The 72,089-nt window shown below is 41.6% G+C and overlaps 1 long non-coding RNA gene across 1 annotated transcript; it reads right to left on the bottom strand.

Moving 5' to 3' along the window:
* Positions 1-30,551: 30,551 nt before the first annotated feature.
* Positions 30,552-50,980, bottom strand: LOC122159660. The gene is made up of 3 exons (XR_006168576.1): positions 50,894-50,980; positions 31,637-31,765; positions 30,552-30,842 (listed from the first exon to the last, which is right to left on the bottom strand). It is a non-coding gene; the product is annotated as an uncharacterized LOC122159660 (long non-coding RNA).
* Between the last annotated feature and the right edge of the window lie 21,109 nt (positions 50,981-72,089).

Raw genomic sequence — 72,089 nt, 5'->3', positions numbered from 1 at the left:
GTACCTTCGCTGGACCCTCTGCAATCATACATGACAGTGGGGCAATTTCATCCAGAAAGACATATAGATCATTCAGTGTTGACAGCCCTAAATGCCACTGTTTCTTGTGAATTCCCAAAAACATTTGGTTTAGGGCAAAGGACAAAAAATGAATTTTCAGTTCCCTGGGAAAAACAAACAAACAAACAAACAAATAAACAAATAAAATCAAGAGGATGATATGACTTAAACTTGAGAACTCTCCCTGAATCAAGAGGGAAAATCATAGAATTAAAATTGCATATGGGCTTACAGGTCTTTGCTCACGCCTTCTAGCTTCAGGCTTGGCAATGGGGAAAATGCTTTACTGAACAGCACAACGCAGGTTCTATAATCAATGAAGATCTCAGATTGGCATGACAATGTGGCATTCTTTCTCTGTCTTTATACTCTTCCTAGGGAGAGGGCAATTAGCTTCCTTAATTGAGAGTCTGAAGTTCGCTGAGAAGAATCTGACCTTAGTCTTCCATCCTACCCGTCGCTCAGGATGAAATTACTCAGGGTTTTACACACACCACCCTGCTGAGATGACACAGCAGGAGACTTGAGCGGTGATGGTCAGGTTACACTGACATCAGATGTACATTTTAGGATATGAGTTGGACAAGACATTGGCACCTCTCCTTGAACCTGAAACCCTGCTGGATAGGAAATGCCCTAATGTCTCCATCGCTATCTGCTCTACAGCTCCAACCTTCCTCCTCCTGACCAGCTGGAACAATCCAGCTCTGACTCAGAGGGAAATCTGCCATTTCTTGCATCACCAGAACAGTTTTCTCCAGCAGATAGGTGTTCCTCGGAGATCTCCAATGAAACTCCTCACTCAATTTGACCTTGCTTAGCTTAGCCCAGACAAAAAAAAAGGCACTGTGGCGAGACATCCCGCAGGCAGCCAGGAAAGGGTTGGCCTGGGTGAGAGGGAAATCAGAGGGCAGCCCACATCTATCAGCCACTTTCCTGCCAGTTCCCTTACCTCCTGAGTATTCCCCTGGTTGGAAAGCAATGTACAGGCGTTCCCCTTTTGCCTGGGGGTGCTACTGTATCTGTTCCATGAAGCAAACCTCACATCCCCCCAACCTGGCGTGTTTGTTTTATCACTCAATTCCCTGACTTACGCAGATTCAAAGAGTCAGCTGGGTCCTTTGGAGGTTCCCTCCCTCCCTTTCAGCTCATAACAACGCTTTGCCATTTTGGAATTTGATGGAAAACACTCAAATGTCAGCGGGTCCCAACGGAACCTTTCGCTGTAGGTTTTCAAAGGCTTCAAACGTGAATGCCAACAACGCACATAACAGTAAAAAGAAAAATATATATTGTATTATTGCTTCAGAGCCCCAGTCATGAACTTCTCAGGGTGCCGCACAGACAAAATAAGAGATGAGTGCAGTCCAAAAAAGCCTCAAAGCCCACGGCTGACGCCCAGAATGATGTTTATAGACGCATTATTCAGCTTCTAGGTTTCCAAAATGAGAATAATAGGTACTAAAAAGTGAAAATCCTAAATCTTTTAGATCAGATGAAAAGCTTAGTGATTGGCACAGTCTGTTGACTGTCCCTTTCTGGAGTTCTCTAAGTTAATATGTAGAATTGAAGGTTTTTCACCATTTGGGCAGGATTTAGCTCCTTCGAGGGCTGAAGGTCAGTCAAGCTCTGCTCAGGGCAGCACTTCACCAATTGCTTTCGTTTTCCCAGTGTCACCATTTTTCCCTCCAGATTTTGGTAAAATCAGACTGCACAAATCTCTCCAATGAACGTCAAGTCATATCTTTTACTCATTGATAAGAGGATTCATAATTCTTATAGCAGAACGCTTTCACTGCAGAAATGACTGCATTTCAGGGAGGGATGAAGCCATCCCTTCTCTCACTACCACACTGATCTTAAAAAATCAACTTACTGTCTCCTGGGGGCAAAGGTGCCCAGTGAATTTAATTTACTCAGGTTCAAGTCACGGAAGGCTCCTGAAATTTCTATCTGGCATACATCACAGTTGACGTACGTGCTCCTCAGGGGATTTTAATTCTTAAAGCATTGTAATGATCAGTCTAAAGGGATATGTTTTGGCCACTCTATCCGTTCAGCTTCTACTTCATCATCATAAAACTAGAGCTGGAGCAACCAAGCCCTTGTAAAGGCAGGTTTGCAATCCACCACCAAGCCAAAATATTTATGTAAAGGATGTTAGAAAACGATTCCAGCAGAAGAAATCTTGGCTCCCTTGCTCCCTTTTTGCAAATGGTTTTCTTCTGTGGTATGAAGCACAGTAGCAAATTCTACCTATGTGAAATAATAAAGTCAATATGGTGGACTGCACATACACAATGTTTGTGGAAACAATCTTGGTTTTTAATTGATGCTAATAGAACAGCTGGAGCAATAGGGCTCTAGACTAGCAGGAAGTTTGGAAGCCCTACAAATATATGAACAGAAAGAATAACCACAGCTGGTCCCATAACAGAAATATTGCTTTATGAAGGAAATGAAAAATGAAATCTCAAAATTTTTCTTTTTTTTTTTTTCATTATCTAAGTGGATTTATTTATTAATGTTTCATGAATTTTGCTAAATCATTATTGTCATTATTACTGCTCTTCTTATTTCCATAAAAACAAGATTCACTTGTAATAATTTGTCCTAAGATTGCACTGAAAAGAACAATTGTTCCAGTTAAAAATGTGACACATTTCTCATTTTTTGCTTTGTTAATTTTAACTTGTGGGAGGGGGAAAAACAGTCAACTTTTAACCCTATGAAACAATTCTTCGTTTTTAAGCAGTTCAAAAAAGAGAAAGAGAAAATGAAGTCTGAAAGCAGAGAAAACATCTGAAGCCCATCACGGATTCCTAAGCCATCCAGTAGCTTCCAGCAGCAGTATGATTGCTGAAGGCACTTTAGTGAACAGAAAACAAAACTTACTTCACACAGCTGTTCTTTCAGCTCAGATATACTGCATAGATGCTGCAAACATCAAACATGCTGCCCAGCACCACAGCATGTAAAAATCACTGTCAAAGGAATGGGATTTTTGCACAGAGTTGATTACAGGAAGAAATTTAGAAGCTGTGTGTTTTTTTCTCTCGTGGTTTCTTTTACATCATTTTTTGTTTCATGTCACTCTATGCACTCAGTGCTACGAATCTCCTTAAAGGACATTTGAAAGGAATGAAACTCACTTCACATTCTCAGAGAAATATTGGCCTTGATACACCATCGCTCTTTTATTTTTAGCTAACCGCTTTCTCCACATCCATCCACATCCAACAGAATGTGATGGAATGAGCACCCGTTTCGTAAAGCACACAAGCTCTCTCCAATAGCAGCAATCCAATGGGTCTCAAAGCTGCTCCTTCTGCAGGTGGGGAACAGAAAACTGAAATGACAGCGTCTATTAGAGCAGTTCAGGCAGCGCTGCTGGGGGGACAGATGCCCTTCTGGTGGACTGGAGCTCCTTCTGCTGGGCAAACAGCACCATGCCAGAGTGCTGGCCTCCAGCTCTGAAATCTGAGATGGCTTTTTCTGCTTTCTCACAAACTATCGGACACAAAGCCTGGTCTGTGGGGCGTTTCTACTCTTTTCTCCTTCTCCCACAGAAAAATAATCAAAACTTCATAGCTACACTGCAAATAATATTTATGATTCCTACTGATGCCATTTATTCGTAATCTTTCATCCCCAGAATATTTAGGAGAAAATGAAAATGTTCCCTTTGACCACTTCAAAAATGGGGCCAAGTGTGGGGAGCAGTGGTGCAGCTGCTTAACAGCTGTACTTGACAAAAAAATAAGTCGGAGATGCAGAATAATCATGGCTGGCTTGCATTGAGAGGAAGCTCCTCTTTTAGGTGCTGAAAGCTTGGTTCATCTCTAATTCATTCCAGATATATTAATGGAATCCCTCTATTACAGACTTTCCATGCAAAAACTTGCACTGATGTTATTGTTTATTACAGTCATTCACAGAATCACAGAATCACAGAATCACAGAATCACCCGGGTTGGAAGGGACCTCAAGGATCATGTAGTTCCAACCCCCCTGCCTAGCAGGGCCACCAAACACACGCATTCAGATCAGGTTGCCCAGGACCCCGTCCAACCTGGCCTTAAACACATCCAAGGACGGGGCATCCACAACCTCCCTGGGCAACCCGTTCCAGGGCCTAACCACTCTCCTTGTATAGAACTTCCCCCTAACATCCAACCTAAATCTTCCCTCCTTCAACTTGGATCCATTTCCCCTAGTCCTGCTGTTGTCAGCCCTAATTCCTGTTGAGATGTACAGATGCAGTAAGTTGTACAAGTACATCATCCCCAGAATCAATGGCATGATAGGCCAGGAGAGGAACAAAAGCAAACCCAGCACCCAGCTCCTCACCGTCCTGCCTCCTGCTGTGCTACTGACAGATTCATTGCCGGCGCAGATTAACACCACTGCAAAGCTCAGCCTGCCACTGAGCAGGGCGGTACAACATTTCTTTCCCACTCTTCTGAAGCAACTGCAAGGTCCCCAGATGAGCTTCAGAGGAGGAATAATAGGCAAGATGTGTTTGGTATGGTCAGATCTTCATCCAGCACAAACTAGAATGGGCCATAGGTGTCAGCCCCCATGCAATGTTACCCAGTCCCAATACATCTTTCTTCTTGCTTTTCTTTGCTCTGTGAATAGCTGTTGATGGCATCCAAAGGTTGGGAGTTGTGTTCCCAGTGGTACTTGCTGTACTCAGCTGGGGTCTGCGGGCATGCAGCCAGCCCAGGTCTGTTCCAGCCCTCTGCCTCATTCATGAAGAACAAAAGCATTGCAATTGACAAAGCTAATCCTGAAAGAGAAGCCAGAGAAAGGCTTGCTAAAAAGCCAGGGAAGCCTGTGCTTTCCTGTCAAGTGTGTGCACTGTTGGAACAGTCTGGCTTGTTTTGACTTTCTCAAGGTACTTCCCCTTGAGGGGATGCTCTTCTTGGGAGAGAGAAGGAAATACTAGAAGGGGCAGAGCAAGAAAAAAGTGCACGAGGAAAATAGAGGGGATGGGACAAAGTTGAATTGTTGCTGGTGGATCTGTGGCCTCCCTACACAATATCTCCAGGATGAGACACTGAGATACTGATCAGGGCATTTCCCCTCATATTTGGAAGGAAGGTTCTGTGCTGGGTGCTGTATCCACAGAGAATATTGTTTCCATCCCAAGAAGGAGCAATATATATATCAATAAAAAATATCAGTATATATCTATTTAATCTTCTATTTTATGATGTCTGCATATCCCCAGAGACTTTAGAAAGAAGTGGTTGCCACTTCTCAAGTTAGCTAACTGACTTCCAGGATTTAGACTGGCAAAAGGAGTTGTGATTGACAACTTCTGCCCTCCTTTTTTAAGTCCAGAACCCTCTGCTGATCATAGAATCATAGAATCATAGAATGGCTTGGGTTGCAGAGACCTCAAAAAACATCAAGCTCTAACCCCTCTGCTGCAGGCAGGGCCACCAACCTCCCATTTAATACCAGACCAGGCTGCCCAGGGCCCCATCCAACCTGGCCTTGAACACCTCCAGGGACAGGACATCCACCACCTCTCTGGGCAGCTGTTCCAACATCTCACCATTCGCTCTGTAAAGAACTTCCCCTGATATCCAACCTAAATCTTCCCTCTTTTGACTTAAAACCATTTCCCCTTGTCCTGTTATTATCCACCCTTGTAAAGTCTTGCCTCCCCTCCTGTTTGTAGGCTCCCTTTAGGTACTGAAAGACTGCAATGAGGTCGCCCTGCAGCCTTCTCTGCTCTTGGTATGGAATTTCCTTGATTGCCCTTCTCTTGAGTATAACCCGAGAGATATGAAGGCAAGTCTCCATATGAGTGTTTATATCCCCACAGTCTTAAAGAACACATGAATCCCCACTCCTAATACACAGAGGTGGCACCCAACTGCCACTCAAATGTCCTGAGTTGGAGACAAGGTGCTGAGTTGCCAGAGGAAAAAAGGGAGAAGCAGGAAAAGGCAAAGGAATTCCAGATTTGTTACAAAAATCATCACAGTTCATTGTTAAAATCAATCTTCTGAGCTTATCCTACCATTGGAATTAACAGCTGTTAAAAAAGTCCTGTTTGAAACTTAGCTTATAAATGGACCTGTCTGCTGGATGCTGTGTGCTGCAGGTGAGCTACACTAAATTAACTGACAGGCTAAAGATCCTGCACCGAGGGCTGGAGCCTGATGGGGGGCTTGGGACATAAAAACAGCCAAATGGGTCCCACCAAACATCCACCTCACGCAATATCCTATTTCATAAAGTTGCAAGTACCAAATGAATGCAAGAATGTGGTGAGCATATGGCAACGCTTCCATCAAATACTCTCACAGTCTATAACAATTTCTCCATGTGGGAGTTCCTAAGCTGGACACAGTTGCCTGTGCATTTGGTATCTTAATGATTTTCACTGGTTTGTTTAGCTTCTCCACGATCTCATGAAAACTTTCTGCATCTGAAACATGCAGTGAGGGAGTTCCACAGCTTCACTACCCACATACTGAGCCTCTGCCCATGCCTTTGCAGGACAAACTACAGTCTTCCTCTTGTTTGTGCTGAATTTGCCAATCTGCTTGCCAGTGTTATCTCATGCTCCCTCTATCTTCTGTGGGGACGAATGAAAATTAAGTACCTCAAACTAAGGAGTTCGCTAATTTTTCATTTGAGTTTCCTTATATATGTCCCTGTTAAATTACAGCCCACTGCAGTTAATTCATTCATTTGATCATTCATTCAGTTATTTATTTATTAACAGAGCATCCCACAGTGCACCAAGGTCATTTGAATTTTAATCCTGTTTCGGAACATACTTAGCAATCCAGAATAGCTTCATATCCTCCACAAGGGATCTGTTCACCAATCTTGTCCTGTAGGAAAGTGCAAATAACACATCAGAGCCAGCATGGATGCCAGCACATCCCAGTTTAATGCTTGCATCCGTTTTGAAAGCTAACCCTTTGTACCCTTCGGTCCTGCTTCTTAGTTTTGCTTGGGTCCTATTTTCTTTTCTTGCATGACAGATGAGAAACAGTGGTTAGAGCCTTTTACAGGTGGTGCCCTCTGTTTCTCTGCCATGCTAAAGGTTTCTTACTCTTACAGTGAACTAAGAGTTTCTGTCTGCCACAGAACCTGACAAATTCTTGTGATCATTCCATGGCCCAGAAACCACCTGGTACTACTGGAACAACTGTTTTCCAATACAAGATGGCCACACACAGTCTACCTCCTACAGAAAGCCACAAAAACTTCCCACAGTCTGCCTAGGTCAGTTCTGTACTAAGGGACTTTCCCATTCATGAGTATGATGCAACTTAATGCATTGGATGTAGCCTTCAAATATGCTACAGTGAGATCCATATTCCTGGGTGCTTACAAAAAAAAAACAGTCTAATTAGCCTAAAAGCTTGTTAGGATGCTCCTTCTTGATTCCAGGCTGGGTTCATATCCCTTTTCCATTAGCAACAGCATCCCAGCCACTCATAACAGGTCTTATCAGGCTGTTCTTACAGCTCATTTCTCAGCAATGCTGCTCCAAACTACCTGTCTCTACATTTCCATGCCATGCTGGAGGCAGGAGAATCACCAGGTGTGGTCCTGTCTTTACACAGGTATGGAGAAATATGCTTCAAGTTGTATCTTTGGTGATGTGCTGAGGAAGAGCTTGTGACATTGGGTCACTCAGTGGGGCAGCAGTACAGTTAAGGGTCTTGAGAGTGCAATGTCACGGGGGTTCTCTTGGGCAGGAAGTCCTCACTGAGCTCTTCTCACTTCTTATTACTTCTTAATGCTCTCACCCTTTTCCAGCTTCCCAAGTAGGTGTCCTGGACATGGTCAGTCTGTGGATCAAGGTTAGGGCTGACCCAGTGCATTGGGGTTTGCACCTGGAGGGTGGCTGCCCTCTGACTGCAGGAGATGCTGAAGCCAACCACGGTGAGTTTCACATGTAACCTGGGAGACTTTACATGTCTGAAGGGAGCTCTTAGTTTGTGCCTTCTGGTGACTGGCTTAGCTGAACCTGCTTTTACGATGTTCTTTTTGGAAGAACTACCTATGAGTAACTGTTGATTTTGCTGTAGCCCTGGACACCACTTGTTTATTTAAACTTCGCTTGGGTGAGGTGACCTTCTTGCATATCAGCTGCAAAGTTGACAAGTTTATCCCTCATCACTGATTCTGCCCTCTATTCTCACAGGCAAAATCCTGTCACATGCTGTGGGAATTTGTTTAGCATGACAGTTTATCCTACATATTCATCACCTTCAGCTTTCAGCTGCGGTGAAAGTCATCCTTTCAAGAGCAAGCAGAAGGTAAGGGTGGTGAGGCTTTCGCACAGGTGGGCCAGAGATGTGATGGAAATCCTTTCCCTGGAGTCAGTTGAGGTCAGGATGGATGGGGCCCTCAGCACCTGCCTGATGGAGCTGTGGGGGCCTCTGTTCATTGCAGGGGAATTGGACCAGATGGCACTTAATGGTCCCTTCCAACTTAAATGATTCTATGTGATACTGAGATAAACGTCTTTCTGGTATAGGGAGCCTGCTGTTCTCTTCCTCTGCACTGCTGTCTTCATCTTGGACCAGCCTTATCATTTATCAACTTCATTTCTGCTTCTCTCTTTGGTTTGCACAGGGCTCAAAGAACAGAGGAAGAGGGGATCAGGGGCCTTATCTCTCTTATGAACTGTTTTCATTACTTGCAGGAGAACTGTAAACTTCAGACCTGTTTCCTAAAAAACGAGTACATGTCACCAATTTGTTTCTACCACATCAGAGCATAAACCAAGATTGGGCCTTTGTGCTTTCAGCCTTGAGTACTTAAATAGAGAGATGAACACTTGCTCCTTACAATTTGGTGAGGCACTTGCTGATGGAACAATCAAAACAAGCTGGGATGAGAGTGGCCCAGAGATGCTGTGGCTGATGCTGAAGTGGAAAGTATGTCTTGTAGGTAAGCTGTGAGAGAGAGCCCACTAGACAGCCTAATCAAGCACCCTTTCCTTTTTCACAGAGACCCACTTTCAGGTAACTGGATGACTTTAGTCACATCAATGAGCCACTCCCAGCATACAGATTAGAAACTAGGAGGGTTTCCAAAACCTTACAGTTTGCATGCAGACGTATGAGCCCAGTTGTGCACATTGTGCCCTGTGTGCACATGAAAGGTTCTCCATGAACTGGCTGCTCCATGAAAGGTTCTTTTCCTTCATCTCCAGCATAAGAATTGTGTCCTTGACCCTGAGAAGCCCATATGGCTGGGACCACAAAGAGCAACATAGGTTTTACAAAATTGTCTTAGTTTGCAGTGTGGGTCAAACCTGAGGAGGCTCTCAGGATGGTGCTGAGGCACTCAAAGCCATGGGGTACAATAGAGCAGCTCTGCTGCCTTTCAGTAGGGCATTATTATATTAATGGGGAAACCAGGGCACACCCCCCCCCCATGGTTTCTAAGCTACTGCTGCCTAGTTACAACACAGGGAATATGTACAAGGCTTCATGAGCCCTAGCACATTTCAGCATCCTGCAACCATACTGTTCCTCAAAGGCAGGTTTTCATCCAACAGTCTGGAATGCTATTGGATTTATTTCTCCGTTTCCATGTTTGAAAGGCTCTGAAGGGAGTGTTGGCTTCCCAAGTTGAATTGGCTCTCATGTCCTGTGGTCATTTCTTAATTCCCCAGGAATGGCCTTTGGTGGCAGTATTTCTAACATCCATGTGAACAACTTCTCACTTTCCTCACTCTGGTTTTCCTGTTTGTGACTGAATTCCAGGCAGTTTTCTTTCCTCAAAGAATAATACTTTTCCAAAAACAACTACCTTGGGCAAGCAAAGAAGAACCAAAAATACAAAGAAAAATTTCTCCATGCTCAGATCATCCTTTTGGCAGCCTCTCAGCTCCATTGCAAAACTCATATATCTTTCAGCATTCCTGGCCAAAGATTTTCTTAGAGAGCAATGCTATTCTTCCACATGGATATTTGCAAAGAGATGACTTGTAATATGATATGAAAACCTACATGGTGCACCAGGGAGTGTGGGCTGGCCCAGGGTCTTCCAGGTATAACAAATCAAGATACTTAAAAATGGGTAACATACAGAGAGTACCCAAGGAAAGGATTTTGGGGAAAGTAAACAGTATGGTAACAAAGCCTACAGTTGATCCCATAGGTGTCTGTTGTAGGATAAGAAAAATCACCCTCTAAACTCCAATAACACGTAAAAGGAGAAAGGCAAAATAGTATCAGATGATGAATCCTTAGTTGAATAAGGTGGAGCTTCAGGGTTCCTGAAGGAAATTTCAGAAAGCAATTTGTATTGGACCTAAGACAGGCATCTAGAATAAGTCACATGAATCACTGAGTTCCCATTCTTCTCTGCTGTCTAGAGAGGTACATGGATGTCCAGCTTAGACAGATATATCTAATTGCCAGATTCTTCTTTCAACTCATCTAGGAGAAACCCTGTATATTCACCCAAATAGTCCTATCTGGATCTTAGAAAGTGTTCAAAAGCAAAATTATTAATGAAATGCCTTGCTGTTTGATTTTTTTATTTGGGCACAATGCAAATAATGTATATGCAAAAGATGAACATGAAAGTCAGAGGAAAGGGGGAGTTGTTCCCAAGACACTGTTGAGAGATTGTATGAATTTTGTCATCCATCCGTGCCTGCTGCAATCCCAAACAGTTTATGGTCTAGTTTACATGACCTTAGAGAAACAGTCTAGGAAGAAAGAATGAGAACAATACACTGTGATGATATCTGTTGTTCCTTTGAAAAGGAGAGAAGCAAACTGCTCCTTCTGTCTGCTAAGAACAGGGAACATCACAGGTTTGGAAAGCACCTCTCAAAACTCATGTAAGATAAAAGGCTCGAATTTTTAGTAGTGGTGTGAGAGAAGAACGTCAGTGGCAGTGGGGAAGGGAAGGGGACTAAGTACTGGCAGTTGGTTGTAGAAGGCAAAAAATCCATCAGAAATGTTTAATCCTGATGAATTTTTGAATTTCTTTCCCATTCTCTTTTTCTCTGACTCTTTGAAATGTCTTCCAGATTGCTGGTCTGTCTTCATTTTATTTTTTGCTGACTTTCCTGATATTGTTATTTTTTTCTGTTTAGACCAACATATCCCAAAGGTGTCTTTTAGCTTAAAACGCATATCCACAATATTAAAGTATCCAAACCATGAAAATAGTCACACCTTTTCCACTTGAGTGAAATTTCTGGCTCCTATTAACTGCCTCCTAAACATTACCAGCATTTAGAATTTTACAAGGAGGTTATCTAAGGAAAAGGTTTTGAAAATTAAAGGTGTATCTGTTATCATGCTTTTCTAAGTAGGTATTTGAAATAGAAGTTATTAAAAGGGTGGTAGAAGGTGTCTCAAATGATTGTGTTTGAGCTGTGGGGGGGGAGGTTAAGAGGCTTGTATAAATTTCAGATATGTCACCGGAATGAAGAATTATTTCTGGATTCTCCGAGCAGAGATGAGCTGTATGAAGATATCCCCATCTAATTATTACACTTTGGATCCCAGTGGGTTGGAAGTGATGCTTGTGGCATAATGGGATGTGGGAAACAATTTGCATTTGGCACTGGAGATGGCATCTGTTTTTTGTTAATTGGATGACAAGGCAGGAAAGCTATCTGATGTGTTAATTTGTTGGTCTGGCATGTGTTGAGATGGGGTAAATGAGGATGTCCTGGCACTGTGCATTTAGGAAGTCTTCCCAAATCATTTGTGAGCAAAGGCAGTTTTAACAGGGAAGATCTTCATGGTTTGTAAGGCTATGGTGATCTAATGGTGATGTTAAAGTAGAATAGAATGGGCAAACATATAGCATGATTGCAGGTGACAAAGAGAAGCAATAGATATGCAAGATTCCCTTACAGAGAGAAAGGGATATAAATACACGAAAGTTGATGTTCAGCTAAATAAAGAGTTTATTGTGAGATACATACCTCTCAATTGCTGCTGATAATATAAAACCTGTAGTTTAGATATTAAAATGATGTAGTCCATCTGGGTTTTCTTCTTATCATATTTTGAGTACCTGTTACTTACCCTATTTTGCCAGGTCAAGAAGATGGAAAGTTTAAAAGGGATGGCATGCTCCCAGGAAGGTTTTGCCTTGTGTAAGTGCTTCTTTCATTTGACTGACACAGAACACTAACTTTACTCCTCGATTTCTATTTGAGTAACAGGGTCATTTTTTGCAATAATCTGAATAAAACTAACCACAACCATCCCTGTAAAAATAGGAAAAATTAAGCATCACTTTCAGTGTAAGGTATGAATCTACCTCCAGCAGCTCTCCAGCCCAAGCTTTAATTTCCTCTTTTATATTTAAAGGGATTTTTTTTTTTTTTTTTAACCTGGTTTAGATATTTGTACTAGGAAGATATGAATTTCAGTTTTATTCCTCTGATGGTAGTGACAGTGGTAACTTAGACCCTTTACAGATGCCAAGCCTGCAGTCTGAATAGATTATTTATTCATATGAACTTGTAAATTGTAGCCACATTGTCCCTTTGTTTTCTTCTGAGAAACTGGATGTGCTCAGTTCTGTGTTAAAATATCTCTGATTCATCTTCTTGAAAACAGACAATAGGTTGGAAAGCAGAATTGCTGTGATAGCCATAATTTAGTCCAAAGAGGGAAAATAACATCGTACTCTGTATCTCCTGGGGTTTCACTGGTGTTTTTGTGCATAGCAGCTCTTGAGTTGATTTAACAAGGTGAAATGATGCAGAAAAGGAAACTCTGTTTTTTATTTAGTGATGTCTACTTCAATAATAGCAGATAAACATAACAAGCATTAACATTTTGGATTAAAATAAAAAGCAGAGAATCTTTGTGGAATTCCTCCAGCAGACATTCTGCTTGACAGAGACGACAGCTATGATTGAATGATAAATCAAAGATATAAGTTCTAGTCTTGGGTAGTCAGCACTTTTCAGCATGACAAAAGGTCGTATGAGATGGGAGACATTGCATATCTATAATGTACATCTCTGTCAGGGCTATGAGTGCACTAATAGGACTAAATTGCAGCAGCAGCCACCTCATCTGGGATCTCAGCCGTCTGCTTCCCGATCCCAAAACTCTGTTTAAACACAGTGAAAGCATCTCCAGCACAGGCTGTGCTTGTCCTTAGCTCATGGCTAGTTTCGGCCTCAGGAAGCAGCCCTGATTTTCTGCTCCCTGCCATCTTCACCCAAGCTGCTCATCATAAGCACTGTGCATTCAACAGTGAGAAAGAGTGCCATTTATCTCGCCATTAAATGGGTGTCAAAAACATTTCAGACAAATTGAGCTTTCTGATTAATTTTTCTTCTCAAACTTCAGATACGGTTGTAAATTCTGCAGGTGGGATGTAGGTGAAACGCTTTCCAGATTTTGAATATGGCCAAAAGATTGAATCAGCTAGAGAACTACTTAATGCATTTTTTTTATTATTATTATATGGGTCATAGCAACAGCCCAGCATTGCATTTTCAGTGCAATGATTTGTCAAAAATGATGTGTTTAGCATAAGCCACCATCAGAGAGAGACACTAAGAGCACAAAGTCTGTTCCTGTGTTTGTGATTGTGACATTCTTACAATCATGGGATCACACACTTCAACTCTTTGAGTCATAACTTTACTCGCTAACTGTAAAAACTCATCCTTAGTCTGTCTGAATGATGAGTTTTTCAGGATGTGGACCATCATTCACTATATGTCCTGTAATGCTCTTATTCTTCTCTGAGAGAGTTCTGCAAATAAGGAGGCGGTCTTTTTCTGATCAGAAATGGAGCTAAGGAAGGAGCAGAGTGTGGGCAGGAGTCTGGCATGACTGCAAATGACCAAGAGTAGCAGTAGATGCACAGAATGTCCTCCAGAGAGGAAGGAGAAGAGGTCAGAAATGATAAAGCGATTCCTCCAAACTCTTCTTCGGATGGATAATAAATGTCAAAGAACGATGAAGTATCAGGAGACATGGAAAAGGAAACGCACAAGATACTAAATACTTGGAAAAGCAACAACAGCAACAACAACAAAAAAAAACCACTGACCTGGAAGCCACCAAGTCAAGCTGTTTACAAAGTATTTGAAAGAGAGATCTGTTGACTCATCATGGATACCATGGCAGGCTGCTTTTTACGTACCTCTTCTTACATACTTCCATAACAAATGCCTTCAGACTTTGGATGTTTCCCAGCAAACGCTGTGTTGGAAGGGGAAGAGAGAGTGCATGATGCTAAAAGAAAGGTACTAAACAATCAGAGGAAATGCTTTTTAGATAGCTCTTAGGTACTGCGTTTATCTTCTTACCTCATAAAATTAATTCTCCAGGCCTACGCCTGTTCGATGAACCTGTTCTCTTCCTGGAACTTCTCCACACTTTGAGTGTCTGAACTTTGTTGCCAACTGATTTCTTTAAGAAAGCTCATGCCTGCCTCCTGTCTTTCCTCAAAGGAGAATTTACTACCAAGTCATTGAGAACACAGATATCAACTCTGTTCCAAAAGTACTTGAGCTAGAAAGCTGATGGCATGAACATACTCCAGCATCTATAGCTCTTGGCAAAGAAAGGAGCTACCAGTCATGTCAGACAACACTATTTCCCTTGCTTGAATGACCAGGTCTTCAGATACATCTGGGTGAACTGAGGGCAACGTTTTGATAGGTTGCTGGAAAAAGATTTGATTTTGCAATATAGTCAATCATGACCACTCAATGGGAGACATTTCATAATTTGTTAAGCATGTAAGTGCATTCACAGCAAAGCTTTTCCATTAATGATCAGACAGAAACTGTAAGGAACTTCTAAAATAGTATTTTCATTCGTTGGCCACTAGTTTTTTTTTGCGTATGTGTCATCTCTCTAATATATTCATTAAGAAAGCTCTAAAAGGATGTCACAAGTCTTTCATGAAATAGCCTAATGAAGCTCATTCCTTGCTTATTTTGAAACAGTTGGTAAACAATATGATCTGAGTTCTTTTCCTGCTGCCACCTTGAAATTACGAGGCCAAGTCTGACATCCAAGATATTCTTGGAAAGGTCAAAACTTGTTACAGGATTTACTTTAACAAAATGTGACTTAAATTCAACTTTGAAAACCAATTGAAATGTTTCCTAGCTCTGTCCATTTGAGTTGGCAGAGACATGAGCACACATAATGTACGCATCATAAAAACTGAGGCATGTATAAAAGCTTACCTTTTACCAATGTTTTGACCAGGGAATGATCCTAGTTTTGCTTCTACTTCTGCATTTGTAACTTTCCCCAGAAAGTCATGGTTTACATTTGGAAGTCCATTTCTTTTCCTATAAATTTCAGGAGCTAAAGGATAAGTTTTTTACTAGGAGAGTGGTGAGGTGCTGGAACATCTGCCCAGAGAGGTTGGGGATGCCCCATCCCTGGAGGTATTCAAGGCCAGGTTGGATGGGGCCCTGGGCAGCCTGATCTAGTATTAAACGTGAAGGTTGGTGGCCCTGCCTGTCGCAGGGGGGTTGGAGATTCATGATCCTTGAGGTCCCTTCCCACCCTTGCCATTCTGTGATCCATAAAACACCAGGTCACCATGTCCATGAAGATCATGGAAAGATTAAAAGAAGAATATGAAGTTTTAAAATCTTTCTTATTTATCTTTCGAAGACAATGTTGCAGAAAATCAACTCCTCCAGCATATGGGAATGTGAAATGACCATAATGATTGGGTACAAGAGTGGGATATCTCCAGTCCAAATTCAGCTGGCTAAGATGCAGGTAACAGCAAATGTGCTAGACACCTTAGGTGCACTTTGTAGTCCAGAGATAAATAAGATATATCAGATTTATTTTACTAGGACAAAATAAATTGAGCCTCAGATTCCCTACCTACTCTACTGAATGAGATATCTGTTTAATGTGTCTGTGTTTTAGGTTGAATATGGATTTAATTTGATGTACCTTACTTGTTGCTGTAATTGCAAATAGCAGCTCAATTCCTTCAGCCTGGTAAGAGAAACAGTTATAATCACTAATTCCAGTCGTTAACACTGCATTGCTATGTTAGTGACTGAACTGAGCTGAATCTGAGAAGTCCAACTATTCTGCAGAGCAAAATGACAGGAAAAGTCAATAAAGTATCTGAACTGAGATTTTGAGTTATACAGAATATATAATACAGGTTGCTAGCAACATGTAATGTGATTCATTCTAAACAGAAGCTACTGCTGAACCAAGGTCAGCCTTCAAAATGAAACCTTCCTTGTTTGTTTTTAAAGACAAAGAACACTCAGGGGTGCAAGTGAAAATACAGATGAATTTTAGAAACTGTGTATAAATTATATCTTCATCCCTCATCCCACCTCTGCACATTCTCATTCCCAAACAGTATTGTCATTAGTAAGAATACATAAGGTGACTAAATATCACAGAATCACAGAATGGCCAGGGTTGGAAGGGATGTCAAGGATCATGAACCTCCAACCCCCTTGCCACGTGCAGGGCCACCAACCTCCACATTTAATACTAGAGCAATATCTGCTCCTTCTGCCTTAACCTCCAGTGTGCAGGGAGAGGCAGGAGCATGCTATGTCAGTGCACCAAGAGGATAACAGAAATGCAGCTATGTCACCTGCACCATCTGAACCAGACAATTTGCGCTGGAGAAAAACACATCTAGGAATTTTAGGTCCATTTCTCTCGTCTGCCTGCTCTTCAACCAACTTGCTTAGCTGAGAAGTCTAAATATTATTATTTCTGTCTACAGTCAACAGTCTGACAATGAAACCTCACAGCAGGTGAACTTGCAGAGTTCATAAGGCACTCTTTCTTTCAGCAGAGGAACTTACAAAGCTTTAAGGAGTTACAGAATGGCCTCTATGAAGACTAGTTATGGCTGAGCCTAGCCTGTGGCCTTTCCTTAAGAGAGAAAATACCCCAAGACCCATTTTCACTGCCTTCCCTTATTCTGGGTATATCAAGATATACACCTCAACCACTCCCTCCTCAACCACCATTCTCACTCCCAATAAGAAATGTGTTCCTCCCCCCCCCCCAGGAGGAAATATCCAATGTTTGGGGGGGAGTTTTTATGTGGGAAGCTGATAACTGGAGAAAAACAAACAAAACTGACAAATTAACAGTTCCACACTGTACTCATCTGAAATCTTTTGGACCTGCTTAATGTTAAAGTCCCTTTCAGAAGCCTAATTCTACTAGGGCTCTAATTATTAAAGCAGCAGCCTGCCCTCCCTTTCCTTAATCCCAGCTGCTGCTATTACCAGGGAGGTAACTATGGCTATAGGGATCCAAACCACAGACTGATCTGGGTCAGTATCTTGTTTCCATAAATGGCCATTTCCAAAAGCAAATACCTCAGAAAGAGTGTAAGAATAGACAAAGCACGTAGTGATAATACTCCAGATACTCTCCCAGCCTCCAAGAATTTACAGCTCAGTACTTTCTGAATCCTGGAAGCCTATCTTTTATGTGATCATTTCCCATGGATGCTACTTCTGTGAACTCACGCAGTTCACCCCCGAGTCTGTATCAATTCTGAGTATGCAAAACATCCCACGGTGAGGAGCTCACGTAGATAGGAAGGATAGGAAGCGTTCTTTGAAGCAATAATCCTGCTTGGTTGTAACAAAAGACATTTTTTATCTTGCAAGAAAGAGGGAAGAAAAAGCTTCTATTCTGACAGAAAAATAAACCAAACCCACCAAAATTTATGGATAAAAAGTCACAAAGAAGGAGGAAGAGATTTGGAACTGAGTCTGCCTGTATGACATGGAGTAACAGGTATTTTTGATGGACAGGAGCATCCAGTGCCAAGGTGACCCCTCCATGGCTTTAACACAACCCAGCTGGTCACAGTGCCCTGTCACTGAGCTGCTCCCTTGTGAGCCAATGGTGCCCAGATTTGTCATCTGCACAAATTAGCAAAGGTGATTCTTGGCATCAGCCCCCTTCACACTGCATTGAGAGGCACAAGGAGGCTCTGTGGGATGCTCCTGGGCTGCTCCCTCCCCACCTACTCCTGTAGCAAACACAACAGCACAAGTTCTGCATGGCAGCAAAGCTTCTTTCATGCTCCTGCAGCTATACTTCCCTCTTTTCCTATGTATCCCTGACCGAGGTCATGGGGAGATGATAACAGCTGTATCACAGGAAACACAGCCACACTTTGACTTTTCCTCCCTTCTTGGGAACAGGGAGGTGCAGCCGTCACTGAAATGAAAATTAGGCACACCAAGCAGCCTCCCATTTTGAACTGGATCCTGCAGAGAGTCTGGGGCTGATCCAGGAGCTGAGCCCAGCTCATCCAAACACAGAAAAATGTTTTAACCTCTCAGTGAGGAGGACATAAAGGTTTCTTGGACCTTCTAATGTGCAAAGCACATTATGGCTCTCCCCTTCTGGAGGCTGAAGAAGCCTCCTGGATTCATGGCAAGCACAATGTGATGTTGGGGCAAAGCTTGGCAAAGGAAAAGGAGTGAAATGCCTGCAGGAGAACTAAGCCATGGTGCACGGTTCTGTGTGGCCTGCATGGGGCAAGGCTGGTCCAGAGGTGTCATGGTGTAGCAGCTCAGAGGTGCTGTCTGCCTCTTTGGGATGTACTGAAGAACTGAGCTTAGAAAATACTGTGCTATCCCTCCTTGCAGAGACACCAGTGTCTCCTAGAAGAATCCTGGCACCTCACAGAGGAAGATAGGATTCTCTCATCTCTTTCCTTGAAAAGCTGTACCTCATGTACAGCTTTCAGCTTCAGGTACACGAGAGGTGCTGAGACCTCCAGACTGGGCATGCATCCCAGACAATTGAGAAATGGATTCAGAGGAATCTGTGCAAGCCAGGAGGGTTTGAGTAAACAAGATGTCAGAAGTCACCAACTTTTTCCACCTGTCCCCACCCTTAGCTGACTGTTCACAGCCATGTCACCTCAAGGAATGCTGTGCAGATGCATCCTCCTTGCTCAGGAATAACAAACACCTCTGAGGTGGTTTCTTCTCAAGGCCTAGAAAGGCAATTCCTCATGAGAGTGTATGTTTCACTTCTTGACTCATTTCCTGTTTTGCTGCCAAGGAAAGAGAGCACCTGGTGACCAGAAAGTGCCAAAAGTTTCATCTTTGGGGTTTGGAGGAGGGTGTGGTGAGGGTTACTGATTTCCCTGGATCCCCAGGCATCTCCACTTGCCAGGAAAAACACCACCTGATCTACTGGCAAGGGGAGAAGATGCTCAGAGGTTTGAAGCTCTTTGTAACCTGCTCAGATACAACCCAACCCCATCAGTTCCTGGAAGCCTGAGACTCAAGGGCCATACTCTAGATTGCATGAAAGAATGGCACCTGTCACACTGCAGGATGGAGTGGCACCCTCAGTTTCCCTAGCTCAACCCATGCAGCATGAAGGACATGGGACTGGGAAACCAGACAGAGGTGTGTTATCCTCCTCAATGCTGGGGGAGGATAACCCCACCTGCCAGCTCCTGACAATGACTATGAATGTACCAGAACAGTGTGATATGAATACCCAAATCAAGGACCTCAGTGGGCAGCATATGGTAACAAATCCCAGGATGACTTTTTTTCTGGCTTAGCATGGGAGGTGTCAGGAACCTCCTGGCTTCAGGAGGAAGAGGTGGGAGAGAGGGAATTGCTTTTCCTTTCCTCATGCAATGACAGGTGCTATACTCTCAGTGAGGCACAACTCTCACTGCTCCCAACCCTTCACGGTCACACCAGAGGAGGAACAATCTCCCTCCAAAGAAAAGAGTGTCATAAAATATCTTCCTCTTCTTCTCCACCTGTTATAAAAATATCCCCTCAAGCAGTGCCAGTGGGCTCAGCTTGGATATCCATATGAGGAGCCAAAGGAAAGGCAGAATTAGACAGGATGGCTGTTATTAAATGGCTGTCCCACCATGTGACTCGAAGCAAACATTCTCCAAGCCTCCCGAATAAGGAGAGGCTGTTAGTGCCAGCTAATTAGCAGCAAGCTAATGGCTCAGTTGCTGGAGCCCCTGGCTGCAAGTAAATTAAGAAAGAACAAAGGAAATGAAATCTACTGAATAGGAAAGTTATTGGGGGTGGTAGCACAGGACAGTTCCAGGAATAAACTTAATAGGCTTAGTAGTATTTAGGTGTAGCTAACAAGAGCTGAGGTTCACATGCTGCTTGCTAATTTATTCCATCCTCTTGACTAGAGGCAAAGAGAAGGGACAGAAAATGAAGAAATTATTGAAGTGGAAGACAAGCAAACATTATAATGTCTTCAAAGAGAAGATAAGCTACTTCAGGAAACCTTTAGACATCTATTTCCAAACAGTTCTTTCAAGAAAAGTGAAGCAAGCTTGAAAGGGAAGTAGGTCATCAGTTTGGGCATTGATGGGGGACTCAAAAGTTTTGGAATTGGCCTTTCAGTCTACCATCCTTCCCTATAAACACAAGACAAGTCACCTGACCTGGCCTATGCCTCCATCACTCTCTGCCCCCTTTCAGCCCCCAGGCAGAGGCCACTGCTACAGAGTTCAGGAGAATGTGATAATTGCAATCACTTTTTTAGGACAAACTTTCCTGTACTCTCATTTAGTTTATAGCCAGTGTTTTCAAACTATAATAAAAAGAAATATTCTCGTTCCTGACCTTAAGGATTTCTTTCTATTCATTGCCAATTCTTTTTATTCATGATTAGCAAGCAATCTTCTTGAAATAATTAGCCTTTAAAAAGCATTGTCACAGAAAAGAAACAATACTAAGGCCCAGATTTCTTTAAGCATCTTAAATTCATGACTGCTCCTGGCCTTCAGGTGATCTTGGACCAGAAACCACTGAGAGTCTGGGCCCAACAGGTCCTTGGGCTGTTCCAAGCCTGAGCACATGAAGATAAATCCATAAATTCTTCCTCCCTTTTAGCCCACATGAAAGCTGGGTTATCAGCCATTAAGCCTTTACTTGTTCCATGATTTTACACCCTTGCTCAGACCCAGAAAGAAAGGATACAGCAGAGAGAGCATAAATCATGACAATGCTCTATCTACTCATAGATATCTGCATTTTTTCCTCCCAGATTCTCTCATTTCAATTGCAATGTATTAAAACAAAATCTTCTTGTACAATGTATTTAGCTAAATTTTAGCTGATTTTTTTCAGCTACAAAGTCAAGGTGAATCCTCTCACAGAAGAAAAAGAAAGAGTCACTTCCGCTGCAAGGTCCCTGCAGAGTGAAATCTTCATTGGTAACTTCAATTTTTCATTGCCTGTTTCATGGTCAGATAAATGATAATTCACCAGGGAAAGGTGGAATTTCTAAGTCATTTATTACCTTGCTTTTTGTAGCGTAGCAGTAATAATATGCTAGCAGATACAAATTAATGAAAATTAGAAATATATTTATTTGCTTTGGTCAAGGAGAGAACCCATAATTAAATCTAGTAGCCTAATGAGTTCAAAGTAAATGGCTCACTATTGTACCTGTCAGTACGCATAGTCTTCAGATGTATGATGTGCTCTGGCTTAGATAACTCTTAATGGGAAAGAAGTAAGCTTTTACCATGCTGTTGGAGTGGACAAAGACCATGCTCACACAGCCGTGTAACAGATGACAAGTTTAAGCCACATTATATTGATTGTGTGTTTGAGCTTCACCTCCTCATGGTGAAACACTGCTGTAGGTATGCCTGGTTACACTCTGTCATCCTCATCAGTGAAGGTGAAGAACTGAAAGAATTTTTGGTGACAAGTCACCGAAGCTGAACAGTTTCAGTCTTCTTTCTCAACTCATTCCCACCAAAAGGCCTGTGGGTACATGATCACACCACAGAGCACACTAGCTTCACCCTTTCCTATTCTGTGGGAACACAGTAAATTCCTTCTTTACACCATTAGCAAGGTTCAAGTTGACTGGGATGTTCTAAGAGCTGAGCACATCCTGGTTATCATGGTTCATAGTCTTTTTCCAGGATAGAACAGGGAATGGCCTGGACATGAACATTCACATAAATATGACCTTCCTAAACACTGACGTAGAAGATCTTAAAATCTGCCATGCAATTTCCATGTTACTAAATGATTTTGTGAAGACAAATGAGCTGAAAGAAGAGGGAATGAGTCTTGAGGGTATTAGGCAGATGGTTTCCAATGATGGCTGCTGCAACTGAAAAGGTGACAATCTGCAGTTGTCCATCACAACTCTGCAGCTCTAGCACAGCTGTACATAAGGGATTACCATCACACCTCTATTTAGTTCAGTTCAGCAGTTAGAGGTTCAGCTTAAGTTACTGATGGAACTTGACTTCACATTTGCACAAACTCTTAAAATGATCACAGCTGGAGATATATCAGTTAAATACACTGGATGAATGTGTTTATCTTAAATCATTACAACTGGCTCCACAACTCATCTAAACCTCCAGAACACGAAAGATTTATCTTCTAACAGAGATGGTAGGAACTTCAGGCATTTAAAGTAGACTCTGCTCCTGGGAGACTGGTTGATATATTGGGAAAAGACATTGGTAAGGTTCAGTGTGTATTTGAACATTAAGAGATCTTGCATTTGTTTCATTTTAATTGTGTTGGTTATAAGAGTTTAACGGAAACGAAACCAAAATCAAAGTCACTCATCATTCATTTATCAATCCAATAATCAGTGAAGATCTCCAGAATCACCACAAAGGCAAGTGACAGCTCTGATGTCTAAGCATGGATTTAGCCAGCTCTCCATAATCAGCCAAACTGGAAAGCATTGCCCTGTGTACTTACTTTGTCAAAGAAAAGTATTTCTTTACATGGTTTTTTGCTCTGTTCTGATTTGTACTGCTTACATTCCCCAGAATCAGTTTTCTGGTCCTTGGTTAAATCTCTCAGAAACTGGGCCATGGGCTGAGGGCAATGCACCTGCAAATCAACCAGAAGAACAGTAACACAACAGTCTTGTAAACCCATCCCAGGTGAGCTTGGTGAGTGCAAGACTGGAGGGATTCACACTTGGTACCTATGAGTAATGTTGTTTGGGATAACACTGCAATGAAAAAGACACCTATTCATGGTGAGCTCTGAAGTCTGAGAACAGCTACCCCGTAGGGGATAGATAGAGTAACACTCTGTGCTGTAAGTTCCAAGTATGCCCTGCTCCTGTGTGATAATTTCCTTATGGATTTAAGACCTTGTGTTGCTTCCTGTGCTGACATCCCTGCCAAAAAGGGACGGCAGTGTGGGTGTCCAAGAAGACAGACGAATTTACACAACAGGTTGTTCTCCTCCATTGTAATACATGCTTTGCATCACAATTTTCCTCCTCCACTGCTCCCAGCTGACAAAGGCTCCCCCTTAGCAAGCTGCAAAGCAGCCCCTGTTCAGGAATGTCATTACTAGAGGGGCTTTAAAATAAAGCAGGGCACACAAAAATGTGATGACTTGTCAAAAATGCAGGCTGCGAGGTGTTTAAGGCATGAATTTCCTCTTAATGAAGGCTCGCTGAGGGAATATTGCATTCAGCCTAGAGTGCGAGCGATGATGTATCACAAATTTATGGCTGTCCCCCAGCGTTTCCCAGAGTGAGGAAGGGGGCATGAAAATAGCCGCACAAGTAAGGGGTTGTAAAATCACTGCCATTCAAGCACTTGCTTGGCCCCAAGCCATATCTGTCAGGGGGTTTCAGTGCATTGGGTTGCAACACAGCTCAGCAGGAGCACCGATTAGATGCAAAACTTGTGCTGATTTCCCACTTGGGTGGGTAGTCCACAGATGGTTTGGGTGGGTAGGAGGGGGATGTAAGACATCACAGAGAGTTAAACATCATCGTGGGCTGCACTGAGAAGGGGCATGAAGGAATGCACTATAACAGGTTGTCTGTCAGAAAGTTGCCTCCCCCCCATTCCCACTAGTCACATTAATTTCTTCTCCCTTAAAATAAATGGCCTGTTATTTCCACCTGGAACAAGACAGAAATAATTGCTTCAGTAATGTGGGATGTGAAGTCTTCCCCTCCCTGAGTAGAGACAAAACAATCACAGTTTGAATAGGCAGAGTAAGTCAGTCACCATCTTTCATTGGACATGATGCATGGACATTTCAGGCATCCTTCAGGGTCCATCACCATGGTGGCCTTGACTTGAGAGGGAAAGACATATTTCTTTCCTTCATCTTATATCATCCCTCCACCTACAGACCCAATGAAGATACCTGTTTCAGAAAGGTGACTTCAACAAACACTCTTTAATGCCAAATATCCTCAGCCACCAGGCAGCTAAAAATATGGGAATTTCTAGTGCTTGAGAGAGCATGAATTAATTCATAGAGGATTCCCATAAAGCTAAAATTGGATGTTCATTATGTTTCTTTGACTACTACATAACCTTTCCCTCCAAATCATTTATTGTTCTGTGGACAAAGCCATCTTGTGGTGCTTAGAAGTGTTAGACCATCATAGGAAACAGAGTTCATTGCAAAAAAAAAGGAGCACTGTATCTCTATTTTACCAGGAGGGATGCTGAGATACAGAAAGGTGAAGCAGGTCACACAGCAGGTCACAGGGATTAGAATTCATGTCTCTTGATTCTCAGCCCAAAACCTAATTTGGAGTCAAATTTGACTTGACAACATCCTTTTAAGCCTGGAATTTTACAGACTATAAAAGTAAAGTGATCAGTTCAGACTAGAGCACCATACTGAAATTAACAAATGAAAAAAGGGAGAAGAAAAGAAAAAATAGCATAGATGCATTCAACTAATGGGTTATTCTCAATTCAAAAAGAGAAAAATGCTGGGGGAAAAAAACAACAACAAAACACCATAAATCTACAAAACATTCTCAAGTGGAAATTGGACTTCTATCTTTTCAGATTCCCAATCACTTGAAATCTTTTGCAGGTAATTTGAAACAGCTGACATTTTCCCTACATGAAAGAATAAACATTTAATTTGCACTGCCGATTTGGGAAGAAGAATTCTAATCCTATTTGCTCAGCCTCAGCAGAAGCACAGACGAATGCAAGACCTTCTGTAATTACTGCCTTGTTGCTACACACAGCACAAGTAATTCAATTAGGAATCTTGATGGTAAGATTCAGGCTAAAACAATACAAACCCAATATTTAGCAATTGGATTTTAAGTTCCATCTATTCTTTGGAGTCAGTTGTTCCAAGTGGCAAAGGCCAATGGCACCTGCAGGTTGGTTTTCAGAGGCAGCTGGGAGTGATGGCTTCTACAGAGACAAGTTGGTGGTCTCTCCCAGATGGGTGCCTTTCAGAATTAAAATCACCAGTTTTTGGGAGCTAACAGTCATTTCTTTAGTAATTTCTATGGGTTAGATGTGTTCTTGAGAAAAGCAAACCCTTTCTCTCCTGCAGGTGATCACTATAGGGGAGGCCTACAGGCAAGATGTAGGCTGAATCCACAAAAGAAACACATAAATACTAGGACTTTTAATTACGTAATTCTTCTGCTCCTCTAACTTTTTTATGGCTTATTTTTTAATCTCAGTATTTTGCTTACGACATGGTTTTGAGATGAGATGGGTATGGTTGGGCAGCAAAAATGATGAGAGTTTTAGAAAAAAGTGACATGATCAAAGACAGGAGGAAACAGTTATTCATTCTAAAAGTGAAATTATGCAGGTAAAATTCAAGAACTGTCTTAAATACGTGAGATGCTTCTGCAGAGAAGAAGGGAACAGGCCATATGTCATGGCTAGGATAAACAGAAGAATATTTCTTCCAAGGAAACAACTAAATAACCAAGACAGAATTTCTTTATCCTACTGAAAGCAGTCACAGAAGCAATGGGGACAGAATATGCTCTATCTAAATCTAAATTGGGACCAGCAAATCTTGCAAGTGCCTTTGTATTTTGATTCACTACAAAGGGAGGCCAGAGTGTGCAAATTCATTTGTGTATGTTTAAACAACACAAGTCTACAGAAAGGTGAGATGAATTTTATCTTTGGAAAAATCTTCCTTAGTAGAAGGATATGTTGCTTTGGACAAGGCATAAAGCCTTTTTTTTTTATTAGAGGCTGAAATACCAGTTACATAAATACTTGATTTGAGGGGTAAGATTTCTACATGTGCCTCTGCCCTTGGGCAAGATATGGATTATTAACTCTGAGATCTCTTCCATGCCTTGGTTCTTCTCTCCAGCTGTATATGAAGCTATGGACTCTGCTAAAGAGGAAAGTTAAGAGTTATTCCTTCAAAATAAGCAGAAATTACAGAGTTATGAATAAAGATATAGTCTGACATAATGGATACCAGGACTTATTTGTCATATGGGCTCATAAATGAGCTATCAGAAACCTGATTCACCTGCCTGCACACAGGGGTGACTGGAGTCATTTTTAGATGTGTTAACTTGTCACCAGCTCCTGAAGGCCCTGTTGACCCCATGTCCAATCTGTCAGTGATTTGTGCATGTCCAAAACACCTGAAGGAACCCAAATGTCTGTTGCTATTTATGCTCTAGCAGCTGAACTGACCCCTTAAGTTCCTTCTACAGCCACAGAACTTTGATTTCCAGTGACCACTGCTTTCCATCTACTGTCAATCACTGCTGAAACTGTCTCTTGCTCTTCCCTGGCTGCTGGTTTAAAAAAAAAAAAAAAAAAAAAAGTATCTTGCCCTGTGGCTGAGTTGGCAGATAAACAGCAAGCACACAAAACCATATATGCCCTTTTTATCCAAAATGGGTTATTTCTTTGACAATGACAATTTCTGTTTGTTTCAGAACAAGCATGGAAAAACAAACAGGATCCATGTCTCAGATAAGTGTTTGATCCCTGTTGCTTTTTCATCTCCTGAAATATTTCATTGGTCAGACATCCTCAGGATGTCACTGTCTCCATAGAAGCAAACTGTTGTCACCATGGAAGGCTGATGGCTGAATTCTGGTTTGGGATTTGCAGGAGTTTTAGGGGATAGCATCCATGTAGGTGACAGCATGAGCAGTGAAAACCAAGGATCATGAGTCAAATAATACCTATGTGCAGTATAATTCATGATTTGTACTAATTAAAAGGCCAGCAGAATAGGCATCCATTTCCTTAGGTGTTGTGTAAAAATAATTTCTGCCCAGGATGATCATGCAATGTAAAGATAATGTGGAAGAAGAGAACTGAAATGGGCTTATTGTGTTACACCATACAGGATACTGCAGCGTCTGCTTTAGAGGCCTGCTGAAGCATAGCTTAGTGCTGTAATAACTGTAATAGACATATCTTTTAATAGAAGACCTTTAATAACATCTAATAATAGACACAGACTGGATCATATCCCCCAGGTAGCAGTACCAACACCAGCCACCCACTTCTAGAGATTAAATCCAACTGTGGTACTGCCTGTATCTGCCTTACAGAACTGGAGTGAGGATGCGTTTGGAATAGAAGCAGAAAGAAGAGTGATGAATTATTTAAAGTTTACTTTAACATCAGTTGTTCCACTTTTTCTTGTTGAAATAAAAAGGTCTCCAGAATTACTTCTTTGGTTGAGAATGATTTTATTCCACAGCTAACCTAACTAGTGGGATTTTGTTTTCGTTTAGGTGTCAGAGTATTATTTAAAACAAAATAAAGAAGTAAATACTTCATATCTAAAACGCTCTCAAAATATGGATTTAATGTTTCACAAACAATCATGGATGTGTGCATACATAAGGTAGTGCCCATTTTCAAGGGGCTATTTAGCACAGCTCCTAAGCAACATACCTATTCTGCTTGCTTTGTCAAACTGAAGGCATTTAACAACTTAGTTTCCCTTCTGGTTATGAGGTATTTAAATAGATTTTGTTCCACTGGCTGAGCTTATTTGAACGAGAACAACTTATTTTTGTTCACATTTCAGAGTGGTATGTGACTTAAATAGCAAATGACTACAGATAGAGTTGGCCTTCCATGTCCTACTGGTGTAGCAGGCTGTCTGTCCTGGCTAATGAGCATCCCTTCCTAAATCCCTTCACAAGTCCAGGCAACGATCCTACTCCACTGATTTGTTTTAAAGCGTGTCTGAGATAATCTCTCTTCTTTAAGCAAATGGTGGAGCATTTGCAGCTACTCAAACTCTGAATGGAGAGTGCAAGTCGCATTAATTTTCCATTGTCATTACCATAAGCCGTTTTCAAAGTTTGGAAATGCTAATAGAGCAATAAAGTGAGAAAGGTGGGACTCATTTGATTTTGTAAGGGCCTTTTAGCTCTCAAGCTGAAACAGCTGGAAGTAGGTTAGAACCCTCTGTGTTGCTTTGCTCCCCATACAGTTTTCGAAAAGACAGTCTCAGACAAACTTAGGTGTTTAGGGTGACCCGTAGGCTAACAGACACCACTTCGGAAGCCAATGGCTGTACTGGTTAGAGATTTAATCCAGTTCTCTAGTGAGAGATGCCTAGCAAGGAAAAACTGTCAATACTTTGAGACGGAGCTGGAAGAAATGACAGTGCTGAAGCCATTTGGATCAGCAGCTGAAAGTGAGGACATCTCAAATGCAATTGTCCATGCATACCTGGATAGCTCTAGTTCACATGGACACACTGACCTACTTGTACAACCAAAGGGAAGACTCAGGTAGATAGAGGCATCTTGTGCCATGGAGTATCAACAAGACCTTCAGCTGCGTCCTCTGTAAGTCCTGTGTCATATCTGCCAGGCCTGTGCCAAAGACTCAGATGTTTTCTGGCACATCCAGTGGCCTTTGGGCATGTGTAGGGAGCTGATTCATGCCCATTCTTCTGACAGAAAAAAAATTGAACACCATGGCCAGCTGCTTGCTCAAGTCACCCAAGGCAGCACCACAAGAAGTGAGAAACTGAATTTAGGCTCCTTGGTTTCACAGTCTTGGCTTGAGCTGCTGATTCATCTTGCTGCTAGCTCTGTTGGGCCACATCTAAGCATGTATGCTGGGCCTGCCTGCTCCCCTCAAAGCCCAGGGCTTTTACATCCCATGCAGGGCACTTTGAACTAATTCCAATCACTTCAGAGACAGTGTTTCCTGTTTCTACAACCCAGCCGACTCCTTAATCCTTTTATCCAGCTGCTATTGTGCCAACTTGTCCTTATGTTCCTGTTTGACCTCATCTTTATTCTTTCATCCACGTGTTTCATTCCAAAACCCTGTACAAGGCATGTGCTTGCAACTCCATGAAATAGAGCTACGTGGTTTATAGGGAAAGAAACTACTGAGCAAGTGTGCATAAAGACATGCACACACAGACACATGCCCCAGGTCAGGTTCTTCCTGTTGCTTCACTTCTTCACATTCCCCAACCGACTGTGACACTGAACAAGTCACTTAACCTCTCGCTGTCTGAGTTTACCCAGCCGTAAAATGGGGATAAAAATACTTCACCTACCTCAGGCAGGACATGTGGTTTAATTCCTTCATGTTTTCAAAGTGCTTTGAGTTCCTGAGCTGGACATGGATTGGCTTACTTTTTCTCAAATGAATAATGTTCGTGGTATCCAGTTTGATGCATATTAAACTGGCCCTACTTGTGCTTGCTCGGTTGCTCCAGCACTAGAACTTAGGGGACCTTAGTCAAATTATTTTTCTTTGAATTGGGGGATGCTCATCCAGTTCCAACCCCCTGCTACTTGCAGGGTCTCCAACCACCAGACCAGAGCCACATCCAGCCTGGCCTTGAATGCCTTCAGGGATGGGGCATCCACAACCTCCTTGGGCAAAATGTTGTACAGGTAGGTGCTCTAAATTTCACTGACACAGAGTTAACATTAGGCACATTCAGATTCAACTAAATTCCTCATTTTTTATAATCTGGGATATTAACCTCTGAAATAATTTCCCCACAGAGCAGTGAGCTTTGCATCATCTAAATCTTAGCAATCAAAGCCCTTCTGAAAGCAATGACCCAGCCCAGACATAGGATTTTAGAGATGCTGTGTAGATCATTAAGGAACTGTCTCAGATCTGAACCTTCTTACTTGCTGCTGAACAAGTGTAATGATTCTGTAACAGTACCCTCTCCCACTTCCCATCTCCTTTCCATGCAGAACTATTCGTGATTATGTGAGAAAACTCACGTTTTTCTCTTATGATGACCCCTGATAATGTATGTGGGGAGCTTCTACAGTAGGTTAAGATGAGATATAAGAAGCATCAGACAAAAGGGAATCTTTCCTTCCTGGACACATAATAATATTGTTCTCCATCATTTACCAAAACTTAGAACTGGCTGAACGCCTTGTTTTTCATCTGTTCTTCCCATTTTTTCCTTAACAGCTGCTTTGTGTTCCATGTATTTTGGAGGCTATTGCAAATACATTTCTTTTTTTCTTTTTATTTTTTTCCCTCCTTCTTTTCTTTCACTGCTTGCTTCACAGTTTTTCTCACCTCTTCTCTCCCCCACTTCTTCCATTCACATTTGTGTTACTGTGCCCTAACAGAAAATCAGTCGCTCCGTGCCAAAGACAACATACATCACCCAGTGACGGCTCCTTCTGCTTCTACCCGTGACCTTTAGAAACAAAATAGCCAAACACAAACAAGAAGAGATAAGGGCTCATTCTGGACGTGGCGTTTTTATTTGCTTCAGGTGCGATTTATAAAGCTGTCACCGAGTTCTGCTGGCAGCTGCGGATGCAGTAGGAAAAGTTGTTTCTGTATCCCACACAAACGGTGATGGGAAGTGATTTAACTCTTTGGCTGCTCCAGCTGCTGTGTGTGTGGCACTTCTTTGGGTCTCTGTCTTGAAGAGAAGGCTTCAAAAAGATGGCAGTTGAGGAGGTCGCACAGCAGATGTGGTCATAGGATGTGATCATGTCAGGTCTTCAGAGCTCTGCCCCTCTTCTTGTACATTACAGCTGCATTTGAAACTGGATGATAATGCAGACTTTAAGCCTTCATTTCTATCTGACTGGGATACAGGAGAAAACAGACTTCTTTTCTGATTTTGCTAAATTAGCTTAGGCATCTCAGGTAATCTCTTTGTGCCTCAGTTTCCCCATTGCTGTCACAAAGATACACAAAGATCATCCCATGCTTTTGAGATCCCAGTAGGTTTGTTTTTTTGTACAGGGCAGAACCTGCTGCAGTCTGACCTGCCTTGCAGGGACAGGGATGAGAGCTGAAGAGGACAACAGAGAGGCTGAACAGGGCATGGAAGGATCTGTAACACAGCTCACATAGTGCATTATTTGTGCTGTGACCAGGGGCACCTTTCCAAGTATCGCAGCATGGATGACTCTAAAAAATATCATAGTCCAAATCACCTGATTTTGCACCTAAATGCATACTTTCACTTTGTTCCAGTGCTCTCCACTCTCCCAACTTCAACCTCCTTTTCCTGCTGCAAGTTTCCTTATTAGAGCAGTTGCTCACACATGAAGGCATATGAGTTAAAAGTGCAGCTCTGTCATGAATGTCTACGAACACTTTGTGTTTGTATCCTTCACTATGCTATCTGCCAGTATAATCACTTTCCTCCTGTAATTCTCTCTGTACGTGAAGACTTTAATCCTTTTTCTCCTTTTATATAGAACTTAATGCCATGAATATTGCATTTAGTGCCATGGTCATAGAATCCTAGAATCACAGAATCATTATGGTTGGAAAGGACCACTGAGACCCACAAGTCCAACCCCAGCCCATCCCCACCATGCCCACTGACCATGACCCTCAAGGCTACATCTCCATGGTTCTGGAACACCTCCAAGGATGATGTCTCCCCCACCTCCACCTTCTCCCTGCTGAGAAACCTTGGACCACATCTTCCGGGCCAGAGAGACACATTCAAATCCTAGACAGGGTAAAGCAGAAGATTTATCAGGCGCCAAGCAGCCTAACTATCCCAGAGCCCCAAACTTCACACTGACAACAGAATCATAGAATCATAGAATTGCTCAGGTTGGAAAAGACCTTGAAGATCAGAGAACACAGCTTGTCTCCTCACATTAATAATATGCATGGACTATTTCCATCAGTTCCCCTTGATTTATTTTTCTCCAGTATTTTCTCAAGTGCATGAAGCTCACTTACTCTCCCCAGTCTTTGCAAGTGATACAAATGGTCCTGAGCACTGCTATACTATCCCAGAGTGCAGGTTGGTATTTCTGACTTCCCTGCCTCCTTACTGCTGTTCATTTGAGGGGTGACTGTAGCTAGAAAGTGGCCTTTAGGTTGTTTTTTTCAGACATTATTACACTGTCAAGGCGAGGTGTAAGGCAAGGCTGTTGAAGAAAGAGATTTGACAAGTGAATTTGTTTTAACAGGCAACACAATTTAGTCCATTTAAAAACAAGGCGGAATTGTAAATGCTTTAGGGACTCAGCCTTGCAAACGCTGGTGTCCATAGGCCCCCAAAAGTATAATTAAATCAGGAGTTGATTGACTGAAGAAAAATAGAACGTCAGCAATGAAGGCAATTATAGAAAACAGCAATTCCTTTGCATTACTGCTCTGTTTCATTTTCAGGCTTGGAAACTTCACTGAGGTATGATCTTTGGCCTAACCTCTCTGGAGCCAAGAGCAAAACCTCTCTTTGGCTTCAACACAACCAAGATCTAGGCCCAAAATAAGGTCAATGTCAAGGAAGGCACTGATTGTGCAGATTTGCAAAGGAAAATCTTGCATGGAAAATCTTCCTCTAGATCATGGTGCAAATCTGTAAATTTTCAGCCCTCAGCTGGGCTTAGCTGTGATAATCCAACCTGACTGCTGCACGAGAGTCATCCTGGGAAAATGTCACCTAAATCAGGTTACACGTTCATGCTTCTCCAGTCAAACTCTCATTGCACGTCCTGGAACTTTGCTTGTTCTTTCTTTCTTCACAGTACAGTCCACAGAACTTGGATGAGAGAGAGAAGAGGTGGCCTTCTTCATATGGATGGCACATCTCATCTCTACATCCTCAGGGCATGCCCTCTCATGCCAGCGTCTTGCTTATAACTTGAACCATAGAGAGTTCTCCTAACTCAGATAAGATAGCAGCTGGGTCTGGACACCATGTTCAGAATGGGCTTTGTAGCTTAGATAAAACTCCCAGAGAAAACTTTTTCTTCAGGGAGCTGGCAAACACAGTCCTGACCCCAGCTGCAGCCTGTAGTTGGCTTGCTTCAAAACTTCCCTGAAAAAATAAATAAGAGGTTCTCTCCAAATTCATTGAGAGAAAGTACCCCAAACGTATTTATTGACAGTGGCTCTTTTCCCTTCCAGATAGGGTTGGATGGAACTTCTACCTTTGGAATCTGACCAGCATCTGAGACACAACATTAGAAACACAGCTGGGCAACTCCCAAACATCGCCTCTTGGGTCACTCTTTTATTCTTTTTACTCCCCCTCTTTCCCCTTAGAAAAGCACTACGCAGACCCTATCATTCTCAGCATTTTGGTGCAGAGGCAATGTTAAGCCAATAGCATGCAGTTGAGCATTTGGAGAGCAGAAAGAATTAAAAAACTTGCCAACAGTCTTGTGTGTTGAACTGTATTGTAAATACTCCTCAAAACACTGGAAAGTTGTTACCATTCTGTTTAATTTATAAATGCTGAAACTGGGGCTTGGAGATGCAAAATGAATCACTGAGGGACATTTAGCAGGTTCATAGCAGACAGACATCTCTTGGGAGACATTCCGCAGTCACAAGACCTCACATTATTTGTTGCATGGAGTTTATGGAAATTATCTATTTCGAGCTTGGGAAAAATACCCTTGTAAATCTTGCTGTGATCTCAGAAGATCTTTCTTCCCACCCATTCCTTTCTAACTCCAACCAGTGTCTTACAGCTCTCAGTAAGGAGAGGATTTAGCAGAGGGTTGTTGGAGTTCGTGTAGTATGGTTCGGTTGTGGTTGGGCTTAATGATGTTTAAGGTTTTTTCCAACCTGAACAATTCAATGATTTTATGATTCTATGACATATAGAAGTGCCTGTACCATCTTCTCCTCTTAACAACACCAGGAAGGCTGTCAGAGAACCTTCAGTTTGTGAGATGTGATGAATGCCATGTGGTGCTGTTGGCAGATCTTAGAAGATGCACGCATGCTGACAGGAATTTTTGCTTTCCATTTCAATTAAGAATCAGAGGTTAAAAAAAGAAAGAAAAAAAAAAAAAAAAAACCAACAAAAAAACCCAAAAAACAGCCACAAGGAGCTATTAAACCAAATTGCTATCAACCTTCAGCCCATCTGGGTTACTGACAGCTTCTATTTCCAAAAAGTGTTTCTGGTAGAAAAATGAAGCTCTAGGGCCAGGCCTGGCAAAATCTCAGTCCCCTCTGAGAGTTGCTAAATGTCCTCAGATCCACAGAGGCACTTGCTGATGTTGTAAGGTTATTACAGGATAAATGAGGGCACAGTTTGGGCAACTTGCCCAACTGAGGAAAAAAGAATAATACTTTTGACAGTGTGTGTGGCTTCGATCAATAGAGCTGACCCTCCAGACCCAGATCCAAAAACAGGATGGTTGGTTACAGAGTCTATGAATGCAGCCCTAAGGAGTCCTTGTGTTTTAGTTCTCAAAGCTGATGGTCCTGCTGGTTTTAGGTGCCCAAATCCAACACTGAGATACCACTAATACTCACGGGACTCCTTCTCAGCCTCACACATGGTCGGCAGTTGCATTTCATCCAACTGCTTAAACCTAACAATATGATAGCATTTCTTTTGACACAGAACAGTGTTCATGAAGCAAAACCTTCCCAGCTGCTGGTTGATATGGTTGGTATAAGCACCAAGTCCCAAGAGAGAAACAGCAATAGGGTCATGAATTAACCTCTACACGGAGGATGCCAGCCTCTGGACAGTAGCTAGCTACTATGTGTTGGAACTGCAATTAAGATCTTATCGTAGGGATCAAGGACTAGGGATCATAACTGAGGGATCAAGGACTGGAATAAGAAGTGCTAGAAAAAATGTAGGATATATATATAAACTCTTTTTCCAGGGCAGCAAGTCTGCTACTTGAAACAGAGTAATTTGGTAAGTGATGTATATGCTGTGTGGTGAGCCCTTCACTGTAATGCTAGAGAAAATCTGAATGTGCACAGGACAGCCATCATGTTAACATTAGAATATCTGAGGTCTCTAGGGAGACACTTTCTGTGCTTTGGAGCCCCATTTTTTAAGATGTCTTCCACATCTAAAAGACGTATGAAAAGCGTGAAGACCTATTCACTTGTCAGTGTAGACTGAAATTTGGGCAGCGTCAAGCAACTGTCTGCAATGTAGGTGTACATGTACACCATGAAACTCCAGTGAAGCTCCCAGTTAAGAGATAAACCACCTTTTTCTCTTTGAGGATTCAGGACTTGAGAAAACATTACCAGCCATCCTACACGTTAATGGTGATGACAAACACAGGTGTCTCCTCCAGCCACTCAGCACAGCACTGCTGGCACAAGTAAGGCACCTGGCTTTGCTTTTTAAGGTTTTGGGGTGTTCCTGTGCATTTTGCTGAAAGTGGCATCCTCAGTCTCCTCCAAAGAAACAATTAGATAACAACTCTACCAAACAAGACAGACATTTCACTAAGCATCACTATTGTGCCAATATGACTTCATCAGAAGGACTGTAATATACAAGACAGGAATGAGTCTTGGTCCATATTTTTTAAGGCCCGATCTAAAAACTGTTCCATTGCCTTCAGAAGTGGCCACCACCACTGCCACCTATGGACTTTTAAGAGCCATTGACATTTCAGAGCCAAAGGAACATTTAAACCGAATGTCTTAGAAATTGCTAGTTTTTTTCAACATGGTAAGCAGAAATGAACTGATGCCTAGCACTAGATTTACATGATTGCCCTCTTCTGGGGCATCTCAGAACAGCTCACCCATCCTCAATGCCTGACAGCATCCAGTTCAGTAGCAAAGGATATTCAGGGGGCAAAGGAAAAGCCAAGAGGACCAGCAGAACACTCCAAAAAATGAAAACTTAAACTGCAGTTTTGAGCATTTCTATATTCCTTGCTAAGAACACACATGGAGCCTATCTCTGAGTATAAACCAATATCCCTCATTCTCGAGCAGTAGGAGACATTTCATAAGCTGGCCATGATTTGGTATAACTCCAGTGAAGTTATTTTACACTAACATACAGGAAAAAATCAAAAACACTGAATTTGAAGCAACAAAAAATTGAAAGAAGTTGATATCTATCCAAGCTTTAAGATTGGTGCATGTAGTAAAGGAGAGCGTGCAGTCTTGTAATGCTGAACTAACTGCAGAAGCAGCAGAAAAGGGTGTGAAGGGCATGAAGGTTGTGCATTATCTTATGAAGCTGTAATCATTACCCACTGTGAATAGGGATTTCACAGCACAAGACAGCTGCTGGGTTAAAGAAACAAATACTGACCACAGTTTCTACAGTTTACTACTCAAATTTGCCCAGCACAAAGCAGATAGTATCTTATCTGAAGTTCTATCTCCTTCAACTGAAGCTGAAAGCACTGGGAGGGCATTTTAGTGCAAAAATGAACTAGGCATTCACTGACACAACTTTGTGGGTGTGCATACATTTCACTGCAAAAATACATATGCATATAGTGAAGATAAAGGAAGTGAGCACAACAAGAATAGTCCCTCATTTGCAAAAATTGGAAGTAAATATAACTATATTCTACTAAACTATGTGTATGCATCCAGATATCTTCAGCACTGAAAATTTTATCAAAACCAAAGAATATGAAATTGAAAGAAGTGAGCTTATCTTAGCTTGTAACCTGTTACATAGGGCCTGTTGAGTGACTTCCTCCTTTAAATTGACAATTAAATTGAAGTTGTGAGGAGTAGAGCTTGCTGATTTTCTTCGGTTACTGCAGAACAGAGGGTTTTCATTAGAGCAAAACACGATTCCACCAAAATTTTTTTCTTCAAACACTTTCATCACAGTCTGAACGGATCTTTTAAACTGTTTGTTCCTGTTGCCAGTGCAACAGTATTTGTAGCCTCTTATATCCAAGAGCAAATCTGGTGAGCAAACTGCAAAACCAATATTTATTTAGCATTTAATCAAGCTCGTTAAATTATCCAGAACCTGAACAAATTGTTCAGAGCACAATTTGAGCTCTGCACTCATCCACCACCACCATCCACCTGATGCTGGATAGGAGCTGAACATGTTGATAGAACACCACGGCCATTAGGATTTTGAGGTGATCATTTATCATAGTAAATGAGTAGGAATTGCTTTTTCTATTTTCCATGCACTATTAGGCCTGGGGTGTTTGTGTTCCATGGATCTCAGTCTGAGTAAATACATTTGCAAACTTTATTTCAATTGAGCTGTAATGGTTTCAGCCCAGATTTCAAGCTAGACATGACCAGCTTGTGTAATCCCAATGGGGACATCACAGATTGATTTAGAACTATTATGACTTATTTTCTGAAAATCACATTCTAACACCTTTGTTCATGTTGCATAAAAGCTAAGTGGGAGAATAATTTTCCCTTGATGTTCAATCCATGTTGAGATGAAACCAAAACTAAGAAAAATGAAACAGAAAGAGAAATAAAACAAAACAACAGAGGTTAATTGTCTGAAAGGTTAGAAGACAAAGCTGATAAATAAGTCAAAACATTTTTAAATATCATCACTATACTTCTCAAACAGTCATGAACTGAATTCTTTGTCCAACCTACACATGTCAAAGTTTGTAGGGAGCTTCTAAAAACAGAAGGTTTTAACAGGTTAGAAAGCAGGTGTCCAGCTTACTCTGAAAGGAGAACAAAAGAATGAGGTTTGCTTTTTCTTGAAATCTCTTCCTGACATGTTTTATCATGATTCTATTCAGATGTTACAAATTTATCTGTGCTTTAAAGTGTAAGAGCACCCTGACATGGTACCAGTTACCTAGGGAAATATACCAGTTCAGAAGATATCCACAATCAAACCAGCACATCTAGATGGGTTGAATCTTTTTGTTATAAAGAACTGGAGTTCCACTTGAAGCCTCAGCCCTTAGCTTTGTGTTGGGAAGGGTAAAGATGCTTAGAAGAAAATCCTTTAAATCCAGTGGAATGAACTTATGTTCTCTTAGTGGAATGAGATTATAGGTTTGATCTAACAGTTGTCTGGGAAAATTCAAAGAAAATTCAACTAAAATAGACATTACACAGACAGAGATGGAGGCAATTCACACCCACAAGATTTTTCTCTCTGGAGACCAAGATGTGGAAGAAAGTCAAAGTGCCTTACCTTAACATGACACAGCAATGCTGGATCAGAGCTCACATCTCTGCTTGCTGCAGGTGTCGTCATGCCTAGCAGGGAACTAATAAGCATGGTCTACAGAACATTGAATTCCCACATTCCTCAACCTCACATCTCATTATTTTCCCTGCAGAGTTCCCATGGTCTGAAAAGAAGCAGACAGTGCAGGCATCTCCCAAAATCTGACTTGGGCTGCTCCCTCCCTGCTGACTCATAAACAGGAATTGCAGTCATTCCTAGGTGACTCCTCAACAGCCCTCTCACATAGGCTTACGATCAGCTGCAGGAGCTTTTGTTTTCTTGTGGTCAGCCACTCTCCTCTGAAAAGTCCCTGGAGGAAGCATTATATTTCCTCATACAGGCTTTGAACCTCTGGATTAGCACAAGCACTTCCTGCACAGAAGGAATTTGTTCTGCAGCCTTGGGGAAACACTGGGTTAAAACGAATGAGTGAAATCTGACAACAAGAGGTCGTTTCCAGTTTCCCTCACTGTAGCAGCCTTCAGGATTTGCTTCCTTCCAGGCTTAGGTCGTGATTCAGGATGAGCTAAGTTCTTTGCAAGGTTCCTGCCCTACAGAAGATACAAGTCTGCTTGAATTTCTTCACTGAAGTCTTTGTCATCCTAAAGGACCTTGTAATTATCTGACAGAAGAGATCAGCTTTTACAAAGGAGTTTCTTTGAGGTGAATTACTGCCTTAAAATGTTCAGTTTCCATGTTCCTATTTTTCAGTGTGTCATTATGCATCAAGCATACTTACATCTGAATGGGAAATATCTGTCCACAACCAAGCAGAGTCTGAAAAATACTGTGTTTGCATTTAAGCATTGTACTTAAGTATTCTTCAGAATATATGATTTTTTAGAAGTAAGGTGAAATGAAGTCTTTCCAACCTACGCATTATCCCTTGATTAGTTCAGAATTTAGGAGAGTAGATCTGATCATATGTCTTCAGGACAGGTTCTCTGTGGTCCGAATTGGAGAGTCAAGATAAAGAGCATGACTGTGGCAATGCAACCGAGATCCCGCTGGTTGCTCCTTTCTTTATAACTACTTTATCCAGAAGGATTTGATTCACTCTCCAGAGATGCAGTTTTCCCCTTTTTGCCATTAATGTGCATTCCTTCAGGTCAGCAAAATGCAGTTCCATGGGTTTCACTGCCTATTATTATCATGTGGAAATATTCAGTCGTTGTCTTGTTGCACATAAAGACATTCTTAGTATTAGATCTGAACTTTTAAGCCAAACAGAACGTAATGGACAGGCATCTTCCTTCAAATGCCATAGAGCAATCCCATGACGAAGTCCATAATTAGTTAACTAATTATTAGGCTCCGTGTTTTCATTTTTTGATTATGTCATTTCTGTCTTATGCCTGGAGGCATACAAGGGCAGGCTGGATGTGGCTCTGCTCAGCCTAGTCTGGTGGTTTGCAACCCTGCCCACAGCAGCGGGATTGAAACTAGATGATCATTATGGTCCTTTTCAAACCAGACCATTCTGTGATTCTATGATTTCTGCCATCTTCTGAATGAAAGAAAATATTTGAGCAAAAGAGCATCTTAATGTTCTCTATAATGAAATTAGTCTGATGCAGAAAATGCCCAGCATTTGGTAGAAAGCCAATTCAAACTGAACAGACTATTTAAATTCGAATGGTCTCTGAACTGAGCTTTCCAGGAAAATAAACCTGCAAAATGTGATTTTTTTTTCTGCTGGAGGATGTGTGGGTTGGGTTCCCTCTCAAAACTCATGGAGTCATTTCCTTCCTGATTCATCATGTTGCACCTTTGGGCTACCTCTGTATGGATGGACGTCCTGCTCCAGGATTAAGTATGCAGTTTGGATATCTAAAGATCCTTTGATCACATGGGGAAAATTCTGTCTATTTTGTGAAGAGGTAAAGAAATACTGACAGCAAGGGCAACTAAGCTCTCATTCTGTCTGAGTTCCGAGTTACAGACAACCATTTCAATCACAGAGTGTCTAAGTGGTCTGGAAATCCTGGACTCTCTGTTGAGAGACAAAGCAAATGACTGATTTTGTGATGAATGTAAACCTAGATTTAGAAAAGAATCCAGCCTGATTTATAGTTGGGGTTCTAACTTCATTTCAGACAAAATTCAAAGCAGCGGAATTTTTGAGCACTTCTCTCAAATGTTCCCAAAAACTACTTAATAAGAAAGTTTCCATTCCATTTTCCTTCTGCATTTTGAATCAATAAGGTTAGGAATAGGTTGAAAGTGTAGAAAAAAAAGGGGGGAAAGCAGAAGCAACTACTTTGTAGTGTATACAGTGCTATCCCACAAGCACAAACAGTGAACAAGAATTGAAAGGATGACTACTCTTCTGCTCAGGCCGTTGATCTGGATGCCAGGTGAGGTTCAGGTTCATGCTGAATTCTTGTAGACCACATCAAGTCATTAATTCCTTCCACTACCACTCCTTCTCCACAAGACATCCAAGCAGACCTGCTTGTGTCCTTGCATGCAGAGAACATCCCTTGCAGAGCAGCTGAGAGTGGGGCTGAGGGTTTTCAGGAGCAAATTAGGTCACCGGAGAAAGAAAAAGAGCCTGAAACTGGGATTTTACATTCCATTGGCGACACTTCACAAATTTCTCTCTTTTCTCTCTTCCTCTCAGTTGCATGTTTGGGAAATGAGGAACAATGGAATTTGTGTATTAGAATTCATTGAGAATTTTTGGCTAATGTATTTTCCTAGAAAGAGGCCTGATTCACCAAGCTGCAGTTGTTTCCTTCAGGTTCTTAATAAGTAAATACCTACGTGCATAAACACATGCATAAATAAACGTGTTTTGAAATTGTATATAGCTTTGAATTTCTTTGAAGGAAATGTTTAATTTTTGCTTTGTAATAGCTCTTGCTTTTGCATTGCTTATTACTCTATTTTTACATTATTTCCATTATTAAAAGGACCTAAAGCATGAAAAATATCTTGAAACACCAATGGTGAATTCTTCACGGATTACTGATCTGCAAGAATTACCAAGTTTTGATGGTAAAACTTCTGAAATCTGAAATTCTCACAGGACAAAAGGAGGTTTCACAATCAGTTCTGTTTCGATATGATTATTATTTTGTTTTTTGTGTGTCTGGCGGGTGAAGGAGTGGATTTTATGTAAATCTGATTGAAAAGTATGTTTGCTGGATCTGGCCACATCCTGTGTTTTTTGTCCCACAGCAAATCCAGAGTGACTCAAATAATCTTTATGGCTTTGCAGAGTCTGCTGAGATAAACAAGAGGAGAATAATTTGTCATGATATCCCTAGAAGAAAAACAAGTTTAGATGTCACATCATATCCAGTTCTGAACACATAAGTGTATTGCTCTTGTTCATTTGTTAACCGGTGTTGGGAAGCTCACCAAATCTTGCCTGCAAAGTCTATGAAAAGAAGTGGTTACTATATAAGTTTTGAAATGACTGTCTCCATATTGGGAAGAACCAAGTCTCCTGGACTGCAGGAGAACAAACAGGAACATTAAGTGCAGTGTGGGTAAGGATTAAACAGAAAGACAGTGCAGGAAGAATTTTCTTTGAGGGCTTTGAGCATTCATCCCCTCATGGTACAGCTGCTGCCTGACTTGTCTGCCATAATTCAGCAACAATTTCTATTGCACATGATCCTCAAGGTGACAGGGACTTCTGAAGTGGAAGGTCTCCAAGGATGGTCCTCACTTCTTCCTGTCTTCTACTCCAAGGTCCAAGTACCAAGCTCAAATTGCGCTCACCTTGTTGGTATCAGAAAAGCACATTAAGAATGGACACTCTGTCTTGCATGAGCATTTGTGGGACAAAACTTCTTTGACAAAAGGCATCAGACAAAGAGATATAGCAGAGTAAGGAAGAAGTCTTTAAACATTGATTTTGCTTCTGCGATTTTCCAACAAGCTCATTGCTGAAGGTGGTGGGATTTGCAAAGGAATACTTGATTTCCCCTCTCTATGAATAACTATTTGTTTTCATACAGCATTCATTAGAAGTCATCAAGACCCAAATCTGTGAGATACTATGATGGATTAAGGAGAAATATGATGACCTTTCTTTTCCAAGGCTGACTTAGAATAGGGCATCAACAATTTTTATATGTCATAAGTCTACCAGTAGTGAGTTTAGGCTGACTGGCAGGAAAGGAACTGCTCATGTGACAAGAAAGTGTTCTCTCTTACATTACACAAAATTAAAAACAAAAGACAAAGGGAACATTAACTCTTGTGAGGCCCCATCTGGAATACTGCATCCAAGTGTGGAGCCCTCAGTACAAAAAAGACAGGGAGCTGTTGGAGAGGGTCCAGAGGAGGGCCACTAGGATGATCAGGGGACTGGAGCATCTCCCCTATGAGGACAGGCTGAGCGAGCTGGGCTTGTTCAGCCTGGAGAAAAGAAGGCTGCGGGGTGACCTCAGTGCAACCTTTCAATAGCTAAAGGGAGCCTACACAGGGGAGGGGAATCAACTCTTTGAAATGGTTTATATGTGTAGGACGAGGGGAAGTGGTTTTAAGTTGAGGGAGGAGAGATTTAGGTAGGACATCAGGGGGAAATTCTTTACCCAGAGGGTGGTGAGGTACTGGAACAGGCTGCCCAGAGAGGTTGTGGATGCCCCATCTTTGGAGGTGTTCAAGGCCAGGCTGGATGGGGCCCTGGGCAGCCTGGTTTAGCATTAAACGTGGAGGTTGGTGGCCCTGCATGTGGCAGTGGGTTGGAGATTCATGATCCTTGAGGTCCCTTCCAACCCTGGCCATTCTGTGATTCTATGATTAGGAAAAGTTTGAGGCAAAGGGGATACACCAGCTGAAGTCTGGCCAACATATATAGTTCATGGTCAAATGAATACGTATGGGATTTACAAGAAAAAGTTGAACATTCCCAAAGAAGCAATGACTACAGAAATTGATTTTTTTAAAATGTTTTTCCTTTTAACTTTTTTTTTCCCCATTAAAAAAAAATATGGGAATAGAACTAGTGCAGTATGAGAATGAGAATGAAGACTTTCCTATAGCTCAAGCTGAAATGAAATGAAATGGCAAACAACTATGGGGCATCTTGGAGATTGGAGAGACTGCTGCTCACAATAGAAAAGAGGAAACTTGAGATCCTAGGAGGCACTCCAACAGTTAGGGAAGATACCAGGTCCCTGTTCATTTGATCTGAAACTCATCAGTGTTCTCAAGCCTAAATTTTAAGAATTCCATTCTATTAATATTTGAGTCTTTGGATTTTTCCTTCATGTTTTGAAGGTCTGTAAGTAATAAATTATCCATATTTCCCATAGGATGAAAATTCAATTTCCAGTTTTCAGAATGTTTACGTTAGCAGAAGAGCCACTTTCTGTTTCAATATTTGGATTAATAAATTTTGGAAAGGTAACTTCCCACCATTTAACATGATCCCAAACAGCTTTGTATGATTCTAATGCACCAGTTTCATCAGAGCCTTTCTTGGGAAAGGTCACACTACTCTGGGCAGGAATTTATAATTAAAAATAAAAAGGAACAGACACATTTTAAAACAGCTAAAAGTGTGATGGTTAAAGAACATATCTAAAATGACATTGTTTAAATTTTTAACTAGAAAAAAAACAACAAAGGAAGATTTTAATGTTTCATAGTTCAACTGCATATACTCGGTCGTTGGTCTTCTGCCTTTTTTGAACTTTCTCTTTATCCTTTTTGAGACTTTCACTTCATTCACACTGGAGATATTTTGCAGCCTTATACAGTACAGGACAATTCAGCAGAGCACAGCGAAAACAACAGAAGAAACCCTTTCCAGCAAACTGAATGGTGCACAGAATGATGATCTTTTCCTATTGAGTCTGTTGGGTAGCTGGCACTATAAAAACATAGAGTACTGCTACTGGGTTGTTACTGCTTTCTCACTCCAGAAACAGCCGTATTTTACTGGTAAAGTTTTGGTATGCTTAGAAAAGAATATGGAAAAGTATTCACTTGTTAGCACTTTTCACTGCCAGAAATATTTTAATTTTTTCAGGTCACTAACCAAGTTGGAGTATAGACTTCACAGAAGTTTATAATAAAACATTTCCCCTACAAAACTGAAGGGGCTTGAACTCAATCAGCAATTACTAATGAAGTTTATTCATGTTATGGTATTTATTTAGGTGCATAAAATATGTTGGGGATTGGAATTTCTCCTGGCAAGTCCTGCAAGTGTGTCAAGGAAAAGTCTCTGCTCTGAATACTGCTAGTGGAAAGCCAAAATAGACTGCTCAAAATAGACTGCTTGCATTATTTGCCCTCGAGCAAATATCTCCAGTGAATTAGGATTGTTCTGCTGGCACATGATGGTAAAACCAAGCAGTAAAGGGGAATTCAAGTTGTGTCTGATCAAGATGTTCCCGTGACTCTCATCGGAACAGAGCCTCCTAAGTCTTAAATACTCTTGCTTGCAAAATTCCCTTGTGTCCTAGGGAAAGGTCATTATCCATGTTTACCAGAAGAGAAAGTGAGGTGCAAGTGTTAGACCCACATATTTTTGTGAATGTTCACTCACTTTGATTTTACTGTAAATCAAGAATTTGTGTACCTTTATGAATCCATGAGCATCACAAAGCATGATGTATTGGAGCCAGGTACTGAGCCACCAGTAAACCACTGCTGGTAGACTATGAAGAATGCATTAGACAGTGTCAGGAATGACACAGGTAAAACTGTCCCTGCATAAAGAAGATGAAGAGACTTGATAGCAAGTATAGGTCTCTACCAGACCAATTTCTCAAAGACTTTGTATGATAAGGGCACAGGACAGGGAGACTGGAAGTCACCTCATCCTTCTCAATAGGAATGCACAGAGCAGCAAGGTAACATGCTCCCAGCCTACAAATAAGATACTTAAGTCTCTCCCACATCATAATTCCCCAACTTGGTTATCCAAGGCCATGGTATGGATCCACCAATTCATAAATCATGGCCTGTATTGTAGGGAAGAGTAAAGCCATGGGCAACAGCGTGAGCCTCAAGCTGTGAGACTTTTCTATCATTTAGCACTGATTCATGCTGGATCTCATCCCTTCGCTGCTATAAAGGCACATGGCTCTAAAGGAATTGTAAATACATCATTTTATGTGGCACGTGATTTGTACTCTGTCTTGGAAAAACAAAGGGAGAAAAATTACACGGATTTGCAATCCATTTTCCTTCAGCTGTATTTTAAAGCCTAATTTCTATACCTCCACTGAGTCTATCACCAGATCAAGCCCCCTGGATAATTCTGAACATATGCCATCTGGCTGCCACAATGAAGATATTGATGTCCTCAGCTTAAGCTTCATAAACGTATGGACAATGCGATGTATATGCGTAGGTGTACAGATCATAGGTGTATAGGCTGTTCATTTACAGCACTAATCTGCTCAAATCCATGTCAGTTCATCTGTAAATTAGCATTGGTTCATCAAGCACAATGTAAGCTGAAAAAACCAAACTCCCCAAGATTCCAAAAAGATCATTTATAGGGAAAATATGGGCATTTCACCTGAGAAATTTGCTATTCAAAGTAGAAATGTGCTTTCACGGCATGCCCTCTCCTCTACCACTTCAAGCCTGGACATATTTAAAGATAAAAGATAAAAAGTAAGTTGTAAATGAGTGTGGAGAAGACTAATGCACAATGTCGCCAAGAAAAACAGTGAATGTCTCTGTGGAAACCACATCCTTTGAAATATCTTCTGTGAAATCTTATGCCCTCAGATTTCATTATTCTGTCTGTTCTGCGTGTGTCACTTCAGCTTATTTCTTCCCATTGAAGAATCCTCAAATGCACTGCCATCCTTTGGGGAGGGGATATTATCTGGAGATAATTAAAAGAGGGGGGAATATTCCTGTGCAGTGAAGGAATGATGAGAAAGGCATAAATTTGTGGTTTCACTTTTTCTGGAAAACTCTTTATTGATGTCAGCAACAAACCATTACTGAAAATAGCCATCAGGCATTAAAAGAAATGGTCTCTCATTCCTGCCACTACTTCCCTCTGCTTTCTGTTATTGAAATTTCCCTATCTTAACACTAATGTATGGGTCCCAGTTTATAAGGGAGATGTTCCCTTGGTTTATGACTAGAAGTCTAACTGTTGTAATCTCCTAAATCTTCCTTGATTTTCACTGTGAATTTCTTTTGGCAGGGGTACTGGCTCCAAAGGAGGTAAGTGAAAGAAGGATTCAATGGAGTGCTGTTCGATAAGAGTTTAAGTCATGATTCATCCTCTTCTAAAATGGAAGTCTAAAACAGATCTGTGGAATCACATCTAAAAGTGGCTACTTCTCCATGCTGATAATGTGGGAGCCCAGAATACCTGTCTCATCAATAGATAATTATGTTGCATTTACCCAAAGCTAGGTTAGAGAAAGAAAAGTTTAGATCTGTTTAGCTACTTGTACTGAACTACCCTTCATCCTTTCAGGAAGCAAAATATACCCTCTGTGAAAACTACTCCTGACAAGGACTTTGAGTGCACCTCATGTTCACAAGACAATGGCAGTGGTGAATGCTTCAAGATTTACTTTTTATAAGTGGGAATATTTACACACCCACAAGTCAAGTCAGGAACATTTAATAAACACGGGCTCTGTTCAAAGCTGACACAGGCCTTGACAGCTGACTATAATATTTTGTGGACGTGGGTGATGCTTTTCTATGTATTCTGTTCCTTTCGGTGTACCCAATGCACTTAACATTCTTTGCAAACTAGCATTCAATCTAGGAGAGTATAATCCTGATTTTCCATGTTTCCAAGAGGCTAGAGATGTTAGCAAGAGTTTATTTCACCTGCTCCACTAGTGTGGCACAGTAGGTGTGGGACTGATTTCATGGAGTAAAATAAACACTGTTTTTCTATGTAGATGTCTGCAAGAGAGCTGGCGTCTGGGCTGATATTATAGCCAGAGAAGGGCTAGTCAACACAGCACCGGAGTCTAGCAAGCATCCCTGCTAAATCCATGTAATTGCTTGATTCACTTGTCCAAATAAAACCAGCTGGGTCTGAAATACCCACACAAACGGAGAGTTTAAAGGCTGTCTTCACCTTTGTGGTGATGAGAGTGGAAGGGATACCCTGTGACATTTACACAGGAGATCTCTAGGTTCAAGCAAAGAACATAGTAATACTGTGGGTATGTCTCAGATACATACTGATTTTACTAATTGCTCAGACACTGAGGGTCCATGTGGACATGCAATTGTGGACGCTGCATCCTACTCTGTCTCCTAAAAATGATTTAAGGTGAACCCCAACACCTCAGTGCCTCTGTTAGCATTTCCCTGCCTTGAAAAGCAGTTGCATTAGACTACACTGCTGTATGCCATGGTCTCTAGACATCCCACAGCAACAGTGATTACTGGCTGTTGAGACTCCATTGACTTCCATGAAAGTTTAGCTACTTTGTGCATGTACAGACAGCGTTCTCTCACTGACTATAATGGGAGCTATAGTAAATTAGCTCAGCTGAAGGCAACTGCATTATGGATTTGCACTTTCTCATGTGTAGGCATCTCAATTTAGGAGTCTTAAATCCCACTTTGGAATACTCTGTTAGGTTGAAAAACAAACTCCATCACACCACTTATAGTAGGGTCTAGTGCCAGTGTGGGCTGTAAAAGGTGGTAGGAATGTTATATTTTATATCTCCATCCTCACAGGAACATTTTCTTGGTTCACATGAGAGATGGCTGACTGCAGGATGAGTAATAGTTGGTTTCAGCATTTTCTTTTTTCTTTTTTCCCCACAATTTTCAGCACAATCCACAGAGCTCTGGAAGATCTGCTGTGCTCAAAATATTGCTAAGTCATACAAAATGCAAAGAATATTAATTTGTGGAGCAGCTCATAAGCAGACAGTCACAGGCACTGCAAACTGCCTGAAGGTCTGGGCAGGCATCTGCTGCTGTCCACCTCCCACTCCTTATGCTTGACCAACAATTAACCATGAAACCATAACCAAGAGAGCAGGAAGAAGGTGAAAGGAGAGGGATAAAGGCACAGACTTTGGCAGAAAAGCATTTCTGGGTGAGAAAATGATGTAGAGCAGTGCAGACTACTACTACTATTGATGGGCTCAGATATCATCTGCCTCTCTTCTGTTCAGACCCTATTCATTGTCTATTTGCTTATTCCAAGACTCTTCAGGTTTTGTGAGGAAGGGAAAACTCTTCAAACATCACTGCAAAACTTTTGCTTATGCACCATCTCTACAGTGGCTCTCCAGCAATTAAAGCAGAACTGAAGCAGCAGCAACAACAGAAAAGAGTGGTTTGTCTTTAAATTTATGTGGCACAAAGCACCAGCAGCTCAAGAAATGAGAGAGCGTTTAGCTCTGCCCTGGGACTTATGAAAACAAGTCTGAGACAAGTCAGTCACTGGGTTAATGCTGGGAAACAAAAAGGGACCTTTTCTATCTGTGCATTCAACAATTTCTGTTTGCACTGGGAACCTCCTGGCTTTCCCACTTCACCTAAAGCCTCCAGGTGTATTTTATAAGCCTCGTAATAGTTTTGGAGCCTCAGTTCAGGAGTTTAATTTTCACATACGATGCCATCTGCCGTCTGGACAGCCCTAAGGGGAATCCTTATTAAACTAACTCTGAGGCAGTAAAGCCATATGTGTAGCTTTACAGCTCATGGAAGGAATTATAGTCATTCAGCCAATAAGAAGAATTGCTCCGTGATGGCACCATAATTTTTCTGTGTATGTAGGGCCTTTAGTTCAATAAGAAGCTGCTCACCAAACTGTGCTGTGAAAAATTAAAGCCTTAGCAGGTGAAAGTTAGTGTAATGTGGACTATTTAGTTGCAGCTACAGTATTTTACACAGTTTACAAAACAGTTTGCTTACTAATGGAGGAATACGATTTCCCCAGTGTCACTCTCTGCTCTGAAAAGGGAAATGTTCCAGATTCTTCAGAAGATTTTAAAGGCTTTCACACCAAACTCTTCCTTTAACATGGAAGAAACTTAAGTCTCTGGAAGCCTCAACTGTAATGGTAAAGCAGTATTCAGAGTGCCATGAGTTTCAGTTAACTTTAGAGAGTCTACAGTGCAGACGAAGTTGTCTGAGCCAGTCATCTGAAGCTCCCTTTATAGCCCAGGGAGACATATTTAACTTAGCCAATAGTTAGGAACACTGTTCATGAAGTTAATATCTGAAGTCAAACTAATTTTAAGTGCCTACTTCTGTCTCTATCCTACAAGGAGTTTTATATGGAAGATCATCTCAATCCTTGGTGATTACACTGCAGACGTCTGCATTTTTTAGAGGAGGATTGTTGTGGGTTTTTTTCCCCATAGCCACACATTTGAATCATTCCCATACAAATTCCAAATTATTTTGGCTTTGACCAATAGGAATGCCACTCAGGAAGTCATTAGGTCACTGGGATGAGAAAAGCTAATCAACTCAGCCATGAAGTATCAACACAGAGAAATAGTTGTAGCATACCTATAGCCGTGATAATATGGAACTATTTAAGAGTTAAGAGATAGATACATGTAGAGACAATTTCTCTTACTGAGCCAATGAGTGGAAGAAGAAATGATGAGTGCTTGTATACAAGCATTTCTTACAATGAAGGGTGAATCCTACATATTGTCTTCACTTCTAACTGAGGACTATGGCAGTGCATCTGGGACCCTGTTGTAGGCTACTTTGTAAGCCATGTTGCCATCTCCTTATCCAAAATAATGATAGAAATTATAGTGTTCTATCTTCATCGTGAAATTTACTTGATTCTGCTGTAGTGACATGAACAGATTGTTTTTCTACAGGAGTGGCTGAATAGGTGTGTTTGGAGGAGGAAGGGGCTGTGCAGTATTGTGAACATCACCCAAGAATGGTAAGGTCTTCTGCCAGTGTGAACTACCACAATAAATGTTTTCAGCTTCAGCCCACTTGCTGCTTATGTTTTGAAGAGGAAAATACAATCATAGTATCATTAAGATTTCAGAACAACCTACTAAGATCATCTAGACCAGCATTCAATCCATCACCACCATGTCCACTAAAGAGCAAAATTAATAAGGGGTTGGCCACTTTGCAATAGAGGAAAGTGCAGCAAAGTTTCTGAACTTCTTTGAACCGTGTAACATGGGCTTCATAGACCCACTGGTCAGGTTCAACCACTTGATGAGATGCCTTTGGCTGCTCCATAGATGTTACAGGCAGGTTTAGCTGAAATGAGAAAGCAAAGGAGTTTGCAAGGCTTTTGAGCTGTGTGGAGCCCACTGCCAGGTATGTTCACTCCCCATAGTCAAAGTCTGTCATATGACCTTGCACACACTTTCATAGGCCACATGTGTGCAATACAACCAAGGCAGAACAAAATGTGAGAGAGATTATGGCCATAGAGGAAAAAAACTCTACCAGTCCTCTTGACTTTAATTAGGCATCACGAGAGGAATTGTGGCTGCTGTTTGTTAAACCCAGAGAACTTTACAGGCTTAACTCCCACTAAAAGCCAGGAAAATTCAGGTGGTCATAAACATCAACAAGGGCACGCAAAAATAAATCCAGTTATGGCATGAATAGGTAAGGCAGCAAGCAGTTCCTTGCTTCTTTTCATGAATGTGCAACTCCGTTCTCAAAAGAAAAAAAGAGAAAAAAAAAGCCAAAAGCAATAGTTTGTCTGAGTATATGAAAACATAGACAAAAACTTAGCTACTACCAAAAAAGATCTTAGTCTGGTAATTTTACCTTTGCATCAGGATTTGACTTAAATTCATCTTGATGTCACATTCAGGACTGTGCAGGTATATCTTCATCTGTATCTGACTTTCTCGTGCTCAGTATTCCATGCAGTTAGGTAGGAGCAAAATACCTAAATAACCATGTTTACCGAGGCTAGGACCAAAGTACTGATTCAAAATTTTTAGATTGCAAATATTTATAATTTAGTCTTCTATAATTAGAAGCCATCAAGATCCAATCAGCACTAGCTATCTCACCTGCTATCAGTAAGCAAATGCTTCTTGGAACTGGCCTGGTTTGTTTCCTAACCAACTGGTATATTAATCCCAGAAATTCAATATTTGCTTAAGATAAAATGTCCTCCCAAGAGAAGTACTGCTGTACCAGGCAAGTGCCGGAAGAATAAGTGGGAAATATTCCCCTTCGCTAGAGCTCAGCTCCGACAGGGGAAAAATGAAGGAAATGGCAAACATTGAAAATGACAGGAAAAAAATGCAAGAAATTTAAATAAGGGGATAAACATGTGACTGAGGTGAATTACACACAGTGGAGTGTGACAACTTCTGAGCACAAGAAGTTCTTCAGTGACTTTCACACTCCACTCTCCGTAAAACAAGGTCTCATACATCCACGTGCTCTCTGATGGATCCTCTAGTGCTCTATCAGATTGACTTCTCATGACTCTAATCTGGTAGGATTAGCTACCTACCTCTGGTAGGATTAACTAACACTGACAGTTATAGAGGCTATGCCAATATTAAAGATCTTTGCTGGTAAGTAATGATACCAGTGACAGCACTCCTGATCAAGTCATCGGTTTTCTCACTTAAACATTTGTTTCCTTGTCACTCCACATCTTGTGTCATCTGGGTTTGGCAAGCACAGGTACATCACGACAAGTTAAAAACCGATTTTCAACAGATGAGTAGCCATGTTCTTAAAGTTTCTCTAAACGATTTGCAACAGGTCTATTATAAGAAAAAAATCCGAATGTTTCAGTTCCTGATCACAGTCCATTACAATTTCTTTAATGAGAACATTAGATATCTCCATTCCATACACATATGTGAAAAAAAAAGTCTTGCACATATGAAAACACTCACTGCAAAGAAAAAACTCACAATATTCAAAACTATTTTCCTGCCTCGTCTGACACTGATACTCCTAGATAGGCATACAAAAGATGTTTGGGTTTCAAGGTTAGTACCAGAGCCATGAGGAATATGGAGAACATCAGGCAGTTTAGTGTGTGATGGGATGACTCCTCAAGGCTTGTAGATAGTTCCCAGAACAGCAGGCAAAAGGCATCAGGAATTACTAACAAACAAACAATGAAAAAGCAATAACAACACATGGAAAGCTATCCTTACACAAATGACCCTACAGTAATACCACCTGGTAACTGAAAGTGAGCTCTTTGATTTCCTCATTTGCTGGCACACAAATGTTGGGAAAGTACCACAGACATGTTGGAAAAAAAAAATTAAAATGAAAAAAAGGAGTGCTACATGTCCCCAGTTTCAAATGTCAATGGCCAATGCCGAAAGCAAATTGTAGAGCTCAACCTTTCCTCTCACATCAGTGATTATCATGGAACATTCTATCACCCTGATGGACTCCAAGACTTGAAAAGTATCACCAACACACCTTCTGTCTAGCAGGACATACCCATCTTCAGATAAAATTATGCATATAGCACAATGTAGCTTCATGCAGATTCATCTGAGCCAGCTTTGTACACATGTTGATTTGCCAGAACCAAAATCAGCAGAAAACTGCCAATGCAACAGTCTTGAAAGGAGTGGCAATTAACAGGCTGCACCTGGAGTCACAGTAACACTTCTCTGTTGACAAATGTTCATGAAATGGAAGGTCCTTCTACGAATTCCCTGATCCCTTCCTAGTGGGAATTCGGTCGTACAATGGGAAGTTATGTTAAGGAAAACTGTATCTTACTGAAAGATTCTGGAAATCTTTCATCATCACTAAATTAAGGGCCAAATGAGTATATTGGGAAGAGTGAGAAGGGAAGTCTTGATTTAGACATGTCTGACAGAAAGTAGAGAACTAACATCCATAGACATAAGGGACTACTGAGTACTACCATCCATTCCAGGTGCAAGGAGTGCCAAGCCCCCCGAACAAAACAAAAAGCCAGGTCTCCACTGGGTGACTGGATAAAAGGAAGAGATCTGAGACATCTCATTTGAACACAAATGTAAAATGCAGAAGTACAGATATGTCAATCTGAAGCTGCATTTTCCTACAGATCACAATTGATTGACTAAATGCAAGTGCCTGAATTCATTTTAGGCACGAAGGCACATTCCTGCTGGGTGTCCAGAAGAAGGCTATGCAATACATGACCACAAGCTGCATGTAAAACCAGTGATTTCCAAGACAGATTGCTCATGCTCTTATTGCATGTATGCTATCCAAAAAGAAATCCTGCTCACTATTGCTCTGTTCTCAGTGCTGCATTGCAGTTACTGTATGCACACAAACATCTAAAAGAGTCTACATGATGATGCCTGTGTCTGTATTAGGAATGGGACTCTCTTTCACATAGCCTTGTGCCCAGTGATATTTGAAAGACCTCAGAGTACCCAAGTCATCTATGTGGGGCTCACAGATACAATTTAGAATCTATGGGAAACTCCCATCTGCTAAGTCCAAATGGAATAGACCACAGTAATTCAGATGGTCCCAAATGTCTGTCTTTGGTCAAATGAATTCCACACTAAACATTTAAGTTCCAAGTACATCTGAAATGGATGACAAAAAGCTAGTAATTTTATGTCATGGAGTCTATAGACATAGGTGACTGAAAGAATATAAGTGTTTGCTTCAGGGAAAGAGGTACAGCTCCTCAACTTTATTAATTAGATACCAATCACAATGAATTCATGGATATCCAGCTCACAAGCAGTTAGCTATGTTTGTATGGGCGAATCTGCTAGGTAATTTCCACATGAGGAGGTGAAGATCATCACCAAAGGAGAGTCCTAGTCATTACCATCTACATCTAAAGAAAGGCTATAATCAGACTTCACTCAACACCTCCCTTACCTTTTCACAGAATCATAGAATGGCCTGTGTTGAAAAGGACCGCAATGATCATCCAGTTTCAACCCCCCTGCCACAGGCAGTGTCGCCAACCAGCAGACCAGGCTGCCCAGAGCCACATCCAGCCTGGCCTTGAATGCCTGTAGGGATGGGGCATCCACAGCCTCCTTGGGCAACCAGTTCCAGTGCATCACTGGGTGAAATAATGTTCCTCCTGTCTCATTCAATGCAATGCTGAAGCACTTCACAATGATAAATAAATGTGCTCCAGGATATCCCATGTAAAGTACGGAAACCATTTTCATATCAGTCCAAGCTCACGAGATTGACAAGAGCTGCTGAGCTGTCCAAGACCAAAGTAGAAATCTTCAGCAAGAGGCTATGATATGGCTTTCATCCTGCCCATTCCCAGCTAGTAGCCTACTTCTCATTGCAATAATTGTGGTCACCTATCTACCTGTTTTGGATGAAGAAGTCTGACAAACAATTCCTGGGTTTTCCTAAGGTCACGCATAGACTTTCTCAGAGGCACGAAGATCACAAAACCGACTGGAGAGTGGGTTGAAAACAATTGCTGACAAGAAACATAGGGTGAAAACAGAGAGAGATGATGGGAGGAAAAAAGAAAAAAAAAAAAAAAAAAAGGAAAAAGGAGATGAAAGCCTGAAAGAAGTTGGATGAAGAAAGGAAATTGCAACATGATACTCTGTGCCAGGCAACTGGCTGCAGGCCAGGCTGTAATAAGGACCATCACCCCAGGAGTGCAGAGCAGGCCTTGCTCACTGTGCCTCTGTTTGACCATGAACCTGGGTGTTCCAGCAGCAGCATGTGAAAATATTTAGTCTGCTGCAGGCGGGAATGTTTGGGAAAAGAGATAGGAAGGCCTGCATTCCTCCAACCCCACAGTCCAATCCTCCCCACATTCCCTGGCGCTCCGCCAGCGCTCAGGCTGGTCGGGTTTTTTGGGGATCTGCTCTTATTTCTCTTTCTTTTGCTCAGATCACATGAGAAGCGAGTGCTGTTTTAATATCAGCCCTTTGGTTTAAAACCAGGTGGAGAGGGGTCACTGGCTAGATGCAAAAACTGCTTTATGAGGATGAAAACTGCTTTCTTTAGTCTTCCCTATCTCTGCATCGTCTGTGTAGAAAAACAGCTGTGTCAAACAAAGACAATCTTCCTATATGCCAAAGACAAACAGAAAAGAGCCTAGTCTTGGCCTGGACACCTATGCCTGAATAAAACACAGACATCCCTCTGGAAATAATAATAATATAAATTAATAACTAATAATAATAACTAAAAAAATAATGAAATGCATCTTTTTCTGCTTCAGAGGTAGGTTGTAAACGCTTTGTTCCAACTCAGAAGGCATTACGAAGCACAGGGCCAACGAAGAAGATACCTGAGAGAGCTGCATCTTCTAAAGGTACAAGAGAAATGGGCCACCAGAGGCGGCCAATGGCCATGTTCTGTTGTGTCTGCTCACAGCAGTAGACATTGGCCACAGAAGATGAAATGAGGTACCAGCAGGAATCAGTTGGGTTCTTTCTGCTTTCTCTAAACAGCTTCGTTGCTTGAATTACCCATAGATCATCTGTGAAATGACAGAATAAACCACAGTGATGTGGTCTGGGTGCAGAAGGAGTTTCTCCCCCCTTAGTGCACTGTGAGGACACTGAGGTCACATCTATGGAAGGAAAAAAAAAAAAAAAAAAAAAGAGATCAGCACCAGGGAATATTCCCAGACCCTGGAACTCCAATCCCTCAGACAAGTAGATTGCTGCAACAGTCCCTTGCATGGTTTTGACCCAGACCAACCACCACCCCGCTGTACTTCAGAAATGAATCATAAGATCATAGAATGGCTGGGTTGGGAAGGACCATAATACTCATCCAATTTCAACCCCCTGCTACATGCAGGGTCACCAACCGCCAGACCAGGCTGCTCAGAGCCACATCCAGCCTGGCCTTGAATGCCTCCAGAGAAGGCAGAGTACACATAGAAAAGCTGCTTGAAGAGATTGTCAGAGAGGTAGTTTATGAAGGTAGTTTATCTCCGGCATGCAAGTAACACCTGAATTTTTGAAAACTGTATGTTAACTGTGAACTGTGTATTAACAGTTTCTTATTCCAGAATCCCTTTCCTGATTTGAACCACAACTGACAACAAGAGCTTCCATTCTGTAGTTGTAGAATGACAGGGTTTGGTTCAGTTGGACTTTTCCACTGTTCTGGTGAGAATGTTTCTTGGTTTCTATTCTTAATATTTCCTCTAGAGAAAATAATAATTTCCATATGGGGTGGGCTACCCAGGGAGGTGGTGGAGTCAGTGAATCTGGAGGTTCAAGAAACATTTAGATGTTGTACTGAGAGAGACGGTGTATAATCAGTGGATATCAAGATGTTACAATCACAATATAATCAAGAGAGGCAAAGTGGACAATGATAACAAAAGAGAATAAAATGGAAGGCTTACCCTTTGGCTAGGCTCACCACAAAACACCAATAGAGGCAATCTCCAGAAGAGATCCTTCCCCTCTAGTAGCCAGCTCTTAAATAGGTCTAGGAGGGGTGGAGCCTGGCTCCCTCCCTTCCAGCAGCACAGGTGAATTGCCTTCACCTGAGCTCCTCTGGCTGGCTCATGGCTTGCCTCAGGTGATCAATCAGAGGTTCAGGTCGTGACTCAGTAGTTCCCATACAGATGGTTTAGTGAGAAATATTGGTCATTTGTGAACAGTTGGACTGGATGATCTTGGAGGTCTTTTCCAACCTTGATGATTCTATGGGGCATCCACAACCTCCATGTGCATGTTTTAGAGACCATTTCCCTGTAGGCAACTCGGGACCAGAGAAATACCTGAGCTGCAGTTTAATTCTCTTTAGTTTCTTTCTGCAGATAAAGCCATTATTTGTAATTCTTCAGAAGAACTCACCAGCCAAAGGAATGGAGATATCCATAGAAATCAAAAGGGGGGAGCCTGGCCACAGTGGAACTGGTGGGGGTTTGCTGTCAATGGCTTTCAGAAACAAATGGTTTTGTAAGGCTTATTGAACTAAGAGAGGAAAACCCAAATCCCATGCACTATGCTAGGCAGGCCTTTGACTTTTTATCCATCTCACCGTTCCTTCCAGGCATTTTTCATACTTTGGAAAAGAATAATATTTGCTAAAGCAGGGCGGGAAGCATTTTCCATTTATTTGGAATTACCAATTTATGCAAAAGAAAAAAAAAAAGTCATTCTGTTACAGAAGAAAAGCAATGAAACTTGAAAACATCACATGCAATGAAATTTATGACCAAAGCAGGAGGTGAAAAGGGAGAGGCAATTTTGTGGCATTGTTCATTCTAATTTCAACTGCTTTTATTTGACATATGCACTTCTTTTTTTTTTTTTTTTTTTTTTTTTTTTAAGGAAATGAAAAGCTGTGTGGATGCATTCCATCATGGAACGATAAAGAGAGGCTGTTATAGCTTCCAGAAATGATCATTTTAGGGAAAACTCAATATTTGCTTGCGGAACCAGAAAAACTGAGGCAGAAAATCTATTCCATGAATGTCAGACTGGCAAGCTTTGGATATGTATGTATCTGAAAAGAAGAGACTTAAAAAATCTGTTTCTCATATGCATATATTTACTATATCTTGAAAAATCAAGTCATTTTCCAGTAGCTCATCTGGGATCTTTCCATATCTCTAACCATTTTTAAAAAATGACATATCATTTCTCTTTTTTCTCCTCTTCTAAAAAATGTTTTTGGATAATAAGCTGCAAAGGACTTAGATTGTGAGATAAGAATCCACAGTTCACATTTAACAATCCTTCCATTTTCTTAAAGAATCATAGAATAGTATGGATTGAAAGATATCTTAAAAATCATCCAGTTCCAACCTCCTACCATGGGCTGGTTGCTCCCCACCAGACCAGGCTGCTGAGGGCCCTATCCAACCTGACCTTGAACACCTTGAGGAATGGGTCATAAGAGCCTTGACTCAAGGGTGCAAGGATGACCCTGCTTCGCTGTGCCATAAAGCAAATAAATCCACTTTCTTTGCAGACGAAATTTGAAGAAGTTTGAATGGTTCTATTGTTGCAGCCTACATGGTTGGACAGCTACAGAAACAATTTCTGTGTGGCATTGTGTGAGGGTAAATTCCACTTTCTTCTGCCCATCTCTGACTGCATCCCTCAGCACAGGCTCCAAGAGGACAAATTGATCTGAGATAGCCTTTGAGTTGGGGAGGAATGACCTTGTCTCACTTCTAACTTGCTCCAACTCAACCACCTTGCTAATCTTCTCTAAACACGAAAGCATATTATCAGGGGTTGAAAACCCAGGTCAGTGCAGAGGCATATGAACCAGATTAAACTCACCAGGATATGGGTGGGGAGCAGCATAGGGAAAAATTCAGTTCATTTCATACCAAACAGATCCCAAGACATGAAAAGTTGAACCTCAAATGATTTTGGAATTGAACTTCTGACCTACCAGAGAGCTGGTCAGTTTGAATCAGTGAAATTGTACATATAAATATGCATATTTCTTTTTCAAGTGCACAAACATAACCCCTGCCACACCCCACCAAAATAATAGAGCATACCCTAGCTAAAACATATATTTTTATTTTAGGTTTATACTCAATGAATTATTGAGGTATAAACCATGCAATACACTACCAGGAAGCCCGAAACTATGAAGTTAAAACCAAGGCTATTCTGACTTAATAGGATCCATTTGTTGTGCAAAAGAGGCACTGGCATATTTTTTTCTTTGAAAGTAAGGATTAGGTAAGTGAAATTGTCAGGCGTGCATTTATGAAATGTAATCTGGCTAACCCCAGCATTCCAGCCAGCCTGGCTTTCAATAGCTGAAGTATGCATGATAAGTTTTATTTAAATGCAGGCAGCCTTGGCTTAGTAACTCCTTCAGTGCTCAGATTGCAGCCTTTCAGGATATGGAGAAACCTGGGCTCCATCCTCAGTAGCTTACTCTTCCATTAGAAATACATTTGAAGAATTGAGATAGCATTGTTTCTTTCGATAGCTGCTGGGGTCTCCACTACTGTGACAAAGCAAAAATATAATCATTATTACCATTTATTTATTACCACTCTGACTGACAAAAGTGGATAAGAGTAAAATCAATCCAGTGCCTCTTCATAGAGGTCCCTGGCATATTTCCCCTAAGACTCACAAATCAACACTGCTAAGTAAAGAAATTTCCACTTAACACCTCATCAACCCCCGCCCTTGCAAACGTTTATGTACATACTTACCTTTATTAGCAGGGGGGAGAGCCCTTGGGATTCCTGGTATTGGTAAAGAAAATGTGTGCATTTGCAGGGTAAAGGGCAAGCCTGGGGGTTCTCTGCTTTGCTGGCTGTTTGAGCTTTCAGAGGTTTCTGGTGTTTCATGCAAAGTCTTATCACTGAGAGCCTGGCAAAGAAATCTCTAATCTTGAAAGGAAGAGGGAGTGTGGCCATAGGACAAAGGGTAGTGGTTTTAACCTAAAAGAAGTGAGATTCAGATTAGATATTAAGATAAAATTCTTCACCATGGGTTTGGTGAGGCCCTGAGGTAGGCTGCCCAGGGCAGCTGTAGGTTCTCCATCCTTGCAAAGCTCAAGGCCAAGTTGGACAGGGCTGTGGGCACCCAGGTTGGTGGGAGATGTCCCTGCCCAGGTGAGGAGTTGGGCTGGACAGGCTATAAAGTTCCTTCCAGTCCAAACCATTCTGTGATTCTACATGAATTTCAACTGAGGAAAAGTTGCCTGAGCACAAGGAGTGCTGATGTCACCTGAGGTCACCACACCACAAGGAGGTGTCATTCTATGAGCAATTGTTAAGTTTGGCTGATGGAGGATTTGCCCTATTTGACTTGAAGTGGGAGTTACTGATTTTTGTTATGCAAATCAGATTTAAATGAGGCACAAAAACCAGATTGAAGCATTCCAAGTATTTTCTTGAAATATTTTGTTTCTAGACCTGTCTCTACTCTGAATCAATTTATATTTAATAAAGCACAGTTAAAAAAAAAGGGAATTAATTTTGACTCAAGGAAGGAGTCATATACTTTCATAGCAATCTTGCCTACCAGTTTTGACCTCCTTGCACAAAAGAAATTTCCTCCTCCAATATGAACTCCTTCAGGATGAACCACAAGTTCAGAAGCATCCTTTCCTGGATGTCTGTCAGAGAGATGGGATGTTTGCATTGACTTCCTACACCAAAGAATTAAGGATGCCGTAAAACAAATGGAAGGGAAGGGTCTGAGGGATAATGGATGGAAGATGAAATTCCATCAGAAGGTTTTTGCTTCTGATGTTAATACTGGCACTTTTGAGTAATCAGATGAGAACCTTTTCTTTCCTCTCCATTTTGTTCTGCTGTTTAGACTCTAAAACATGTCATCAGTGCTGCTCTTGGAAATGTAGACGTCTGCTGCATGAAATTAGAGAAGGAAAAACATTTTCCAGGAGAGGAACACTTTGGAGGTTTACATGCACATCAGGGTGCCCTGCTTAGTTTAGACACTAAGCTTGGAATGAGCCAGTATGGAGTTTGTTGACTCTGGCTGGTACCTGGCTTGATCATTAGCCATAATTTCTGTTTGTCTGTGGCCAGCTGTCTCACTTAACCACCTGGCTCTTCCACAAAGACATCCATCCATCTCTTTATTTCTTTCTGTGACAGCGTGTCCTGCTTTGTGGATATGTTGCCAGCAATAGAATGAAGAATAGGTCTTAACAATTTGAGATTAATAAAGCTCTTTCTTATCCAAACCAGGCAGTCTCCAGTCTGCTGCTTTAAAGACAGACAACATAGGCATCCAAACAATGAAATGGTCAAACTGAAGGATCATAAACAAATCCTTGCTGAACTGCAGTCCACTATGTAACCCGTTGTCCAGCAATGTTCTATTTGACCTATTGCTATCACTGCTCCAGCTATGAGCTCATTAAACACTGTACTCATTCACCTCAGATACAGATAAGAGCTTACTTATAAGATTTAGTTCTTTGGATATGACTCCCAGACTAAATTCATTACAAAAAAAAAAGAAAAAAGAGGATGTAATATATATCCCAAGTTCAATGGAAAAACTTAAAGAGGTTTTTTCATCTCAATGAATGCAGCTGTCTATAACACTAGAAGACTTTGCACAAAGGCTCTGGAGAATTTTTCCAAGTCTACTTTTCTGGAAGTTTTCAGTAGATAATTTACTGGTATTCAGTTAAACTCCAGGCTTTTCTTTTGCCTGGAAGAATTTTGGAAATGCAAAGACAAATATCTGATAAGAGTAGTCAGGCAGACGTACCCAAAAAACAAAGACAAAATAATCTGATCAGTTGGAGACACAATGTGCCATAGATCTTCCCAAAACAGTGCTACAGGGGTTTCTGTTTACCATAAAATTGCCCCAGCACTTGTTGCTACCAGTGTCAATAAAGAGGCATGCTCTTCTCTGAACAGTTAGGAAACATTATCAATTATCGTTCATGAAAGTGGAATTGGGAGTCTGGAATGCTGAATTCATTGAATCATAGATGTCAACCATAGATCAGCCTAAATCATCCTGGAAAATAATCCAGAGTGGTTCAGATGTATTTCACCAATGTAGAAATAAAGAGGCCTGCAAAATTATGGCCTGTTTAATGAGTACTTACTTGATGACATCAGAATCAATGGGAGGGAACAGCGAGAATACTGGATTGAGGATTGAGGATGTCTGCCACCTCTCACTGCTCTCTTTGGTATATCTGGTCCCCATCCTTCCTGCAGGTGAGATTTTCCCTTACTCAGGAAGTTTAGGCACAAGAAGATGATCTGCCCAAGGCCACACAAGAAATAGAGTTGAGTTAATAAATTATTGCCCAGCCTCCTCTCACTGGCCACATAACTGTCACAGTCAGAAATATATTCAGGCTGAAGACAGTGCATGGAGAATCACTTGAACCAGTGCACATGGTTTTCTTTTTGTTTCCCTTGACACTACCTTCTGCAAGAGCAGTTTTGCTACCCATAGCAAGTGCTCAGGAATGTATTTAGCACTGTAGTGTTATCAATCAGAGCTCTTGCTGGTGAGGACAAGGCAATTCAACCACTGAACTCTAACTAATGCAATAGCTATTGCACTCAGGAACCCTCTCCCCTTTCCCTTACTCCTCCCTGCTCAAACATGCCCACTCTGACAAGAGCTGGGATTTCTCAGCCTGCTATAGAAAGCAAATGAAAATCCATCAGTCCTTAACTGCTTCTTTCCAACCTCAGTTCTCTTAACTTTTGGATAAGATATTATATGTTACAGCCACATACAGATTCTCCTATTTTATACATTCAAGCGTATACACTCCTCTCATGATATCTAATGCACTGCTGAAAGGGGCCTATAAATCCATTTTGAAATCCATCATGTGCTGCTTATTCAGCTCACAGCAGAGCAATGTTTTCCTTGTACCAGCCACAAGGCATCCACACAGACATCCTCCTTCTTTCACATCCAGATGGGGACATTAGCCATAGCCAGCAATGGAGAGATAAATAGAGGTGGACTGTTTTTACTTAGGGGAAACATCCACTGCTTGATATATAGAGATTGTGTCCCAACAGACAGTGCTAGACATGCTCAGAAAAGTTCCAGATCATGTGTATCTCTTTACAGAAGCAGCCAGATATTTTGGTCCTACTGATCCCCACCTGGTAAAGGGCTGGGAGAATTATTTATTGGTCCTCCATGTTCTCAGTTCTCTTATTTTGGGCTGGCTGTTGGCTAGTATGCCTGTTGATTACCTTTCTGCCTGCAGATCTATTGCCTACAGCAGCCTTGACCAGGCTACAAGAGAAGAAAACTATGATCAAGAGCATCGCTCACTCTGGATATATGTTCTGACCAAGATTTGAATTGTAAAAGCTTTTTTTTAGAGAAGTCCTTTGCTTGACTATGAGGACAAAGCAAGGACAGCTCTTCAAGGATATCTGTTGGAGTTAAATATCTGTAAAATGCATGAGTGTTTGTGGCTTTACACAGCTGGAAATCATATTTCGCCTCACCACTGCTGCCATGTGTTTTGAGTGGAGGGGAAAGGGATGCATTATAATCATTCAACCCTTTCATTATCCGTCCATTCCTTCCTCCATCCTTTACCCTCTTCCTTCCTGACATCTTTTTATTTCTTTCTCTCTTTCAAGAGCTGGCCTGTGAGAGAGCAGAAATGAATATGTAGGATCTTTTGTTTCTCATCCCAGTGTTCAGTCCTCTTGGTTTGTCAGCATCTGTCTACCTACTCAGCTGTCCTGAAGAAAACTTTTTTACAGTTTTATCTACAGTTTCTTTCTCCCTTCATTTTTAATTCACCCCTCCCCATCACAATTTTTGTGTGAAGGAGTTGATTTTGGAACAAGTGTTTTCCATTGCATCTGTCATTATTAGATAACCTTGCATGATTGGGTTCTGCTTTTGACAATGAATTCAAAGCATAACTGTAAAAATAACAGTAATGTCAGCAATAAGAACACAGACAAAAGTTACCACATTTCATTGTGAGGTTCCCAAACATGTATGAGTAATTGAAACCTGTCTGCAGTTGAAAATATAATGAAAGCTTCCAATTCTCTGGCATCCTTTGGGAGCAAATCCACTATATACCTATTGCTTTCTCCTTTAGTCTTATTTTCTCATGCTTCAGCTGTTGCCTTTGTTTAAACCAATGCATACACTTCTTAGCTTTTTCTTTTTTTCCCCAGTGATCCCAAATTTTAAGACAAAGCCACACTTTGCAAATCCTTACACCAAATGTCATGTTGATTGAAAACTCTCTAATTTCATTTGCAAGTATGCAAATGTTTCAGTTTTATGTGATGGTTGCTCTTACCACTTTTATTTACAACACAGCTTAAGATGCAGAAATGTCATTTCAGGCAGTGTTTCTTTCAGACAGTGGAAGGAAGTATTCACATCCCTCTCCAAATCTTTTCCAAATTGGCAATGACCTTGCTTAATTCCTTAAGGTCACAGTGCCTGGTTATGTGCTGCAAAGGGCATGATGCAGTGGGATTTAATGTTCTCTCTAATGACCAGCAGCCTTTTGACTGAGATATGAGATTTTGAGATATGAGATGTCCTCTGGCTGCATAAAGTGCCTGTCACCCACTACAGCTCACAACACTTGGTCAGTCACACTCTCCAAACCATGTTTAAATGGGATTGAGGTAGGAAGGAAGGAGCAGAGAGAAGACCCCTTTCCTGTTCTCTCCCAGGCACTTTGTGGAACTGGCTTCGTAATACATCCTTCCAATTAAACTCTCTTAGAAACACAGAGCAGTGGTAAATATCTCAAAATGAATATTGGGAATGGTCCCTGCCTTGTACTAACCTCAAATTGCGTATAAGGATTTTATTTGGAAGGCTGACAACTGGCCCAGTGTAAAACTGTGCCAAAGGACGTGCTAACAATTCAGACGTATAGACCTAGCCATCTTCTGGTTTTTAGGAATATTCCCTGGCATTTTTCACTCAGCAACACGACCACAGGCTCCGTGTACACGTTGCTCCCTTGTCACACTTGCACCACCAGGTTACATTGCTCATATCTGAACGCACCAGCAAGTCTTTCATCTAGTCAACTTCCCTGCTTTTCCTACAACTGAAAGATTAATTGCATCATTCCAGCCTTGATCAATTTGCTCCAGCCTTTGTCTTTTTCTCTGGTTTGAGGAGCCAACCTCTCTGTTGGTGACAACCAGCACAGTCCCATAGATGTCATGGAAGTGATGCTGAGTTATACTTCCTGAGGGTCTGGCCCGAAGTGATCAAACTTCCTCCACAAACTTAGCTTAGTTTTCCTTTACTGGAAAGAAGGTGTCTAAGGAATGTGATGATCTCAGTCACATTCACGCTTCTTGAAGTGGAAGTCTACCCGCATCATCTGATCTCTCCTCGGTGTTATAACAGCGTCATGCTGTGCTTTTCAAGATCCTGTGGGCAAACTCACTATCCATGTGGCAAATTAGTCTCCAGACGCCTGATCCTGAGGATGGAGCAGAGCCAGGGGGCTGTCAGCAGAAACAATATTGTTCAAAGGGTGGGCTCAAAGTGATGAGGTCAGCTGGTGTGCCACAGCCATGAGTTGGCATTTAGTGGAGTGAACACTTCACTCACTCGCTGCCTCTCTCCTAGCCCCACGTCTGCTCTGCAGATGGGAAAGCACATTCCTCTGCACATACCGATTCGTTCTGCCCTGTCACGCCAACATCAGTGCTGGTTCCTGAGGTTGCTGCTGAGGGATGCAGCCTCCATCTGATTCCTTGATAACCCCTGCTGCTAATGCTCTCTTGGGACTGGGGGCTACATACTCAGTTCCCTGTGATATTAGAAGCCAGAAAGATATCTTTTTTTGCATCTGGTTTTAATGTGATCCTGACATGAAGGGACTGGAATGCAAATAGCTTTGGGGGGTTATTGCTTTGAATGAATCTCGAACTCTGGTTCTGGGTCTTTGATCCTGGACCACAGTTCTTCACTTCAGTGCTTTCCCAGGAATGGATGACATTTGTTTTCTAATTCCCTAATGAAGAAATAGCCTTCTGCTGTACAGATTGGTCTGAGGCAGTCCGGTCGTGCTGCATTTTGATCCCTTTTGAAGGAAAAAGCCAGAGCCACTTTTAATCTCCCATTATTGAAGTATAAACCTGGGTTATCTACACCAACACTCAAGTGGTTTCAAACAAATCTCCCTTGATGGATAAAGTTCTCAGTTAGATGGCCAGCCTGTCTCTAGGTAATCAAAATTATCCAAACTCCCTGCCTGAGTTACTTAAAGCAGATCTCTCACTTCATGCCTATTTACTTATAATTTCATCATGGCTGAGGGGCATATGTGTCTCTGTTCTGTCATACAGATAAAGACATCTACAGGGCCACTTGGAGTGCTTTACAGTGATATCTGAATTAGATTACCACACTATGTTGCCAAGATGGCTGTACTAATCACTAGAGCTTTAAACTAGATGGGATGAGGGATGGGGATGTATTGCTGAATGACAGAGAAAAGACAAGAAACACTGTCACTTCAGGAAGCAGCAGGGGAAATCCTCAGATTTGCCCCAAAGGAACTTAGGAGGGATCCTCCAAGAAGCCACTAGCCCAGATGTATATCAATGCATACAGCATGGGAAATAAGCAGGAGGAGATGGAAACCACAGTGCAATTAGAAAACTGTGACCAAACTTCTATCATGGAAACACAGTGAGATGAATAATCACACAACTGGAATAATACAGTTGAAGGCTAAAAGCTTTTTAGAAGAGACAGGCAAGGTAGGGAGGGGTGGGAGGAGAGGCCAGAAGGGCAAAGGAGATAATTGTCCCCCTCTGCTCTGCCCTTGTGAGGCCACGTCTGTGTACAGGCTTGGGGTCTCCAGTATAAGAGGGATGAAGATGCTTAGAGGGCTGGAGCACCTCTCTTAAGAAGACTAAGAAGACAGGCTGAGGGAGTTGGGCTTCTTCAGCCTGCAGAAGAGAAGGCCTTGGGGAGACATTATTGTGGCCTTCCAGTACTTGAGGGGAAGTTATAAGCAGGAAGGAGTTTGAGTTTTTTATGGACAGATAGTGACAGTGGGACAAGGGGAATTGCCTTTAAACTAAAAAGAGATTAGATTTAGGTTTGATGTTAGGAAGAAATTCTTCCTGAGAACCTTCCTAAGCACCTGGTAAGTCAGCTGCTCTAGAAAGCTTTGAAAAAGTTTTGCATTCTGCACTAAATGAGAAGAGATGACACCTTGCCCAAAGGTATCATACTGATGGAAGTATCTCAGAGCTCTGGTTTGGATGGGTGTTAGGAACAATTTCTTCTCGAAAAGAGTGGTGATGTACTTGCATAGGCTGCCCAGGAAGGTAATGGGATCACCATCCCTGGAGATGTTCCAGAACTGTGGAGATGTGGCACTGAGGGAATGTGGTCAGTGGGCATGGTGGGGGTTGGGTTGGACTTGGTGATCTCAGAGATCTTTTCCAACCTTAATGATTCTGTGTTTCTATGATAATGAGGATACCATCCCTATATTGACTGGAATCATTTCCTTCTTTCAGTCCCTACCCAACCAGCTAGCTCTTTAGTAGCTGCTTGTCTGATATGAAATCCACTCTTTCCTTGGAAGACAGACTCTTTATCATCTCCAGCCCTGATTTTGCAAGGTGTGTCTTTGCTCTCCCCCATTCGCATCCCCAGCTGCTGGCAGGAAAACAAGCCCAGGAAACCCACCCTTCTCCATGTCTGCCTGCATGGAAGGTTGAGAGGTGATTCATGTCGCCTAACCTCATATAGTCATGGGCAAGTGTCAGGCTTATGTAAATGGACATGTGAAATGAGCTAAAATATTCATGGCTATGAACGAGAGCAAGCTCCTCAATTTCCAAATGCAAGCTCAGAGACACTGGGAGCTCAGAGTCACTTTGGAGCCCAGCAGCTTTTCTCCATTCCTTCATGCAAGAAGCCCCTTCCTGTCAGCATGCTGTGCCTTTCCTGCTTTCTCAGACACTGTCCTAAAAACCACCCCTTCAGCCCTCAAAGGGACACTGCTTGCCTGTGTTGCATTTCAGTACAGCTCCTGTCAGAAACACATCTATCGAGTGTAGTGCTTACTTAGTCCTAGCCCTGTTTAATTGGGAAATATTTGTATTTTATAGACTACAAGAAAAAAAAATATTTGTATTACTTAATAAATAGCTTAAATAAATAAATTATGACAGGGACTTGCATCCCCATTTAGCAGATGGTTTGAACTATTACCAATTTGTGAGCACAATACACTTCTTATGAGCAAGAAATTCTACCCTTTCTGATCACATCTGCTAGTAAGAGACTTCTGCAAGTGGTCTCTTGCCTGCAAGGGAGGGAGACAACAAAGTGTGACATTCAAGCTGAAGACATACAGGAGACTTTGTCTGATTCTTCCAGTTTGGTGGGAGGTTGTCATCAAGTTGCTTCCCTTTGTTTTGCTGCATGACAATAATCCTGACCTCTCCCAAAATGCAGTCCCCTCTTTCAGCTCTACCAGGTGGTCAAAGAGAAGATAAAATAGATTATCTGCTCTCGTTTCTCTCTTCCAGATACAATATTGCTTTTGTATAGACCTGTTGGAGCGCATCCAGAGGAGAGCCACAAAAATGATCCAAGGGATGGAACACTTCTCCTGTGAGAACAGGTTGAGAGACCTGGGGCTGTGCAGCCTGGAGAAGAGAAGGCTGCAAGGTGATCTGATAGCAGTCTGTCAGTACCTAAAGGGGATCTACAGGAAAGGAGGCAGACTCTAGCAGGGTCTGTGGTGATAGAACAAGGGAAAATGGCTTCAAGCTTAAAGAGGGGAGATTTATATTGGATATAAGGAAAAAGTATTTTACAGTGAGGGTGGTGAGGCACTGGAACAGGTTTCCCAGAGACATGATGGATGCTCTGACCCTGGAGACTTTCAAAGTGAGGCAGGATCAGACCCTGGGCAACCTGACTGAGGTGTGGGTGTCCCTGTTGATTGCAGGTGAGTTGGACTAGTTGGCCTTTACAGGTCTGTTTCCACTCTAAGGATTCTATGATTCTGTGATTCTATCAAACATGCTTTGTAAGATCTATGTGATGCTATTAGATTATGGAAAGCCACTGTGAATGTAGATCTGCACTGTAAATTAATATTCATCAGCAATTTGACTCCACGTGACTAGAAAGAATGAATTTGTCTGCACTGAGAAAAGCTGCCAACAAGATGGAACCAAAAGAAAAGAGACTGAACAAATGCATTTCAGAATTGGAAGTTGTTAAAACAAGAATGTTAAATATTACCATAGAATCATTAAAGTTCAAAAAGATCATCAAAGATTATCTCATCTAACCATCCGCCACCAGTTTTGCTCACTAAACCATGCTCTTAAGTACTACACCTACCCTTTCCATACACAGCTCCAGGGACAGTGACTCCAACACTTCCCTGGGCAGCCTGGCCTGATATGTGGTCAGTCTTCTGGAGAAGTTTTTCCTTATATCTTACCTGAATCTCCCCTGGTGCAGCTTGAAGCCATCATCTCTCATCATACCACTATTACCTGGGAGCAGAGGCCAACCCCTTGCCTTGCCACAGCTTCCCTTCAGGCAGATGTAGAGAGTGATGAGATCTCCCCTAAGCCTTCTCTTCTCCAGACTGAACAATCCCAGCTCCCTCAGCTGCTCACCATCAGACTTGTGCTTCAGACCCTTCATCTCTTTACTGCCTTTCTCAGGACAAGCTCCAGGGCCTCCATGTCTTTCCTTAGTGAGAAGCCCAAAACTGAACACAGTACTTGAGGTGCAGCCTCACCAGTTCTGAGTGCAGGGCGACGATCACCTACCTCCCTTACAGTTAAATGGAATTGTAGAATATGATTATACCTGTAAAAAAATAATACTGTAAAAAAAAAAATTGTTTTCATAAAAACCAAGATGACTTGCAGATGAAAGAAACACTGCAAGAAGTGAAATACATAAACAAGATCATTTTTTGTTTATAGCAGCACTGCAGCATTATCAGTAGTGCTAAGAAAGCAGCTTCACGTACTTGGGTTCTGCACTCTATCCCCACCTCACTGTGGTGTCCCAGTTCTTTCCATACTTGTAGAATTATCTTCCTTCCCCTGCTACCCATCTCCTCCTCTTCACTCTTTGTGCTGCTCCAGATGGTGAGCCAGGAAGACCATCTTTGCTGACTGCCTAGCTTTCATCTCAGGAGAGATGAAGGACTGAAATGTAACTGCCTGCATCTTGTTCTTAACTCCTTTAATCAATCATCGACATCTATAAGCCCTGCAGATATCTAATCCCCTTCTGTCTGGTATGGCCAGCAAGTTCAACCAGCAACAGGGAGAAGCAGGTAGGCAAATGGAAAATAAGCATGATTATATCAGCCCAGCTTCAAGCAGAATCCAGGTTAAGATCTAATGAGAGGAAGGGGAAGAAGGCAAGGGGCCAATAATTTTGAAGGCATTAAATGGATAAAGATGATGAGAGAAGCTACATTCCGCAGCTGTCAGGACCCTAGGAATTTGTTTTGAGTATTTTTAGAAAAGACAGACATCGTAATAAAAATAAATGCCCATTTCCAGACATAGATGATCAAGCCTTGAGGAATGATGGCGGGACATTCAATACATATTTGTGTTCTGTAGTTAGCAAGGAGCAGGAAGCTGGATTCGTATCACGAGAAACAACTTTCCACACCACCTGTAATGAAAAATTGTGTTTAATATTATCTCCTAGAGATACACATTTGCAAGTCAGTAGGCCCAGATAGCTCTCCAGAGAGCTGGCTGGCTGCAGGACTAATGCCTTGGCAGTTTCCTAAGCAAAGCAAGCCGTTCCCCAGACATGTGCAACTGATTTCAGAGGTCATAAATAGACTCCTGACCTCCTGCCTTTTTGCCTGGGCCTGAACCCTAGAAAATCAAACTGGGTGATACTTTTGCCGAGGAAGAGAATGAGGATGATATTGCATATCACAGAGAAGACAAATATAGGACATGTATTAGTGAATCATTATTGTATGTTTGCCCTATTCATACAGTCTTGCCTACGTAAGTGCTGCTGGCCACAGTTGCAGATAGGATATCATGACAGGGGTAACTTTAGACAAGATCTACAATGGCAAGTCTTTGGTTTTTATATTAAACCTGGTTTTCTGGATCTCTTTCCTTGTTCGTGATGGAAAAACAGCATAACTGACATAGCTATGCATTAATTTATCTGACATTAATTCAGGAAGGCTTAGGGAAGAGACAGTGTGGAATCCAACCAATAAGGAATTCATACATAAAATTACCACTGGTGCCCGTCAGCATGGTTTTAAAGAACGAGAGAAAATGTAATGAGATGAGATCATACCGTGTTTTGATTGAATGAGTCTGGTTGCCAAAAGTAAACGTGCAGATTAATATGCACATAAAGGTGCCTTTCTGGAAGACAGAGTTGAGAAGAAGAGAAGTTAAGGGATCTTGTGCAAAGACCACTGGATGAAATGATAAGATTAGTGATGTATAAAGAGTTAGAAGAGATGTTCTACAGCAACTTGCTTGCATTAAAATCAGACATTAGAGTAATTATATTTCTGGATATCTCTCACCAGGTATTGTATAATTATATAATAATCAGATACCCACTTCAACTTTTGTGTGTTTACTAATGTGTTATTTTTAACATGATTAATTCAAGGCCTATTTTTCCTTTTTCCTGTAATTCTCCACTGAAATAAATATTGAAAGCTGCCATTGAAAGCCTTCTCCAGTGTCTATTTGTGTTGAAAATACTTCTCCTCAGGATGTTGAGGGATGTGTGTACTTAACCCCATCTGAAAGTCAAATGAGTCCTTGACTATTCTGTTGGTCTAATTTGATTCGCTTTGTTTATTAAATAAGAGCCAGATGGCAAATGGCCTTTGGGCCACTTAGTGATGTAAAAACATGTGTATATTTTATTCATCATTGCTGATCTCCACGGTGCTGCAGAAAAACTGTGGATCAACTTTCGTTCAAAAACAGTAACATGCAGCACAGCAGATCGCGTCAGAATCTCTGCTCTGAAAGTCTCCTCTTCTAATAATGTTCATAAGTGCTATTACAAGGATTTTATTAGGATTTGCAGCTACTTCATCAGACTAAAATCTGCCTGGTGTGTTTTACAAGCTCAGACATTGACAACTCCCTCAAATAGCAGCTTCATCTTTGCACCAGTGCCATAACCCCAGATACTGGGTGTTCTGAGTGTCTATCACCCACTCCCAGAGAAAACTTCTGATTCTCTAGGCCAAAGATTTCTGCTCATCCCTTCATCCAAAATAAATTCTCAACAAATTAAAAAGGAACACCACCCACACCGTAACCCTCAACATCGCCGCTCAGTACGTTCCTGACATGGAGGTGTTCAAGGATTTACTCTTCTCAAGCTGAGCTGAGACTTGAATCCCTATTTTTCATTTGTTGGGTCTGCACCCTAGAGATGTGGCTCTCACGACAAAGTGGCACCTCCTTCCCCACCCATTTCCCACAGAGAAATGACTAATGGAATCATCTTCTCAAATGCTTGGGTTAGATGTCAAAGCCCAGGAACTGGGAGTTTTCTTTCTACGA

Source organism: Centrocercus urophasianus, unplaced genomic scaffold (genome assembly GCF_019232065.1).
Source record: "Centrocercus urophasianus isolate 14NV4802_14NV808 unplaced genomic scaffold, USGS_Curo_1.0 seq_16, whole genome shotgun sequence".
Lineage (NCBI taxonomy): Eukaryota > Metazoa > Chordata > Aves > Galliformes > Phasianidae > Centrocercus > Centrocercus urophasianus.
Note: the sequence above shows the minus strand (reverse complement) of the source record. Positions and strands in the feature narration are given on the sequence as shown.